Source organism: Adiantum capillus-veneris, chromosome 9 (genome assembly GCF_014529385.1).
Source record: "Adiantum capillus-veneris isolate H3 chromosome 9, ASM1452938v2, whole genome shotgun sequence".
Lineage (NCBI taxonomy): Eukaryota > Viridiplantae > Streptophyta > Polypodiopsida > Polypodiales > Pteridaceae > Adiantum > Adiantum capillus-veneris.
The window spans coordinates 111,976,465-112,048,553 of NC_140939.1; the positions used below are offsets into that span (position 1 = coordinate 111,976,465).

Here is a 72,089-nt window from a genome sequence, read left to right on the forward strand (position 1 = left end):
CCAAGCAAATAGACACCATGGTGCACAAAACCTTTCTCAGCAAACAAGCAACCCAATGAGCACAAAATATGAGAAGCTGCCAAGATAGGCTTACCAATTTTACATGCGTTTAGAGCAAAAGTGTGACGACGACACCCCAATTGCAACAATTTGTTGATCAAACCATGAGATAGATCATTGAACTTGATATCCTTGCTCTCATATATAATCTACAATCCTTATTTAGGGATGAGTATGGTAAGAAAAATATTTGCAAGAGAATGGTAGCAATAGCATATTGATGCTCTCTCTATGGTGTCGCTTATTGATAGCGAGCTTTAGGAAATGGATAGGGAGACAAGAGGGAGAGAGAGATTAGGGCTTCCCTAACCTTAGAGGAGCTTATTTGCAGCAATGGAGTAGGTGTGTGTTTTTGTGCTTGCCAAAGGGCCTTTTTATAGTTGTACAAGACCTTGGGTTAGGTTAAACTTGACTAGGGTAGGTAATTAACCATAGTTAGGTTCCTTTTTGACCAACCCTTCAATTATCCAAATAAGGGACTTATTTTTTTATTAAAAATAGCCTTTTAGGTCGTGGAGGCTCCATAAGGGTTGATAATGTATGTGGGCCCCACCATGATGTCCCTCCAGTGGCTCCTGCAGAGTGTCCCCATCCTGTTTGTTGTGTCTCTGGAAGCATCTTGAGCCGACCCCTCCACATGTAAGTGGTTTTTAATTCCCCATTGGTATTTTAGAATGTTGAAGAAGTCAAGAAAACTTTTCACCTTTGTGGTTTACCTAATTGTAACTTTGACCAGCAGTAAAAGTGTCCGCAGCACTTTGTTTTCACCATAACTTTCAGCCTGTAACTCAGAATTGGGTGCTATAAAAGGCAAAGTTGACCTTCTCAAAGTGTTTAAGCTGATTTTGGAGTGTTCCTCAAGTATACTCACGAGCTAAGGCGTTCAAGATGCATCCAAAACACCTTTTGAACCAAGTCTCCTTGTAGGGGGCCCTTTAGCATGCATCCAAGGTGTAGCATGCTTTTTCAAAAGGGAATCCACCTTAAACAAATGAGGTAGGCTCCAATAAAGTTTGATTTATTGGGGATATACATTATATTTAAGATTTGTTGACCAACACAAGTAAATGATCCAAGACTTGGGTCACATAGTGGTGGGGAAGGGAAGGCCTACAAGGTTAACCCTACCCTTGAGATAAGATGGGTAAGATAAGTGCCCATAAATTATTTATTTACAAATTATGGGATGTAGATAGCTATTTAAATTAGTAAAGGTAATTAGTTAGAAGAATATGCAGTAAAAAAACTAGGAGAGTAGAATTAAGTTTACTATTTACATTCAGCATGAAGAGAGAAATATGATGTAAATGCATAAAGATCTAATAAGGGTAAGGTGTTTGTATGGAAAAAGGATATTACGGAAAGAGAGAATGAACACTAGGTTAAAACTTTGATAAAAAAATATATGCATTTGAGTAGAAATGTAGTGCAAATGCAAGGTTACCATTTAACGCTACTCATATTAGCCCTCCCCCTTCATCTAGGATCATTCATGCTCCTAGATGAAACAAAAGAGTTTTTTCCTTTTTCTTTTCTTTCTTTTTCTTTTCTTTCTTTTTCTTTTCTTTCTTTTTTTATCTTCTTTTTTTTTCTTTTTTTCTTTTTTTCTTTTTTTTCTAAAAAATGGAGGAGTGATATACACTCTTTTACTCCATTAGACCTGCTTTTCATTACCTCAATCCCATAAATCGAAGATGGGATGGTTGCCTTGGGTATGTTGAGATTCCAAGGCTGGTTCTTCTTTGCACATCAAAGCTTTAAAAATAGGTGGAGCATTTGCCAAGCCGAAGGGAGCCATGCCAATTTGGAGCTTAGACGATGTAGGTAGATGACTTCCTATCAATGGATTGATACGTTGAAAGTAGGGCTTTAATCTCCATCCATTGACTCTGGTCTTGTGGAGTTTTCCTGATAAATCTGCTAATCTATAACTACCATTCCCAAACTTTGTTTTTATCATGAAAGGTCTCTCCCATCTTTGCAAAAACTTTTTGTCAAGTCGAGTATCAAGTCGGTTATCATAGCGAAGAACCAACATACCTTCCTTCAATCTTTTCCCCTTGAGCTTCTTGTTGATTTTGTCCCTTTGGCTTGTGGCTTGGGCAATGTAATAGTCGATGGACTCTTCTCTATCAAGCTCAAGTCGTTGAAGATCTAAAATTCTTTCCTGCAAAGCTTCTTTTGGCCTCTTTCCTCCCCGTGAGAGAATGCGTAGGCTTGCAATCTCCACCTCAATAGGAAGGAGTGCCTCCTGTCCATATACCAAATGAAAAGGAGTGAATTGAGTGGATACCTTGAAAGATGTTATGTATGCCCATAGAGCTGCGGTCAAATGGCGATCCCAGTCGTTTGGTCGATCTGCAACCTGCTTAGAAATGATCTTACATATCATTCCATTCACCTTTTCAACCAACCCATTGCACTGAGGGTAGTAAGGTGTAGAATGCAAATGTTTGACTTTTAACTTTGCCAAAAGATTATCTAGGAGCTCTGCTCTAAACCCTGGACCACGATCTGACAAAATCTCTAGTGGTGTGCCGAATCTACTGCATATGTGATCAAAGATAAATTTTGATACCTCCTCGGCTGTAATTCGTGTTGTACTTGCTGCCTCCGCCCATCGTGTCATGTAATCTACTCCCACAATGATGAAGACCTTCCCGGTAGATGTGCGAGGTAAGGGGCCTATTGCATCCACACCCCACTTCTCAAAAGGACCATACGAAATTATTGGAACTCGAGGTTCGTAAGTGAGTCGTCGATTTCCAGCAATGTGACAACCTTTGCATGACTTACACCAATGTTGGACATCACGGTGTAGACTTGGCCAAACAAACCCTGCTTGCAAAATCTTCCTGTTTGTAATATCATGAGAAAAATGACCCCCACAGACATCATCATGGCATGAAAAGAGGATTCTCTCTATTTCTTGAATAGAGGGCACCCTTCTTAGCACCAAATCTTTCCCTTTATGATACAGATCATCTCCTATGAGTTGGTAAGGAGTTGCCTTTTTTACCAACCTATGCCTTTGCACTTTATCCAAGTGTTTAGGGCACTCACCAGTTTGGAGGAAAAATATGATGTCCTTCAAATCCTCTTGGCCTTGGTACTTTGGTTCGTAGAGCTTCACACCTCCCACCATGATCTGAAGTTTCTCATTGGCGAGATAATATGCTTCCTTGTTGAGGGTTCTCACAACATGTTGTACCTGTGTAGCTTCAAAGTTCTTTATCAAAGCCTTCACCTGTCTAAGCCACTCCACTAGAGTAGGGTTCTTTCACTTCCATATCCCTTGGATTTGCCTAATAACTAGTAAGGAATCACCCCTTATTATAAGTCTTTCGATGCCAAGTTTTCTGCATTCTTCAAGCCCCAACTTTAAGGTGACATACTCAGCCTCATTATTAGAATGAACATTTTCAAAGGTGATACCTTTCTTAACAAGAACTTCCCTTTGTGGACTTAGAATAAGAACCCCCCTTGCTGCCTGATCGCGTTGTCGTCGGTAAGCTCCATCAAAGCACAAAATGTGTGCATTGTCCATCTCCTCCTCATTATTTTGTGGTGTAGCTTTGTCTCCTGCCTTTGGTGACTCTTTCCTTTCTCTCACTTTGTATGTGAGAATGTCTGCAAGACCTGCCCTTGTGCTATCTTCCACAAGAAAAGTGTATTCGAACTCTTGAAGTTCTAGAACCCATTTGGCTATCCTAGATGAGAGGCTCATGTGTTGCACAACATATGGTAAATTGTTTTCCATGGTGAGAATGACAAATGGTGCAGGTAAGAGATATGATCGGAACTTTCTTACCGCAAACATAATTGTGAATACCACCTTCTCCATATCGGTGTAGCCCTTCTCTGCAGCGGTCATGACTTTTCTTGCAAAGTATACTGGCCTCATGTAGCATGTTTTTGGGTCTTTTTGCATGAGAACTACACCGATGGCCTCCATTCCTACACTTGGCGTGATGTAATATGTATCCTTTGGATTTGGTGGCATTATTGTTGGAAGAGAGTTGAGAATACCCTTTACTTCAGTAAAGCATAATTCGTGTTCCTCTCTCCATTCAAATGTGGGTTTGTTTTCTAGCTTGTGCAAAGGTGCAATAGCTTCCGCTAGAAGGTGAATGAAACGAGACATGTACCTTACTTTGTGGTTGAAAGTCATGAGCTCCTTGGTTGTCGTTGGTGGTTGTAGTGACAAGAGAGCATTTACTTTTGATGGATCCACTTGAATTCCTTGCAAAGAAACCACATGACTTAGCAATACCACTTGTGACTCTGCAATGTGACACTTCTCAGGATTAAGCTGTCCCCCAAATTGATGAAGCCTCCTAAGCCCCTCCTCAACTTTTTGGCAATGAAGTCTTTGGCTACTATAGATACAGAAGTCATCCATAAAAACCCTAATTGAGTTTCCAAAGAAGGCTGAAAGACAAGAGTTGTAAACCTTATAAAGGTACTAGGAGCATTTGTGAGCCCAAATATTGGCATCACTCTATAGGCAAAGCAACCCCAAGGTGTGATGAAAGTGGTTTTTAACTGATCTTCTTCTGCTATTCTGATTTGAAAATACCCTGAATACCCATCACACACTGTGTAACATTCATAGCCGGCTACTTCGTTTAAGATTTCATCTTGGAAAGGAAGAGGAAAATGATCCCTCTTTGTTGTAGCGTTGAGCGGTTTGTAGTCAACACAGACCCTCCATTTTCCGCTCTTTTTAGGGGTTACTACAATTGGGGATACCCACTCAGAGTTAGACACAGGGTAAATGAAACCAGCTTTGAGGAGTCGGTTAACCTCTGTCAACAGTGCCTCTTGTTGTATTTTTCCTAGGCGCCTTAGCTTTTGAGCCACAGGTTTAGTACCTGGTTTTAATTCTATGCCATGCTCTATAACATCCACACCTCTAATTTGTGAGTAATCAGTGATAAACAAATTGGGATACCTCTTGAGCATATCGATGTAGGACCGCTTCTCCTCAGGGGTAAGATCTTTTGCAAGCATCCTCTCAAAGTCTTCAAAGTGCTTGTGGTCACCTTTGTCATCCTTTGTTTGCTCCTTTGTTGGGTCAACCTCTATTGATGGAGTTTTTGATGTGTTGAAGATGATTCCCATTACCTCCAAAGATGATTCTTCTTCGCTATTGGATGTAGTGGTTGAACTTTCCTCGTCGCTTGAGCCAAAACTCTCTTCACTTTCTTCATCAGCCGTGGTCTCATAGTTGATGTTGAGCTGCTTTCCTTCATGCCAATCGTATACTACATGTTGCCCCTTTTTGAGAATCAATTGTCCTCGTCCCCATTTTTGATCTGCATTCACAGCAATGAGCCAAGGCCTCCCTAGGATGATGGGATAGCCCTCCCCCTTGGCTGGCATAACATACATGTCCACACGTGCATCTATATTACATACAGAAACTTTTACATTCTCGATGATCCCTAGGCACTTCACACTTGCATTGTTGGCCAGCCTAGCTTGACAATTAGAGGATTTAGTGATTTGAAGCCCTAGTCTATTCATGGCTCTTTCCGTGATCACACACATTTGTGCTCCACCATCAACATACACATTGGATACCTTCCTACCCTTTACATAAGCATCTACAATAGATTCCACATCTTGTTGTGGCTTTGAAGTCAATGCCTTTACTGTCACCTTTTCTTTCTTCCTTAGGAGTCTTGTGCTTACAAGTTTGGACCAGTGCTTTCTCACCTTGGGTGATAGATGTAGGAGTTGAGGCCAAATAATATTGGGCTTTTGAGTTTGCAAATCTTCTAAGATGTTGTAGGGTTCTTCTTTCCTAATGGAAAATCGTTGATGCCGATCTCCCTTCGCCTTGACCTCTGCTTCTTGCCTCCTTCCTCCTTCTTTGACTTTTTCTTCCTCTCCTTCCTTGCAGGTTTTGACTCTTCATTCCTTGTGTCTTCATCCTTGTTGTGTGCTCTTGTGCGCTTTTCTGCTGGCATAACATCAAAATGTATAGGGCTCACCTCTATCTCCTCTTCCAGATTTATGACATTTACTCCCCTCTCTTCCTCCACTGGTGGGACAGGAGGGATGTTTGCCACTAGAGGTGATGGGTAGTCTTCAAGGAATATTTGTTTATGTTGAAGTAGACACTTCCAAAGACCCTCTGGAGTATCTCCTTGCCCAAATTTGGCAAGAAAAATTTCACGTAGCCTCTCCCAATTGGTTTTGTTTTGAGGTTGCAAGGCCTCGTACCATGCCTTAGCCTCCCCTTTGAGAACGAGTGGAAAAGCACACAGCTTTACCTCTTCTTGATCTCTCCCAGAGATGAGGTGTTCCATCTCCAAATTATCGAGAAATTCTTGTGCATCCTCACCATTTTTAGAATGAAAGGTAGGAAAAGTGCTTGAAATTTTTACAATACAAGGAGGCTTCTGTACCACAAAGTTTTGACTACGATGAGTGATCACATCAAAATGAAAATATATACATCAAGTGTTAGTTCATAATTTATCATAGGCAAAATAAAAGGGTTGATTGAGGCATTAATTTCATTAAGGCAAGTGGGTCCAAAAATTCTCCTAATGGTTGCTTGAAATCTAAATTTTGTAGCAATTATGATGTGCACAGATTGACGAGCTATGGGTGTAAAAGGAGAAGGAACTCCAGGTTGGTTCATGTGACAATGTGTTCTCCTTTTTCTTTCTCTTGAAGAAAGTTTCCTTTGAGTGGATCGCTATCTAAGCACCTCTTGTCCCTGCCTCAAAACAAAATAAAAACATGGACATCAAATGAATCATCGTACTTAATGAATGGAAGAATGATGGGATTTGGAGATACCAAGATTTCACCAAGTCTTTCTCCTCCAAACATAAAAACAATGCTTTGTTGGTCAAAAAATTTGCGATCTACACAAATGTTAATTCTGATGCGTTGTAAAAAATGAAAAGCATATGGTGCAACTCTATTGTTCATGAGGAGAATAGAAGGCAATTAGGAAAGTTCCTCAGTGGGGGCACCACTTTTATGAGAGCGGATTTTTTGAAATGGGGCTCAACTCAAGGCTCCCACCAGACAACCACTCTGTGAGACCCTACACACGCATATTTCTTAGGGGCACCACCCTCTTTTATGGAGAAAGAAGGAAACCAAAACAAACCATATACAACACACACACACACACACACACACACTCACACCTTCCTTATGTGCTTCAACACAAAATGCCCTTCAACCATTCAACACACACTCCTTAAGCAATCCCTTTGAACACTGCACAAACTCACATGCAAAGATTGACCTTCACCATTTTAGTGCTCATATACTTCTACGAAAAGCAAGCACAAAACCTCAAAACTCAAAACACCATAATGCACAAATACTTGACAACTCCTTTCCTTTCCCAAAAGAAGAGACTACTTACACACATAAGGCGGCATGCATAGAGAGCTCTTCTCCATCTATGCAGCCCCAAGACTTACTTACACACAACATAAGGAGAGAATCCAAGAAAATAGACACCATGGTGCACAAAACCTTTCTCAGCAAACAAGCAACCCAATGAGCACAAAATATGAGAAGCTGCCAAGATAGGCTTACCAATTTTACATGCGTTTAGAGCAAAAGTGTGACGACGACACCCCAATTGCAACAATTTGTTGATCAAACCATGAGATAGATCATTGAACTTGATATCCTTGCTCTCATATAGAATCTACAATCCTTATTTAGGGATGAGTATGGTAAGAGAAATATTTGCAAGAGAATGGTAGCAATAGCATATTGATGCTCTCTCTATGGTGTCGCTTATGATAGCGAGCTTAGGAAATGGATAGGGAGACAAGAGGAGAGAGACATTAGGGCTTCCCTAACCTTAGAGGAGCTTATTTGCAGCAATGGAGTAGGTGTGTGTGTTTTTGTGCTTGCCAAAGGGCCTTTTTATAGTTGTACAAGACCTTGGGTTAGGTTAAACTTGACTAGGGTAGGTAATTAACCATAGTTAGGTTCCTTTTTGACCAATCCTTCAATTATTCAAATAAGGGACTTATTTTTTCATTAAAAATAGCCTTTTAGGTCGTGGAGTCTCCATAAGGGTTGATAATGTATGTGGGCCCCACCATGATGTCCCTCCAGTGGCTCCTGCAGAGTGTCCCCATCCTGTTTGTTGTGTCTCTGGAAGCATCTTGAGCCGACCCCTCCACATGCAAGTGGTTTTTAATTCCCCATTGGTATTTTAGAATGTTGAAGAAGTCAAGAAAACTTTTCACCTTTGTGGTTTACCTGATTGTAACTTTGACCTGCAGTAACAGTGTCCGCAGCACCTTGTTTTCACCATAACTTTCAGTCTGTAACTCAGAATTGGGTGTTGTAAAAGGCAAAGTTGACCTTCTCAAAGTGTTTGAGCTGATTTTGGAGTGTTCCTCAAGTATACTCATGATCTAAGGCGTTCAAGATGCATCCAAAACACCTTTTGAACCAAGTCTCCTTGTAGGGGGCCCTTTAGCATGCATCCAAGGTGTAGCTTGCTTTTTCAAAAGGGAATCCACCTTAAACAAATGAGGTAGGCTCCAATAAAGTTTGATTTATTGGGGATATACATTATATTTAAGATTTGTTGACCAACACAAGTAAATGATCCAAGACTTGGGTCACATAGTGGTGGGGAAGGGAAGGCCTACAAGGTTAACCCTACCCTTGAGAGAAGATGGGTAAGATAAGTGCCCATAAATTATTTATTTACAAATTATGGGATGTAGATAGCTATTTAAATTAGTAAAGGTAATTAGTTAGAAGAATATGCAGTAAAAAAACTAGGAGAGTAGAATTAAGTTTACTATTTACATTCAGCATGAAGAGAGAAATATGATGTAAATGCATAAAGATCTAATAAGGGTAAGGTGTTTGTATGGAAAAAGGCTATTACGGAAAGAGAGAATGAACACTAAGTTAAAACTTTGATAAAAAATATATACATTTGAGTAGAAATGTAGTGCAAATGCAAGGTTACCATTTAACGCTACTCAACGGTCTGGGATGGAAATGAAACTTTGCATAGGTAGTGAGTAGGGTTAGTTTATCACCCCTACAAAGTTTCATGATGATCCATTACCATCTTGTCAGTGTGGCATTGCACAATGGCCCATGTTTTGTCCTTGGGCTCGAACTTCAAAAGATTGGCATTCGTGCAACCCCTGACCGTTGAGACGATTAGTGATGGCCATGAAACTTTGTAGGGGAGAGAAATAGGATTATTTTTCTACCCTTGCAAAGTTTCGTGGACGTCCATTGGCATCTCAATGATTTAGTGCTCCACAATTGCCCATTTTTTGCCATTTGGCTCATCAAGGACCCAACGATAGTAAATTGGTGTTCGAGGTGCCCCTGACCGTCAAGATGGTTTAGTGATGTCCATGAAAATTTTTAGGGTTGGGGGTAGAGTTATTTTCCTATCCTTGCAAAGTTTCATGTCCATCCGTTGTTGTCTCGATGGTCAAGTATTGTACGATTCCCAATTTTTTTCCATTGGGCTCAACAACAAAAAATTGGCGTTCGTGCCATCCCAAACCATCAAGAAAGTTAGCGATGGCCATGAAACTTTGCAAGGGTGGATGTTATGATTCTTTCCTTACCTCTATAAAGTTTCATGGCCATGCTTTACCGTCTCATTGGTGTGGCATTGTACAATCACCCATTTTTTTTCCATTGTGCTCGCTTAGGGCCCAATGACAAAAGATATGGCATTCGAGCCACCCGTGACAGTCAGAGGGTTAGTGATAGACATGAAACTTTGCAACGGTGGGGAGTAGGTTGCTTTCCTCATCCTCAAAAAGTTTCATGTCCATCCGTCACCATCTTGCAGGTGTGGCATTGCATAATCGCCCCTTCTTTCCCATTGGACTCGCGAAGGGCCCAATGACAAAAGATTGGTGTTCGTGGTGTCCTTGCCCATCTACATGGTTAGCAACGGCCATGAGACTTTTTATGGGTGCAGCATAGGGTGCTACAAAGATTGATGGCTATCTGTTACCATCTTGAGGGCGTGGAATTGCAAAATCACCCTTTTCTTTGCGTGAAGTATTCTCACACATTTCAAACAACTTTGCAAGAAGCTAGATCCCAAGTTAGACAAGTTCATCTTCATTGGTTATGGTGCAGATGGAGAGATGGGATATCGTCTCTGGCACCTGAAATCTATAAAGTTTATTCACAACTCACAAGTGATATTCAATGAGTCTAAAATGCATAGACAGCCAGTTAAAGAGGTTGAATATCAAAAAGTCAAATTTGAGGATGTAGCCTCAACAAATTTGGGAAAACCAACTCAGTCTACTAGTGATGTTCCTACCACTAGTAATGCTCCACAGAGAGCGGAATCTAGCAGTCAGGTAGCCAGGACATTTATGCGTGTATCTCGTGTCCCTAAGCGGTTTGAGCCAGGATTAGACTATGTGTTAGTCATTGACTATGATGATCCCACATGTTAAAAAGCAGCTATTCAAATGGAAGATAGCGTGAAGTGGGAGCAAGCTATGCAATTAGCGAATGAGACTTGGGAGTTGATAGAGTTACCAAAGGGTAAATAGGCAGTGACTTGCAAATGGGTGCACAAGTAAATGTACACGGCAGAAGATCCCGAGACTAAGTATAAGGCTAGATTGGTTTCTAAAGGCTTCAAGCAGAATAAAGGCATAGATTTCGACAAGATTTTTTCTCTAGTAGTCAAGATGACTACACTACATCTTGTGCTTGGTTTAATAGCCATTGAGGGTCACATGGAATTGGACCAAATGGATGTGAAGACGGTGTTTCTTCGCGGGGATCTTAAAGAAGTTGTCTACATGAAGCATCCATAAGGTTTTGAGATAAGGCCTCAGAAGCCAACAAGGGTAGACTTGGTGTGTAGAATCAAGAAAGCCTTGTATTGTCTAAAGCAAGGTTCAAGGTAATGGTACATCAAGTTTGATAAGTACATTCAATCCCAAGGTTATGTACAGAGCCAAGAGGACCATTGCTTATACACAAAGAGGTTGAATGATGGTTCCCTCATCGTTCTCATCTTGTACGTGGATGATATGCTTATAGCTGGGAAGTCCAAAGATGAGATTGAATTTCTCAAGGATGTCTTAAGCAAGCAGTTTTTCATGAAAGATTTGGGTGATGCACATCATTTTCTTGGTATGTGTATCAAGAGAGATTGCAAGCGTGGAATACTTGAACGCCACATGAAGAGTATATTCACAAGGTCTTGCAATGTTTTAACATGCAAGGGGGAAAATGATTGAGTACCCCAATGGCTGTAGATGTAAAACTTATCAAGAATGATTGTCCCAAATCCGATGCTGAAAAGGAAGAGATGGTAAAGGTGCCATATTCTTTGGCAGTTGGCAATCTCATGCTCACCATGGCTAGCACCTATCCGGATATTGCATTTATAGTGGGAGTGGTTTGCAGATATATGGAAAATCTGGGCAGAAAGCATCAGGAAGCAGTGAAGATATCTTGAGATACATCAAGGGTTTAGTCATCTAGTTCTTACGCTTTGGGAACAATGATGCATCCATAGTTGAATACCCTGATTCCGATTATGCGGGTTGTGTGGACACTAGGAGATTTACATCTAGCTATGTGTTCTTGTTTGTTAACACGGCAGTCTCTTGGAGATCATGTCTCCTAAATTGCACTTCGTCTTCCACCACTGAGGCTGAGTATGTTGCAATTTCTAGTGCTAGCAAGGAAGTTGTATTGTTATCTCATCTAGTGGGAGACCTTGGTATGCACGAGACTCCAGTGTCACATTGCGACAACCAGAGTGCAATTGCATTAACAAAGAACCCTGTGATTCAAAGCCAAAACACATGGAGGTCATGTATCATGTGATACGGGATATTTTGGCTAGTAAACGCATTGAGCTAGCCAAAGTTCACGCGGATGACAACCACCAGATGCTCTTATGAAGAGCTTAGAGATAGAGCGGTTTGCACATTCCATTGAGATGATGGACGTAGGGTGAAGCCTCATGATGCTTCACATTTGTATAGGTTTGTACTAACATAGGCCACATGGGCCACTATGGCCTTCAAGTGGGAGATTGTAAGGGTGCAAGCCATACTAGCCGAGCGCTAAGCACCACCCATCTTTTTATCTAACCTTATTCTTTAATTCATAAAGCAAATGGGTGTACAAGTAAATGTACACGGCAGAAGATCCCGAGACTAAGTATAAGGCTAGATTGGTTTCTAAAGGCTTCAAGCAGAATAAAGGCATAGATTTCGACAAGATTTTTTCTCTAGTAGTCAAGCTGACTACACTACATCTTGTGCTTGGTTTAATAGCCATTGAGGGTCACATGGAATTGGACCAAATGGATGTGAAGACGGTGTTTCTTCGCGGGGATCTTAAAGAAGTTGTCTACATGAAGCATCCATAAGGTTTTGAGATAAGGCCTCAGAAGCCAACAAGGGTAGACTTGGTGTGTAGAATCAAGAAAGCCTTGTATTGTTTAAAGCAAGGTTCAAGGTAATGGTACATCAAGTTTGATAAGTACATTCAATCCCAAGGTTATGTACAGAGCCAAGAGGACCATTGCTTATACACAAAGAGGTTGAATGATGGTTCCCTCATCGTTCTCATCTTGTACGTGGATGATATGCTTATAGCTGGGAAGTCCAAAGATGAGATTGAATTTCTCAAGGATGTCTTAAGCAAGCAGTTTTTTAATGAAAGATTTGGGTGATGCACATCATTTTCTTGGTATGTGTATCAAGAGAGATTGCAAGCGTGGAATACTTGAACGCCACATGAAGAGTATATTCACAAGGTCTTGCAATGTTTTAACATGCAAGGGGGAAAATGATTGAGTACCCCAATGGCTGTAGATGTAAAACTTATCAAGAATGATTGTCCCAAATCTGATGCTGAAAAGGAAGAGATGGTAAAGGTGCCATATTCTTTGGCAGTTGGCAATCTCATGCTCACCATGGCTAGCACCTGTCCGGATATTTCATTTATAGTGGGAGTGGTCTGCAGATATATGGAAAATCTGGGCAGAAAGCATCAGGAAGCAGTGAAGATATCTTGAGATACATCAAGGGTTTAGTCATCTAGTTCTTACGCTTTGGGAACAATGATGCATCCATAGTTGAATACCCTGATTCCGATTATGCGGGTTGTGTGGACACTAGGAGATTTACATCTAGCTTTGTGTTCTTGTTTGTTAACACGGCAGTCTCTTGGAGATCATGTCTCCTAAATTGCACTTCGTCTTCCACCACTGAGGCTGAGTATGTTGCAATTTCTAGTGCTAGCAAGGAAGTTGTATTGTTCTCTCATCTAGTGGGAGACCTTGGTATGCACGAGACTCCAATGTCACATTGCGACAACCAAAGTGCAATTGCATTAACAAAGAACCCTGTGATTCAAAGCCAAAACACATGGAGGTCATGTATCATGTGATACGGGATATTTTGGCTAGTAAACGCATTGAGCTAGCCAAAGTTCACGCGGATGACAACCACCAGATGCTCTTATGAAGAGCTTAGAGATAGAGCGGTTTGCACATTCCATTGAGATGATGGACGTAGGGTGAAGCCTCATGATGCTTCACATTTGTATAGGTTTGTACTAACATAGGCCACATGGGCCACTATGGCCTTCAAGTGGGAGATTGTAAGGGTGCAAGCCATACTAGCCGAGCGCTAAGCACCACCCATCTTTTTATCTAACCTTATTCTTTAATTCATAAAGAAAATGGGTGTACAAGTAAATGTACACGGTAGAAGATCCCGAGACTAAGTATAAGGCTAGATTGGTTTCTAAAGGCTTTAAGCAGAATAAAGGCATAGATTTCGACAAGATTTTTTCTCTAGTAGTCAAGCTGACTACACTACATCTTGTGCTTGGTTTAATAGCCATTGAGGGTCACATGGAATTGGACCAAATGGATGTGAAGACGGTGTTTCTTCGCGGGGATCTTAAAGAAGTTGTCTACATGAAGCATCCAAAAGGTTTTGAGATAAGGCCTCAGAAGCCAACAAGGGTAGACTTGGTGTGTAGAATCAAGAAAGCCTTGTATTGTCTAAAGCAAGGTTCAAGGTAATGGTACATCAAGTTTGATAAGTACATTCAATCCCAAGGTTATGTACAGAGCCAAGAGGACCATTGCTTATACACAAAGAGGTTGAATGATGGTTCCCTCATCGTTCTCATCTTGTACGTGGATGATATGCTTATAGCTGGGAGGTCCAAAGATGAGATTGAATTTCTCAAGGATGTCTTAAGCAAGCAGTTTTTTAATGAAAGATTTGGGTGATGCACATCATTTTCTTGGTATGTGTATCAAGAGAGATTGCAAGCGTGGAATACTTGAACGCCACATGAAGAGTATATTCACAAGGTCTTGCAATGTTTTAACATGCAAGGGGGAAAATGATTGAGTACCCCAATGGCTGTAGATGTAAAACTTATCAAGAATGATTGTCCCAAATCCGATGCTGGAAAGGAAGAGATGGTAAAGGTGCCATATTCTTTGGCAGTTGGCAATCTCATGCTCACCATGGCTAGCACCTGTCCGGATATTGCATTTATAGTGGGAGTGGTCTGCAGATATATGGAAAATCTGGGCAGAAAGCATCGGGAAGCAATGAAGATATCTTGAGATACATCAAGGGTTTAGTCATCTAGTTCTTACGCTTTGGGAACAATGATGCATCCATAGTTGAATACCCTGATTCCGATTATGCGGGTTGTGTGGACACTAGGAGATTTACATCTAGCTTTGTGTTCTTGTTTGTTAACACGGCAGTCTCTTGGAGATCATGTCTCCTAAATTGCACTTCGTCTTCCACCACTGAGGCTGAGTATGTTGCAATTTCTAGTGCTAGCAAGGAAGTTGTATTGTTATCTCATCTAGTGGGAGACCTTGGTATGCACGAGACTCCAGTGTCACATTGCGACAACCAGAGTGCAATTGCATTAACAAAGAACCCTGTGATTCAAAGCCAAAACACATGGAGGTCATGTATCATGTGATACGGGATATTTTGGCTAGTAAACGCATTGAGCTAGCCAAAGTTCACGCGGATGACAACCACCAGATGCTCTTATGAAGAGCTTAGAGATAGAGAGGTTTTCACATTCCATTGAGATGATGGACGTAGGGTGAAGCCTCATGATGCTTCACATTTGTATAGGTTTGTACTAACATAGGCCACATGGGCCACTATGGCCTTCAAGTGGGAGATTGTAAGGGTGCAATCCATACTAGCCGAGCGCCAAGCACCACCCATCTTTTTATCTAACCTTATTCTTTAATTTATAAAGCAATAAAGAGTAGTGGTGTATTATCCACTATAGCTCCACCCACACTGAGCGTACACTCTCTAGGACAACGCACTCCTACACTCACACTCGCACACATGCGCTCTGCCTCACAAAAGATAAGACACTTTGGTGCCAATGTCGTTTGCTTACTAGTGAAGTCGTTGACTGCAAAGTGTAAGCTATGTGTAGCAGGTAGCCGAGAGCATGTGGACTCAAATGAGCTCCAAATGGGGCATGGTTGGGCTCATTTGAAAGCTATGACAAAGGACTATTAGAGGCAAACAAAAATTGCAATAGATTGAGGTTATGATGGGCTTAAAATTGAAGTGCAGAACAAGGTTTATAGCTCACCCACACAATAATCAATCCAAATTTATTATGCAAAAGAACCTAAAATGCAATGCAAGAGTTATGAGTGGCTCCCAATTCAAGAAAAGAGAGGATTTGAATGGACGAGCTCAGGGGTGAATGATGCATCTACACAAGCCTACATGATCCACACCTAGACTAATGGAGATAGTCTAGTTTTAAGCTTTGATACCACATCTAAAGTAGAGGGATTATGGGGGTAGATTAGGGTTGCATTCATGATAATAAGGAGAATCATGTGTATCCAAGCTAAGCACAATTAGAAGACTCAATACACAAATACAATGCGTACAGAATGGACTAATTATTTAACTAGCAAAGAAAGTACATAGTGAGCCATTATATAGGCATTTAGAGAGAGCTTTGGATGGCATGAAGGATGATAGAATGAGTAGGGATCAGCCCAAATGGCCTCTATGTCATGCATGCTCCTCTATGTGTGTGTGTGCGTGTGTGCATCGTGGAACGTCAATGAAAGCATCAATTAAAATTGGTAGGCCACCTCCACACAGTAACTACTGAGGCCCCAAAGGTGGGCAAGTGTTGCTTTTAGTGGATCCAAGTTGTGAGCATCAATGGGAGGACCTATGTGATAGGAAAGACCCGTCAGCTCTTGAGGCAGGACATTGGTGGTTATGGGCTTGGGAGAGCCACCCCCTGGTGCGATTGCAATGGGACTCGAGGAGTGGTTTTGGTGAGATACTTTTACTCCATCCGATCACGTGAGGACTCCATTTTTTTAGTACATAGCATGGCTGAGACGTCACATACTAGAAGCACAGAGAGATGCAGCAAACCATTGGTAGGAGGAGAATCTGAAGTGAGTTCTTGGAAGATTTCTGGGGACTCCTGTGGGACAATAGACAGCTAGGGGAGTCATGATGTTCTAGTGGCCGATTGCCCAATAAGCTAGTCTAAGTGGGAGGCGAGTGGGAGTTGGTTGATTCGCAATGGTCACTCAATGGTATGTACCACATGTGGCCATACAATTGAGGCACAACACCGCTATCAGTGGGACTAGCCCATGACACAATAAGTTTGGCCTCAAATTCTTTGACCAATGCCCCCACATTTGCCAGTACACTTGGGGTGCTACAACATGGTCCACCCTCATGTGCCCGATACTTCATTTTGAGATTATTACAATGTAATGGGTCCTATTTATAGCTCCCAGGAGTTACTGCAGTAACTGCCTATGGTAATTACTACTGGTGGGACTGATCCGATGTTCGGCCTTCTAAGGGACAGTTCCCACCTGCAGGATAGTCCTCGCCTTTAGTTCCCGCCTGCAGGATAGTCCTTGCCTTCTACATCCTTTCCTCCTTTCTTGAATTTTGGTATAACTCCAAAATTTTAGAAAAAACTCCACCGCCTGAGTCTGATTTGGTGTTGAGGAAACCATCTGGTGTTCAGGTTGATCCAAACCCTAAACCCTAAACCCTTCTGGTTGCTGATTTGGCCGATGTTCCTCATGGTTTGGCCGATGTTCCTCGTGGTAATACTCTTTTGGTATTGCTAGATTTATACCATACTTCATGCTTGGCGAGTGCTTGACACCCCTATAGTTGTAATTCCAAGGGTGCCCAGCCAAAGAAATGCCAGTGCCTTACTGGGAAAATCCACCGCCTAATTCTGAGATGGAACTACCCAGTATCCTTCCACTATACCCGCTTCCTCTTGCCCTTCTTCTGTGTTGGTGCCTCAGAAGTCCCAGTGCCAGCATTGTCCTTCTGGATAAGTCTGTAAATGGCCTCGTGCTCAAGTTGATCCAAACTTTCAATGGACATCTCAAATTCATAAGGTGTGAGAGGATTGTAGGTTTTGATCTCGGGATCATACAGAGTGGGTTCTGGCCAATTTATGACAATGCGAGGCTGTGTGGATCCATCCCTACGGAAGACGCTGATTTGTTTTAATTCTTGCTTCAAAGAGAATCTCAGCCATCTCTTTGTACTGTGGTCCCAATCCTGGTTTAGTAGTGATATCCTTTTCAGGGATCTTGGAAGACTCCACAGTCAGTTGAAGCAACTGATTTGTGATCTTCGTTAAGCCACAAAGTTGGATCTTCCACTGTCCCATACACCCTCTGCATTCTCCTTGTAGTTCCATGACATCATTCACTTTGAGAGGTCATTGATCAATGATTGCCACGTTTTCCATTCCACAGTGGCTCGCTCATACCAGCCCTGAAGTTCATCACTGATACTGAAGTAGGTGAGCCGATCCATTGGTTCTGAATGCTGAGGATGCAAAGATCGGAAAAATTTGGGTAGTTTAGATTCTTTAGTAGGCAATGCATACAGGAGAACTAGTGAATCGGACACAAATTCCGGAAAATTGAGAACGGCTTGGTTCTCTTGCTGCATCATCTTCCTAGTAACTCGCAATAGTTGAAAGAGTCTTCGGAGAGCAGTTGCCTGTTCTACTAATTTCATGTGATTCCGAGGTCCTTTACTGCTGGAAGTATGATCTTCAATGATAGCCTGCACCCTCTGGTCCAAAACTCCTCAAGCAATTTGCATCTGAAGTAAAATTTCTTTCATTTGATTTCTAACTTCCTTCATGCACTTGTAGGTAGATCGGCCACTCTTCTTCTCTGCCTAAAGTTCCCCAAATGCCCTCCCAAACTGCTTTGACTCTTTTCTCCCATTATCCAGAATGTCTACTCAAGTGAAAGTGGAACTTTCATTACTATTTAAGAGAATGTTCTTCAAGACAATTCTTTGCATTTCCTCATATGCTTAGAACATTGCAAAAGTTAGTGTTGTGGAGAATCACTATAGACATCTCAAGTCATGGCAAGGAAATTTGTACCCAAAAGGATGTTGACAGTCTTTACATGGTTGATGTGACATTAGAAATTGTCCCAAATTGTTTCATTTTTCCCATTTTTCCTAAATTCTACTTCTCTGACATAGTATCTACATAAGATACCTCTTCAAATATTTCTAAAATCACATCATCTGATTCAAGCACATCACATCCCTGCAATTCACTTTGAATACCTGAAACATAATGTTTTTCCCACTTTGGAAAATCATTAAATTTTCTGAAAGATACTAAACCTTCAGATGTCAACCCCAAAAACCCTGAAGAGAAAGCTTCTCTTTGCAAGAACTTCTCCTCACTTGTACCACCATAGTCCCGCTTTATAATGGCACTTTGAGAAAATCCTGTGCAAACCTGTGTTCTCTAAACTCCTTGCGTATCTTTGGAATTGGATGATCAGGTAGACTATCCTTGTTCCTGGCATGGTCAACACATACAGTCAAGAATTGTATTGCTTTCTTAGCATATTGGCTTCAAACCCTGGCATAGGCCAATCCATCATCCATCACCTTGGTTTCCATTCGCACAGCCGTAATGTAGGGTTGCCCCAAAATTAATGGATAAGAGGAATGCTCCTATATAGAGAAATTTTGCTCATCACAGACATCCCCTACAGTTACCTTAACATTGGCACAAGCACCATAGAGGTCGCTTGGAAGCATATTGGCAACTCAAATCCGCCAACCATGGTCCACATCAATAGGCCAATTCCCATTTTTGTGCAATATTTTAGCCATCAAATTGATCTCCGATCCATGGTCTATGAGTGCTAAGACCGGTTCTTCAATGTCGCCAAGCTTCACAACAGTTTTGGTTGTTGCTCTTGCCCAATGAGTCCTTGAAAAGTGACTCCTTGGTATGCTTTCACTATATTCATCTTCATTGAAATGAACATGCCTTACCTTTGGTATGGTTGGATTTGACACCACCACAGACCTAGACTCTTCTTCTTCTTCAAGATCTGCCAAATACTCTTCATAGTCATCCAAAATTGCTTCAATGTGGCGTATCGCCTGGCTCTTAACTGACACCGGCTCCTGTTCACTTGGTATCTTCGTCTTTCTTTTGATAATATCAATAATATCCTTGTGAAACTGATCACGTTTGGCAATGCCCAAAATATCACCCAATGTGAGCTCCACTTTGCTATTCAGAATGCGCTCTTCAAAAACTTTCTTTAAATATGTAGCTAATTCACTGTCATATTTAAGCTTATATGAGGGTCCCTTGGGTTTACCTTGCTTTTTGTCCTTGGGTGCCTCCTCCATCACCACTTCAGGAGCGGGCTTAGGAGTAGGTCCTTCTTCTTTTTTTTCTGTTAAATATCGTTGTCCTTTTTGATGTCCCAGGAGCTTCTTCATCTCTTTTCCGCTTTTCCTCCACCATAGCCTCATTATCTTGAGACTTCACAATGAATGCATACACTGAGAGGGAATCCATTGGATCAATCCACCCTGTGGTTTCTCGAACTACTTGTCACAGCTTCCCATAAGTTACCTTCCCTGTTTTTGTTGTCTTCAAAGCATAAGGCCACAATTGACCCTTGGAACCTGCACCATCATCATCACCCTTTCCGCAGACTTGCAGCCCATATGTAGATGCTTCCACAAGAGCAACATTATACTGAATCTCTTCAACTATCTTTTTCATGCCGCCCCTACCGAAGTTCAGGAGAAGCATCTCACCTATTGCCCTAAGGTGAATCTTCTTGTCCTTCCAGAAAACCACGTTCCTTTTGTAAGCTTCACCAAATTGATCACATTATTTAACGTACTTGTGGTCTTCACTATCACACCACATGCATCGGTCCTAGCCTTTGCGTGGAGGCTGCTGTCTACGCTCAGAAGTAGACCCCTTTGCACCTAGCCCTTCAAATTTTACAGCTTTAAAATTCAAATTTAATTCTTGAATACCTTTCACCAATTCATCAAGAACTGGCTCCTCCACTCTGGGTATTGCCGAGGTTGTTTCTCTTTAGGTTCCTCTTCCGCAACATCCATGATGTCAGCCATGATCAGCTTATCGACTCTCATCTGTCGTTTCACGATCTTACTGCTTCAGTGACTACCTTCCAGTCGAATGTTAAGACCAATTCTCCTGTTGAATCCTCCAGCAACTGCACTAGACTCTTCTAAAGTCGTGGATCAACAGCCTAAATAAACAGTTCAACCTTCTGATCCTTCATTGAACGTTGTTCTGTCGAGGACAGTTTCTCGAATTTCTTCTCAAATTCTCATAATAATTCTCATGCAGATATATTTTTCTTCTTCTTTTGCATCCACTTCATAAAGCTTTGTCTGGTTACTCTTTGCGAATCGTCAAGGAAGCATTCCTCCTGAAGCGCCTTCTTGAAATCCTGCCAATTCGGGCCTTGAACCGCTTGAATTTCTTTTATTCGGCTCCTAAGTTCAGGCTCCGCAATTAAATGGAATCCTTCCACTGCATTCTGATCATCAATTCCATTATCTTCTATTGCCTGCTCGTAGATATTGCAAAACTTGCTAACGTCCCAGCCTTCAACTCGTTGTAATTTCTCGGTAACTGTGTGCCTAGCTTTACCGATCCTCTCTTGTAGATTATATTGTTGTTGAGAAGCCTATTGTTGTTGAATGTAAGCAGCAAACTACTGCATCATTTGCTGCATGGCTCCCTCTTGCAGTGTCGACATCTTTCTCCACAACACTGCTCACCCCGGCTCGTTTCACGTCGGGTTCACCAAGAATGTTGGGGGATTTGTATTCGAAAGGTGAGCCGGGAAGGCACTGGGCCCTTGGCTGTGAGAGATGCGGGGAAAAGAGTTGCAACAGACACCATTAACAGAAACAGAGCTCAAAACAGATAGTTTAACTTATACCAAATAAAAAAGAGTATCCATGATTAATCAATCGTTAAAGGAGGCGTTTATTCTCCCTAGAAAGTTGAGACTGTCTTAATCCAAGTGCTAATCGAGACAATCATTACTGATCTGATTCGTTCCCTCCTGATGCTTCAAGATTGAAAGAGAATCGATTTACCTTCCGCTATGGCTATGGGGGACTTTGGTTTCAAACGGCCTTAGGAATTTCGATTTGGCTTACGATTGTGGCTCAGGTGTACGGCATAAGAAGTTCGGTTTAGAATTGCGGCTTGGATTTTATGGCTTAAGATTATGGCTTAAATGAACAAGAAGAAGATATAATTCGAATGAATATGGGGTTTTGGATTCAGATGCTAGCTTAGCAGTAGGATTCGGTAGATTATAATGGGCTTAGTCTAGAGCTTAGGATTATGGTGGCTCAGTTTAGAGCTTAAGGTTATGGTGGCTAATGATTAATTAGAGAAGTTTAGTTTGAGAGCTTAAGCTATGGCTTAAGAGATTACAGATTAGGCTGAACTCATGTGTGTTAAGGATTATGGCTTCTTAGCTTCCTTCCCGGGAGAGAAGGTTCAATGAGAAGAGGAGATGGATTCCAAACAAAAATGAGACAAAACCCCGAATACCCGTCCCTTTTTCCTTTATAGTTTGCATGGGCCTCCCTCTTGCTAAAAAAAGCGCCTACCCATTAGCGATGTCGCTAATGGGTACCCTTTCTATGACGTTGCAGGCGGTTTTTGGACCCGCACGAAATGTGCCGCGAGTGGCTCAGAGCAGCATCGCCCCTGCTAGCTCAGGATTTTACGTTTCTTCGCCGGTGTCATCTGATGACCTCCCCGGCCTGCGCGAACGGTTTTCCTGATGTAGAGCTGCAGCCCGCAGCCCTCACCATCACCTCCTTGGTTTTTCCTTTGCTTACAAACCACTTAAGCCTTCATTTTACCCCATTGGGCGGGCTATGCTTTGGCGGCCTGCATTTTTTAAAGCTCTTGAGCGGCCGGGTGGTTATGGCTTTAGGCGGTCGGGTGGTATGCCTTTGGGCAGCTAGGTGGTATGCCTTTGGGCACCATTGTTTAAAGCTCTTGGGCGGCATTGAAGGGCATCACATTTGGCATGCATAGCAGCCAATCAATTTGGGCAGCCATTAATTTGAACTTGAGTGGGCGGCCATGCCCCTTTGAGGTCGGCCATAGCTTATGTAAGGGCACCACCTTTGGCATACATGCTACCCAAGCAATACCAGGCACTTAACACCCTTTGTACCCCCCCATTTGGCATACATACCAGCTAAAGCATCCCCAAGCACAACATCTTTCTTCAGTAGCCCCGATCGAGCAACCTCATCATGAAATCTCCTGCCCATATCATGTAAGCTTCAAACAAACTTGATGTGCATTTTTCTGGCATCTTTCTTAGCATGGGAGCAGAGCTGCACGACATCATCTTCACAAACATGATCCTAAGCATGCATACTTATTGAAATTTGTGGACAATAAAGAAAAAGAGAGTCTTATAAGAAAAAAACTTTGTTTATTTAAACATATTTACACTTGCTTACTCTAGGGAATCATTGTAAGCATTGACAAGGTTAAGGTTATCCTTTAATTGTATGACTTGCATCCATCTAGCATCTTCAAAAAGATAATTGTTAAACTTGATAAGATATCATCGGATAGTCTTACCGCCTCTCAATACCTTGTCTTCATGTCGGAGAACGGACTCGGGCTGCAACACCTCTTCTTGGTCCTTGAACTCCCGTGGGTCTTCAATGGTTGCTTCTTGAGGTGGCTCCTTTGTAAGGCTTTAGTAGGCTCCCGTGGAAAGCATTGTGTATGAGCCAGTGGTTGGGAAACTTGAGTTGATAGGTCATCACATTGATTGGCCTAAGAATCTCCAAGGGGCCATAATACATTTTTGCTAATGTAGCATAGTACTTTTGGTGTCCCGTAGGATTCTTGCCCATCGTGTGCCTTAATCGAGCCTTAGGAAACTTAAGCAAGACCCAATCATTTTTTTTAAAGGCTAGAGCTCTTCTGTGCTTATCAGCAGCAGCCTTTTGCCTTTATTGAGAGATGGAAATAGTATCCTTAATCTTTTGGAAAGATTCTTGCAGGTCTCGGGTATATTCATATGCAGAGCGAAGATCTTCCCATGTACCTTGAGTAGCAGGGGACTTTTTTATCTTCCCTCTATTACCTCAACAGGTTCTTTTTCCATGGGAGTATGTGCAATGTTATTGCAAGCATACTCCACTAAAGGTAAGTACTTCTCCCATTGGGACTTTTGATCTACTTCTGTGACATAAGCTTTCAGTAGATCGAGAATTTTTAGGTTAGTATTTCACTTTGGCCATCCGTTTGGGGTTGATAGGCCAAAGAGAAGTTTAGCCTTGTACCTAAATTCTCAAAGAGACCCTTCCAGAAATTACTGATGATTCTAAGATCTATATCCGACACGGTAGACATTGGCAAGCATGGTACTTGAAGATTTGTGATATAAAGAGGGTTGCCATTTGATGGGCCTTAATAGTCTTTTTGACAGGTATGAAATGTGCTTGTTTGCTAAACCTATCTACTATTGTCCATATTCCTCTATTCCCATGGATAGAATTGGGCAATCCAAAGATAAAATCCATGGATATTCTCTCCCATGGTGAATTAGGAATTGGCAAAGGTTGAATCAATCCAAGTTGCTTCCCTCTATCAAACTTCGTCTTTCGGCATACCACACATTTTGAAACATACTCTTGTATGTTTGCTTTCAAGGCAGGCCAATAGAAGTATGTTTCTATCCCTTTTAGGGTAGACTAAATCCCTCTATTCCCCGCATAAGGAGGAGCATGAGATTCATACATTACTTTTTGATGTAGTGATTTAGTAGTACATAGTCTATTGCCATAGAGAAGATAACCATCTTTTAGGGTAAATGGTTATTCTTTCTTCCCTAGTGCAAGGGCTGAAATCACATCTCTAAAATCGGGATCGATAGCATACTCATCTATCATAGAAAATAGATCATTGTGAGTTGCTATGGATATCGCATTCACTCTCGGTCATCTTGAGAGTGCATCGGCCACTTGATTATGCTTGCCAGCAATGTGAGCAATATGAAAATGAAATTGCGAAAGAAAAAGTTTTCCACCTCATTTGTCATAATAACTAATATCTAATTCTCATAAATGATTTTCTCATGTTAAACTGATCATTTAATATGGGGAAATACCAGGGGAGAAAAAGCTAGAATATTGGTTAAGCTGGAAGACCGGCCACGGTAGGGATCCAAAGGAGGGAAAATAGGGATCCAAAGGAGGGGCCATCTGCAAAAGAGCAATGTGCAACAATGGGCTTCAAAGACCCTAGGGTTCAGCCCATTAAGACTTCCAAAATGCTAAGGTTCCAAAATTGAAAGGTTGTGTCCTATGGTCATTCCTTAGGAAAATTGGATGCTTTGTAGTGTGCAAAAAATCTTCAAAGACTTCTAAAGAGGAGGGGGCGAGCCCTGTAAAGTAGGGGATGAGAGAGAAACACACACACACACACACACACACACACTCACAGGATCCCTTTACACAAAGGGAATAGGGGACACATGTCAACTCCCTAGGCCAGTTGCCCCCAAGGTGCACTCAAATCCTATTGGATGGCCATAGAGGTGGACCAATGAGAATTAGGCTAGAATACATTTAGTTTAATTCATTTTAAAACACTGGATAAAAGAACCAATAAGAATTAACCTCTCTAGAAGACTATTGGACAGTCTCCCAAGGGGTCCAATAAGCATTCAACAGCCCAATGGCTTGCCTGATTCCTATTGGCCAGACGACTAAGGGGTCCAATGAGAGATTAATTGATTTATTTAATTACCTAAAGCTCTCACAAAAGGGAAAAGGGGGACACATGTCACAAGGCTCTTCATTTGACCACTTAAACCTTATTGGCTAACCTTGGAGAGGTCCAATGGGAAGCCAGTGCGCTCAAGAGGAATTAGCAAGAGGGGCCGACCAAGATGAGAGAGGGGGCTGATTTGTGAAGGCATTATCACACTCACACTCACACAATCTCATGTGTGAAGTAAGAAGACTCTCTCTCTCCTTCTCAAGCTTTAATGGAAAGCTCATCATCTACTCCAAGATTGTGAGAAGGGAGGCCTACATCACCAACTCTTGGCTTTGTGATGCAAATCCAACCAAGAGCCAAGATTCAATGCATGCTCATCTCCTCTACCATGTTAATTACTAAGCTATGCTAAGATTTTATGAGTGATTATGTGAGGAGATATACTTCTTTCTCGTAAGACTACTCTCACACTCACACAATCTCATGTGTGAAGTAAGAAGACTCTCTCTCTCCTTCTCAAGATTTAATGGAAAGCTCATCATCTACTCCAAGATTGTGAGAAGGGAGGCCTACATCACCAACTCTTGGCTTTGTGATGCAAATCCAACCAAGAGCCAAGATTCAATGCATGCTCATCTCCCTACCATGTTAATTACTAAGCTATGCTAAGATTTTATGAGTGATTATGTGAGGAGATATACTTCTTTCTCGTAAGACTAATCCTTCTTCCTCTCAATCTACTCTCATATCCCGCTAGCTCTCACCATCTTTGAAGGTGTGTGAGGTCTTGGGTCTGAGACCATAAGAGAATTGATGTTGTGTTTTATAAGTGTGTGCATGGTGCTTGAAGCATCCATCTTCATTGCACCATCAAGTTATTGAAGAAACACAAAGTATTGTATCGTAAAATGTCTCCCTTGATGGGGGAAACCTATAATACAAATCCTTTTCCGGTCCTCAATTGTTGTCAATAACTTAATTTCTCTCTCTTTTGAAGTATTGTCCATGCCTATCTAACTAGGTTTTATGATTTTTGTTGCTCTCTCCATCCAAGCACTCTTGCTATGCTCATTAGGAATCTATTCTAATGAAATGCTCACTATGTTTATGCTATTTTCTACTACACACAAGTTACTAGGCCATTGGTATGAGAGCACAAGGTTTATCTTTTCTTGATCAAGAAGGGAGGTCCTCAAGATAGCTATAAATGGTTGGTATTATTAATTGCAATTGAGTAAGTAGAATAGGGATTTTTTAGCCTTGCAGTGCGCCTGCTTCATGCAAATAACTTTGAGCTATGGTTTTGATAGTGGAGGCTTACGGGGCTTGCCTACGGCTTAACCACTATTGAGCTATTAGAAGCTTGAAAGGAGCCGGTATTGTTTTGGTGTTGAAAGACCCTCTCTTCTAATCCTTGCAATTAATGATATTCGAGCCACGGGTACAGGAGCTTGGTTGCTTTTCTAAAGGGGTAAAGAGGAGTAGCAATTAGAGCTTGAAGTGCCAAAGTACACCTAAATGTTGTTATAATGGCTGACAATAGTAAAGAGAGTGAAATTAATGTTGATAGCTTTGATTTTGCTAATGAGCACGCTACTAATGATGCCCCTATGCTTGTTAACTACCTTGTTTCTAGGATTCAACAAGCCATGGGAAATCCATCCCTTATGCCGACTTTCGTAGGCTATGGCGTGCCCTTCTTGTAGAAAACAGCCCCAAGGCAATCACCAAACTTGAAATATTACCTGGAGGTGTTTCTTGTGTTCGTGTGATGAATAAGATTAGATGATTATATCATCAAAGAACACTCTAGTAAAGGTTCGGTGAGGCTTGAATAGCTTCTTCATCAGGCGGTTAAATGTGGTTGGTGCATTGGTCAAGCCAAAAGGGATGACAATGTACTCATAAAGACCAAACGTAGTGCGAAATGCGGTCTTTACAATATCTCGATGAACTATCCTTAACTCCCTTCTCCTTGGCTTTGTTGTTGTTGGCGTTGCCTTTGGGAGACTTTTGCACATTGTCCTTCCCCTTAGGCTCATTACAGTCCTTGTTTTCCATGGGCTTAAGATTTCTCTTAGCCCCTTGTTGGAAGTTGATTCTTGAAGCCACCATAGTATGGTGTATGACCGCAGATATGGTGCATGGCCTTTGGGAGTTAACATACTCGGCCATATCCTCAAATAAACCCACACAAGATTGTTGTTTTTGCTCTCGAGAATCCATCATTTTGTAGACAATGGCTTTGAGATTTAAATCCCAAAACTTATCTACATATTTGTGGATAGATTCGTAGAGGGAGAGAGTTTCAAGATTCGCCATTCGGTGAGTACTTTGTCTTTGGCATCGGTAGCCAAAAAATTCTTCATGATGGAAGCTCTTAAAGCTTTCCATGTTCCTGGAGCTTCACCGTTTTCTCATAGGCTAGACCACCATTGACTGGCAGACTTTTGAAAATGCATAGCTACATGACATAGCTTAGAGGACTCCGTGGAGCTCTCATCTCCAAACGACACATCAAATTGTTGGATAAAGGCCAAGACTTTGTCCATAGCACCAAAGGTGCCATCGTAGGTAAGGAAGGAGATATTCTTTTCTCCCTCTTTGAACTTTTTGAGCTTGGACAACCTCTTCCAGGTAGCATAGGATTTCCTATGGCCTCTTCTTTTAGGTGGTTTGAGAGCTGCACCATCACTATCTTTAGAAGAGGAAGAGTATGAGGAGGATAGAGAAGAGGGTGACCTCTTTCTCGCCTTTTTCTTCCCTTATTCCTCCTTTTCTGCACCATCACTTTCTTAAGAAGAGGAAGAGGATGAAGAAGATGGAGAAGAGGGTGACCTCTCTCTCGCCTTTTTCTTCTCTTGTATCTTCTCTTACTTCTTTGAATTATGGTGAAGAGGAGTATGTGATGGTCTTCTCCATTTATGGAGTGTTGGAGAGCGTTTTGCCCCCGTCGTCTTTGTGGAGCCATCTCCATCGAGGCGGCAAGAGACTCACTTCTTATTGATTCTTTCGGTGGGGACTCTACCGTTGAATCTTAGGTTCTCCTTTGGGAGAGATATGCCTCATCAAGTAGCAAGTTTTTGAGCCCTTCGTACGGATCCTCCTCTTCTTCCCTTATCGGAGAGAGTCCTCTTTGGAAAATCTCACCAGGAGATTTCCTAGGTACTCTCTCTTCTTGGTGGGGAGTTTGGAGAATACCATGGGTGTGCAATTGCTGTAGCACTTCATCTTGGAGGGATGGATTGCCCAGGGATTGTTGAAGCCTAGAAACAAGATAGTTTACAAGCATAGGGCATCATTAGTTGCTCTTTCATTAGAAAACTCAAAGCTATCAACATTCATTTCAATGTCTTTTCCCTTGTTAGCCATACTAGCAAATTTTAGGTGTAAATTTTTACTTGTACTTTGGCACTTCAAGCCCTTGTTGCTACTCCTCTTTACCTTCAAAGATAAGCACTCAAGCGTCTATACCCGTTGCCCGAATATTATTGATTGCAAGGAATAGAAGAGAGGGTTTAACAGAGACAAGACATCACTGGTTCTTGTCAAGCTTCCAATAGCTCAATAATGGTTTAATCCATAGGAAAGCCTAGTAGGACTCCATTATTAAGACCATAGCTCTCGGCGGTATCCCCATTAACTGCATAAAGCAGGCGTGCTTCAAGGATAAAAAATTCCCTATTCTACTTACTCTTTTGCAATTAATAACACCAACCATTTGTAGAAAGCTTGAGGACCTCTCTTCTTAAGCAAGAAAAGAGAAACCAATAGCTCTGATACCAATGTAACATTTAATGCACTAGTAACTTGTGTGTAGCGGAAATTGATAACATAGTGAGCATTTCATTGAGAACAAGTTCCTAAAGAGTATAGAGAGAGTACTTAATTTGAGAAAGCAACATAGCAATTTACACCTAGAGAATTTGGCATAGACAATACTTGAAAAGAGAGAGAAATAGAACAATTGACAACAATTGAGGACCAGATTTACATGGAGCCGGTCCCCCCTCCATAAAGGCTTTATATTATAGCTTCTCCCATCAAAGGAGACTTTTGTACAATACAATTCTTGTGTTCCTTGACAGAACTCGGTGGTGGAATGAAGATGGAAGCTTCATGCACCAAAATATACGTGTAAAACACACCTAGTGTCCCTAGCCTCAGTCCCAAGACCTTACACACCTTCAAAAATGGTGAGAGCTAGCAGGGAATGAGGATGATTGAGAGGAAGAAGATGTGTCTTATGAGAAAGAAGTAATCTCCTCACATAATCACTCTAATAGCATAGCTTAGCTTAGTAATTAGCATGTTAGAGGAGATGAGCATGGCATTGAAGCTTGGCTCTTGGTTGGATTTGCATTCCATAGCCAAGAGTTGTTGGTGTAGGCCTCTACTTCTCAATGCTTGGAGAAGGAGATGGAGTGATTCTTGCACACATGATTTGTGTGTGTGTGTGTGTGTGTGTGTGTGTGTGTGTGTGTGTGTGTGTAGCAATGTGTTGGTAAAAAATGCATCCCTCTCTCTCTTCTTGGTCGACCCCTCTTGCCAATTACTCTTGTTGGCCTCTCATTGGCTCCTGCAAGCCTAGCCAATCACAAATTAGAAGCATAATTGATAGCCTTGTGACATGTGTCCCCCTTTCCTCTTTTGTGAGAGATTGAGGTAATTAAAATACTTTATTAAACTCTCATTGGACCTTTTAGTCTTCTGGCCAATAGGAATCAGGCAATCCATTGGGTTGCTTGATACTCATTGGACCCCTTGGTAAATTGTCCAATAGTCTTCTGGGGAACTTAATTTCTATTGGTTCTATCAAGCATTTTAAAATTAATTATACTAATTTTACGCTAGCCTAATTCTCATTGGTCCACCTCTATGGCCATCCAATAGGATTTGAGGGAAGATTGGGGGTAAGTGGCCTAGGAGTCTACCATGTGTCCAGTATTCCTTTTGAGGGAAGCTTTGGAGTGTGTGTGTGTGTGTGTGTGTTTCTCTCTCCCCCCCTATTCTTAGGGCTCGCCCCCCCCTTGATAGGGATGTAAGAAGACTTTTGAGTCTTTCCACCACCATCCAATTTTCCTACCTTTGACTGTTTGGACTTTTTAATTAAAATTTTGGAACCTTAGCCTATGGAAGTCTTAATGAAGCTAGACCTTAGGTCTTTTAAGCTCCATTGATGCACATTGCTCTTTTGCAGACTGTCCCCCTTTGGATCCCTATTTTTCCTCCTTTGGATCCCTACTCAGACCGGTTTGGCAATCTTACCAACATTCTAGCTTTTACTCCCCTGGTACCTCCCCATATTAAATGATCAATTTAACATGAGAAAATCATTTTGAAGAATTAGATATTAGTTTTTATGACAAATTTTCACTTGCAATCAAGCTACAAATCATTGTGATAGCATAAATTGAGTTAATTTATAGTTTTTATGTATTGTGTTGTCCTCATCGTGAAGATCAAGAGCTGTAGCTGAACATGCCTTGTGTAATCGGTTTCTACCTACCTTGTCACCCATTTAGTTCAAGTCGCGTATTGATGCACCCATGAGAAATTGTACAAATTAAGGTGTAAGTGACCCAAATGAGGTGATATTTACTAAAAGAACAATGTCTTTTATTTTCTTGAGTCAATGGATTAAGTAAGCTCTTTGCCAAAAAGCAAAGAATCAAAAAGTAGCACTTGATTGATGTACGAATATTAGAACTATGAATGTTAAAAAAGTGCGGCCCACAATTACACAAGGACATTAAATCTTTATCCAAATAAAGGCTACAATCTATTAAAAAAATTAACCAAGCCTTGCCATGGTAGCCACTCCCTTCTCCCTTTGGTCTCAGTGCCTAGCAAGGAGTGATGTTTTTGTGTTTTCATCAAGCATGCTAAACTTTGCCATCATGACTCGAGGAAGTAGAGGAGTCACATTAGGAAAAGATTTGGACTCTCACAGGGGCCCTATAAGGAGGTTCGAGTTTGTCTCTCTTGTCCAAAGTGGGCAATCCGGTGAAATACATAAACGCTTTGCCAAAACCCTATTAACCAACATATTATTGGGAAGATCTTAGAAAGTAGGTTCTAAATCCCCAAACTCTGAAAACTTTGGAGTTGATTTGTAGAAGTTATGGCCTCCCCACTGAAGCTGAAATGTGGGAAGAGATTCCATTTATAAGACGGAGTTGTTACATCAAAAAATGGAATCTTCTAGAATATAGGAATCTGATCGTATGCTATATATCAATGGACAGATCTCGATGAGTACATTCTAAATCCAAAAGGTCCGACAAATTTTGATTTCATTTGTAAAAAACTTTACCGTGTGCCCATTTTGGACAAGAGGGAGCAAGTCAAAGTCCTTATAGGGCCCCTTTGAGAGTCCAAATTTTCCCTAATGTGACCAATAGTTTAGAGAATGTGTTCCTCTCAACTTCGCCCAAGGTTCGCTTTGTTTAGTTTTGTGAATGTGTTCCTCTACGCTTGCTCCATTTTTCCATGGTCAATTTTTAGAGTCATTAATCTAATTGTCACCAAGCTATAGAAGCTCTAGGTGAAATAAGGCCTCTATCACACAAATGGATGTGTGTGAGAATAAGGGCATGGCAACAGGTGATTTGTAGAAGACGTTGTTAGAAACTCCTCAAAATCACCCAGAGCACACCCCTTGCCCATCACTACTCCATGGCAGACATTCGCAAAAACTGTGGCACGAGTGCAGGTGACATGGTTTGAGCCTTCAACATCGTCCGTCTCAGGTGTATGCCCGTTCACAACGTTTGAGCGAAAAGTTTAAAAAACAAACCTTGTCTGGTCTTTGTGACAGCCAAGCTGCCCAAAGTCATTTGTGTTGAGCCCCATCTGCCGTGTGCGTCTAAATGGGGCTTAGCTCCAAGAAGGATGACACTTTCAGTAAGAGAAAATCCGCATTAATGTTGCCCCCCTTGCTCAACTCTGTCGTTTTCGGTAGAGTTGGATATTACCCCCGTCTGGAGAGAAAGAAGATGCGAGTGCCCAAGCCAACGAGAAACAGATTTGCTGATGTGCGCTCCACCCCTACCACTCTTGCGTGCGAATCTGCTCTAAATGTAGCTCCAGGATAAAACTATGGGCGGGAACTATTTGCATGTGCGAGAGTCGATGTCTTATTTTGTGACCTTAAGGTGGGCGATTGAGACGCAATGAATGGATCTTTTCGAGACTGTGAAAGGTGGGGACATAATTGGCAAGGGGACCTTACTCCAGGATCTTGTGACCTTACCGTGTATCTTTTCAAATAAAAATAATAAAGTGTGGAGTTTTTATGCTATTATGTTTTTGTATCCGGCACATACAGACTGTCCAGCAAGAGGTCGCATTAGAAGGGCCAACAAGCCTTTCCGGAAACGGTCGTCGGTCATTCAGATGCCAGGTGGTTGGATGACTGACAAATGGCAAGGCGTGAGCCAACCGGGAATCAGTGTCGGGGCCAACTAGAGGCTGGAGAGTGCTCAGTGGGCAATGGACACCACTCCCACTTGGGCGCAAAAAAAAAACAAATTTCTATTATTATATTATTTGCTTTATGCTTTCCTTGGTTTGTCCCGTGGCCGTACCCCCGGTCTCCTTCCTCCACCAACGAGCCTCTCAGGTTTGCTGCACACAGAGGCAGTCTTTTAGGGGCAGCACCTGCGAGTTGCAACTTGCCCTTCTAAGAACCGTCCCCCAGGGCCCCCACAAAAAGCACGTCCAAACATAAACTAGCTCCTCCTCGATCCCCTTTCACACGTATTTCTGGCTCTGCGGCTCGTCCCAAACAGGTAACTGCCTCAAAATTTTGGAGTGGTGGACAGGCAAGCTTCCCAGCCCCCCACTCTCTCATACACCTTTTGGCCGCTCAAATCGTCCGGACGCTTTGCACGATCTGCTCTACTTGCTCTTTCTTCCCATGTATACGCAGCGGGCGCACCAGCAGCTTTGTACATGGCGGGTTCCGGTGTCCAAGACGTCCTGGAAGCAGAGTACGCGCAGTGGCTGGAGGGGCAGGAGAGGATAATAGTTGAGCTTGGGCGGGCTCTGCGTGCAGAGGGCCAGGGGTCATCACAGGATGATGAGACACTCGCGCAGGCAGTGCACAGGGCTGTGCAGCGCTATCATGACTTTACAGGAACAGCAGCTGTGGCACAGCGGCAGCGTAATTTGGTGGCCTGGCCGGCAGTATCTGCAGTGGAGAGGGTGTTCATGTGGATGGGGAGCTTGCAGCGCCCTTCGACGGCGTTTCAGCTGCTATACGCGTTGATGGGCCACCAGATTCAGACAGAGCTAGAGCAGCTTTTAGAACTGGAAAACGCAGACGATGGGCGGCCAGCGTCGCTCGCCTCACTGTCCGCTTTGCAGCTGAGCCAGCTGAACAAGCTGCAGACTAGCACGGTAGAAGAGGAGGATCGCATCGAGCGGGAGACAGCCAAATGGCAACAGAGTCTGGCCGATCAGCCTTTCAAATTCAGCGGCGAGTTCACGCGGGCCCCAACCTTGCCAAGTTGGGATGAGGGTAGCAGCACGACGCAGGACAACTCTGTCCTCGGACAGAAAGTGGCAGCCCTGCAGGAGCTGCGCGTGCAGGCGGACGCACTTCGCCAGTCCACTTTCGACAAGGTGCTAGAGCTGCTTCACACGGCGTACCAGAAGGCGCAGTTCTTGTTGGCATTCGCCAAGCTGCAGGTCGCTCTTCGGAGATTGGGCCGCAATAACGTACCGCCATTGTCAAGGTTAGCCGCTGTTTTATCATTTTCTACCTTCGAATGTGCATATCTGGTGTGATCATAACCTAATGCACCTTGCTACTGATCCTTGCTGCATTATCTGAACTATGATTTAACCTAATCTACATTATCTGGTGTGAGAGTATGGGGGTACCCTACCAACCTTCCCTTGTGACGGTGTGGCAGGGGTGTGTAGTCGGAGTACTGGACCCGTCCGGACAGCATTCTTTTGGTTGTGCACGGTCAGCAGAAATTGACAGTATAAATTCATGGCGCTATATATTTAAACTCGCCACAAGCTAAGTGCTTTCATCCTTCTCCAGGCAGCTAGATATTTGCAGTTATGATAATTTTTACTGCTACATATGTTCGATTTTCCACCCCATTTTCACCAATTTACATCATGGTAGAATGATTTTCTGTTAAAGTTTATGATGCAATATCTTGATTCGTTGTTGAGTGCAAGGGTTTTTTTTTATAGTTTTGGATTTTAACCTTCAGGTCGCAGATTGCGACACGTGTAAAGTTCTGCCCCCTCTGCCATATTATGCTAGTAGATATAGTGCTTGGGTAGAGTGCCTTACAATTCCTGGGTCAACATTCCAAAACAAGCCAATAGCCTAGCAACCCATCCACCTTCTGATGTATAATCTAGTTCTTGGGAACTTGTGCAGACTTTTTACATCAATAGGATGCCTGAAGTATCATCCTTTTCTACAATAGAGCTTTAAGGTCTCTTGGGCTACTTTTACAACTCTACAAAATGTCTTTTTGTAGGTATGATGCAGTCTAGTATTAGGATAGTATAGAAAATGTCCCATGTGTTGAAGTCCGTGGGACACATCATGTCCTCTCTCATCAGTGTCTTGGAGTAGCATAATCACACTAGACTTGGGATAGTATAGAAACTCTCCCATGTGTTGAAGTCCGCAGGAGACATGCATGTCCTCTCTCATTGGTGTCTCGGAGTAGCATAATCAAAGAAGCACTCACCCTTAGGAGGCAAGAAACATGACTACAGGGTTACTCTTATTAATCTTGAGTTACATTATTTATAGGCATCCTTGTAGACATCACTTGAATGCTTCCACATGCGGACTTTTGGGTATTGCACCCAACACGGTATTTTAAAGAAAAAAGTTGAATTTAGCTCATAGTAGCTATTGCATTTTGTCACCTCTAGTTGTGATTGGGTTAAGTAGTTAGAAAAGTAGTGCAATCTCTTGAAACTTGAAGAGATTAAACTTAACGAGCACTAGGTTTCTCCTAAAGAGGCTTTAGCCATTACTATCCCATTCGAATATATTCGATAGTTGGGAAACGACAAGAGTAATACCATATAGGAGTCCGCTTTTATGGTGCATACAAAAAATTGTGTACACTATTAGAGCCTTGTATTCAGATTTTCTTAATCATCAGCATGACAATAGTCATTACCCATCATGAGCATTTTACAGTGCATAGAACCCATTTTTCCTATTTATCCATTTTTCGCTTATTATTAATAAGTGACTTTGTTGGAAAACTGGGTAGGGAAAATTTACTAAGTTGGTATGAATAAAACTTAGCGCTAGCACTTTCTGACAGAAGAGACAGCAGAAGTTCCAGCAACTTGCAGTGCACCTTCTCAGGAAGACCGGCGGGAGGCCTAGCGTTTTCCAGCCAACAAGAAGTAGACAGAGTTTCGGTTGCAGATCATGCTAGCGCTTTCAGCTGATATTAGATTAGCCTTAACATTTTTGCTACACAGTCAGTGTCGTTTTCAGTTGCAACACTTGACCTAGCGTTTTGCAAATTTCCGGCGTCAGATCAGCCCCTAGCATCAGCATTTTTAGTTTTCAGCACTTAGACACCGCAAGATCAGCCCCTAGCCTTGTAGATGTCACCTACCTGCAACAGATCCTCGCCGCACCGTCAGATCAGGCAGCCTTTTCAAATTCAGCTTGCTGTGCGCAGATTTCAACATTTGCATTTTCAGCGCATCGTCGTCGCGTCGTCGCCATCGCCGTCCTTGGCGACACAGTGTCAAAATTTAGCAGTTAGCAGATGGACAAATTTCAGCCCTAGCGTTTTCAGATTTCAACCCGTTCTCGTCGTCGTCATCATTGTCGTCGATGTCGTCGGCAAGTCCATTGCATCTAGACCATTGTACTAGATTTGTGCAATCAATAGCATAGACCTCTCGCCATAGAGAGAGTCTCGTTGGAGGAGGGTTTGATAACGGTCTGGTGTCGCATTCTTCTCTCTCTCTCTCAGTCTCAACACCTTCATTCACAGTGTCATTCACTTTGTTTGTGATTATTGCACTCTCTCATTAAAGGAACGGAAGGCTCTCCCTTCCGTAAGTAAAAGCAACCCTTGAGCACAGTTTGGAGCACTCATCTTAAGCAAAGTTCAATATTCACTTCCGTTGCACCTTACATTGGTATCAAAGCTTTGGTAGTGTTCTGTATCACTCAAGGAAAGAACCACAAGAATTTTTTCCTTGTTGCGATCGCACGTAACCCAAGTCCACTTGGGGGTGTCAATTCCTTATTGTGTTTTTGAAAAGTGACAGGTAACCCAAGAAAGAAGGGTTTGTTTGGTCTCCCCTTGTTCCTCTTTTCACTCATTGAGAGCGGACCGTGTGCTTAGCGGCCGGCCAATAGACGTGAGGTGGAAAAAAGCAACCTTGGTGTGAGCGTAAGGCCGTCAAATGATTGTGCCCGCAGGAAAGCCTTCGCTAACACAGATTGCAAGCTAAAGAACTCAAGAACCTCAAGAACTCACGAACCTCAAGAATATCAAGAACTCAAGAACCCCAAGAACCCAAGCACCTCAAAAATCCAATTAGTTCCTCGTGAACTTAAGTACCCTAGATCTTAGTGTATAGTCATCACCCGAAGCGGAATGGATACTTTGTGTGAAGGTGATGAGCATGGAGGTGGTGAAGAATATTTTTTCGCACCAGGAGGTTTTTCCAACTCTTCCCCTTTCTCTTTCCCATCTATGCCACGGTTTGCACCAAATCCTATGGAGGCTTTGGTCAAGTTGATGATGGACATGATGCTACAACAAGAGACGTGCTTTGGATCGTGAACGCCAAGAAAGAAAGGTAGCTTTGGATCGCGAATGCGAAGAAAGAAAGGCAGACTTGGATTGCAAGCGCGAAGAAGAAGGGTAGCCTTGGAGCGTGAGCGTGAGCAAGTGAGCAAGCAAGCTTGGCGAGCAAAGAAAGAAAGGCAGCTATTGAGCCAGAGCGTGAGTAGGCACGCGAAGCCCATCGAATAGCGACCGAACACAGACGAACGGCCTTGGAGTTGGAGCGTGAGACATAGAGAGACCAATGCATGCAAGAGTTGGTCCTACAGGTACTTACCTCGAACCCCGAGCCAGTCATAGATGTTGGCAGTTCATCAGGTAGCACAAGCAGAGATTCGGACTCCAAGAACCCCATCACTGAGAAGTTGACGTTTAGTAAGTATGACGGTAAGATGGATGCTAGTGTTATTCATTCTTGGTTGTATCAATTTAATGCTTATTTTGCGACAACTAAGAAAACAGAGAATAGCAAGGTTTTGACGGCTACCATATATCTTGCCGGTGATGCCATTAATTGGTATCACGCATGGCAAGAGGCACAGTTGACCGCGCTCCTAGAGGAAGCTGAAGAAGGCGTGCCCCTTTTCTTCAATTGGGTCGACTTCCAAGGAAACCTCAAGGCGCAATTTATGCCACCTCAATACTTAGCGCGCATGAAAGAATATTGCCGCAATCTCAAGCAAAATGGTATGCCAGTCATGTCTTTTTCTAACCGTGTTTTGTAGCTCGACACCCAATTACGCAAATCGGATGATGAGCGCAAAGAGACATTCCTTTTCGGGTTTGACAATTATATCAAGTTTGATGTAAAAGTCTTCAACCTCGTAGATCTTAACAAGGCAGTAGCAATTGCTCTCTCCCAAGAGATGAAGCACAACAAAGGAAAGCCTAAGGAGAACAAGTCTTCTCATAGTACCTCTTAGATTCCTCATAACCCACAGAACGATAAGAATGGTAAGAACGATAACTCTTCTAGCCAATCTTCCTCTAATCCTTCAGAAAAGAACTTTCAAAACGAATCTAAGGGTAAAGCTAACACACTTGCTAAACCTAAGCTCACCTCAGATGAAAAAATTGCACAAGGAATCATATGAGGATACATAACAGCATAAGAATAAGTCATTTATTCTAAGAAAGATCGTTGTTATAATGTTACGTCAAGGGTCATATAAAGAGCACATGTCCTAAGAACCCATCCAACGAACCTAAAGAACCCACATAACCCACCTCCTCTGTTAATGCCATAAATGAGAACATTGTCCCAAGTTTCTCCTGATCATCTAGTTGATGAGTCTCTCATGAAGTGTTATGGTCATGTGAATAGTCAACACATGGTGGTCTTCTTTGATTCTAGGAGTATGCTTGACGTAGTTGATGACTCTTGTCGAAAGAGCCCGCTTGGAGGTTAACAAGACAACTCCTTTCGAGGTATCGGGCTTCGCTCCAAGTATGGACTCTCTCATTACACAAGAGTGCTTTGATGTGTTATTCGTTGTTTAACAAGCTTTCTTCCGCTGAGAATTTGTAGTTTCTCCTCTCTCAGGATACGATATGATTTTGGGCATTAGATGGTTTCATGAGCATAACCCTCTCATTGATTGGGTAGACAATACTCTCACTCTAAATCAGTGTAACAGGGAACATGCGGAACATAGCCCAAACATTCCGTAACGACGTTTCGGACGAGTCTCGTTCTCGAAACGGAGTCCGGAATAGAACGTCGTTCCAGAACCGGAACGGTGTTCCGGAACAACAGAACACGGGGCGGAACGGGCAAAAGTAGGCATTTGGGGACAAAAAAGTAGGCTTTTGGGGTTGTTTGGGGAACATATATTTGGCGCATTTATATGACAGATTTGGGAGCAGTTTTTGGGTTGTTTCAGAGTTTATTTGGGACTAAGCTGAATGAAGGTAATTCAAGCCTTGCTTTAGTCGACCGTTCCAGCCCCATTCTCGTTTCGGTCCCCCTCCTCCCCGTTCCAGACCCTCCCGTTCCCATTCCCTATTCCCGTTTCGGGTAACTATGCTCTAAATGCCAAAAGTGAGTCTCCCGTCATCATTCGTGGTGAGGAGGTTGTTCATTCTTTACCTTTCATTTCTAATGTGCAGACCAAGCTTGAAAAGAAGGAGGAGACTCTCTCAGTCGTTTCTTCTCCAAAGCACGACACACATGTTTTGCATGATAGAGATGTGATTGTTCACAAGGATGATGGTTTAGATGATGATTTTTTTATTGAAGCTAACCTCGTTGCAAATTCGATCAATCACACAGAACCTACCTTGGCTCTCGAGTTGAGGTCCAAAGAACCCACTCAGGATGTATTGTGTGTTCGCATGATTAGTGAGTCAAGTGTTTCATTTGTGACGATTTATTGTATTTTCATCACCGTCGTTATGTGTTCCGTCGCATTACATGATGCACTTGACTCACTCACGGATGAGCACAGATGTATGCGGAATTCTCTCAAAAAGAAGAAATGATTTCCTTCAAGGAATTCACATTGTTTCCTGATTGTCCATTTTGTCAATCACTTTTCAATGTCTCTTTCTTGGCATGACACAGTCTCAGAAAGTGCACAACAAAGATTGTCCACCAAGCATCGTCATTTCTGTTGTGATTTGCCACAATTGATAGGTTTAGGTCGACAAGTCAAGTTTCGATCCCACTTTTTTGCATGTGTTCAGTGAACGGTTTGGCATTCCGTTACTTTGTTCAGCTGCATTGCATGCACAGTCTTTTAGGAAGACTAGTATTTTCCCAGTCACTCTACATGGAATGGGTATGATTATTCTCTGATGTTGGAAGTGGTTTCAGGAATTTTCCTCCTCGGAGATTCTTGAAGAAGGTGGACCTACGTCCATAGACACAATTGGAGCATTGCAACAGCCACATATCACTTTGAGTCACTTTCGGCGCATAGAAGCAAGCTTTGAAGACCGTCATGAAGTTCAAGTATCGCACGGCCCACGCATCAGAGTGGGCCGGCGAAGAGTTCTTTGCAGGATTCCAAGGGTTCTGCGCCGTGCATGTCCAGCCACTTAGAGTAGTTGCATATACTTTGGTTGCACACAACATGATTATCAACATGACAATCAGTACCCATCATGAGCATTTTACAGTGCACAGAATCCATTTTCCTTATGTATCCATTTTTTATTTATTACTAATAAGTGACTGTTGAAAAACTGCGTAGGGAAAATTTGCTAAGTTGGTATAAATAAAACCTAGTGGTAGCACTTTCTGGAAGAAGAGGCAGCAAAAGTTCCAGAAACTTGCAGTGCACCTTCTCAGCAAGACCGGCAGGAGGCCTAGCGTTTTCCAGCCAACAAGTAGATAGCATCTCGGTTCCAAATCAGCCTAGCTTTTCTAGAGCAGAATCAGCCCATCGTTTTCAGAAGATACCAGATCAGCCTTGGCGTTATTGATGCACAGTCACTGGCGTTTTCAGTTTCAGCACTTGACCTAGTGTTTTGCAGATTTCCGGCGTCAGATCAGCCTCTAGCATTAGCGTGTTTCAGTTTTCAGCACTTAGACACCGTAAGATCAGCCCCTAGCCTCGCAGATCTCACCTATCTGCAGCAGATCCTCGCCACATCGTTAGATCAGCCAGTGTTTTCAGATTTAGCCCGTTGTCCCCAGATTTTAGCATTCGTGTTTTCAACGCATCGTTGTCACATCGTCGCGGTCGCTGTCCTCGCCGACACAGTGTCCGAATTTAGCAGTTAGCAGATTGACAGATTTCAGCCCTAGCAATTTCAAATTTCAGCTCGTCCTTGTCTTCGTCATCATTGTGATCGACATCGTCGGCAAGTCCATTGCATCTATACCATTGTATCAGATTTGTGCAATCAATAGCATAAACCCCTCTCGCCATAGAGAGGGGGTCCCTTGGAGGAGGGTTTGATAACCATCTAGTGTCGTATTCATCTCTCTCTCTCTCTCTCATCACCTTCATTCACAGTGTCATTCACTTTTTTTGTGATCATTGCACTCTCACTAAAGGAACGGAAGGCTCTCCCTTCTGTAAGTAAAAGGAACCCTTGAGCACAGTTTGGAGCACTCATCTTGAGCAAAGTTCAACTCTCACTTCCGCTGCTCCTTACAATACCAATGTCCTGAAAGAGTTTTATTTACAACAGGTTTACGTTGAAGTAGAAGGGCTACAACGAGCTATGATCTAATATTACAATATCACAATAGAGGAGACAGGTGGAAAAGCTATATTTGTGTTAAAATTAGACGAATGTCAGGTTGTGAAAGGCTAGAGGATGGAGCGCACAAGCCTTACACTCATGAGTAGGGCCCTGGTGGGAAAGGGTTAGAATGTGAAGAGGAGGTCGAGTCGCTTGGTAGGAAGCAACAAAGATGGGGTGCAATCAGAGAAGAACATATAGTGGCAAGCGGCATGGACACTCCTACACAAGGACTATGAAAATTTGAGGTGATATTTCAACCGTGCAAGTATTGAAGAGGTAATAAATTCACAATGCAATGAGCAACTCCTCAAAGTCCCTGACATTGGCGATTTTAAAATAGAGTGGCACATTGGTGACTTGAAGACCCTAAAATGCATGTTGGGCACTAAGGACGATGCAAATACTTTATTTTCATACATTTTTGGTTGCCATGCAAAGATGCCTAGGGATGCATTGGGGAAGGGTACATGTGTCAGAAGAGAAAAATTTCGTAAGGAAGCAAGTGCCATGAGCCTGAACGAGAATCAAAAGGCAAGTGGGGGGCACATGTGGTTCAGTAGCATAATCACTTGCGACCAACGAAAGCCACCATCTTGTGCAGAGGAGGATCCAAATTGGCATTCCATTCTTTCAATTTCCCTTAATCGAGTACACGTGTGTTCCTTGTGTTTGAGACTTAGAATTTTAGAAAAGTTGCTAATGCTCCACATAAATTATGCAGGGAACATGGAGCTAGAGTCACAGCGAGAGGAGTGCATTCGAATGCTTGAAACAACCTTGTCATAGGTGGGGCTTTACTTCGGTGCAGTAACCCTCTGTAAGAACCCAGCAACCATGCAAGATAACCCTACTAATATATGTATGGATAGTGCAAAGGCAAGAAACTTGCTTTCAAATCATGGTGAGGTTCAAATCCATACTCTTTTTATGATATGGAAGCAGGTGTGTGACTTAATAACCTACTTTGGAAAAGCGACAGCATTAGGGCCCAAGATAGCACATGTATGGGAAGTGTGCGATGAGATGATGAAGCTTCTTAAGCGACACACCTTAGTGAAGATGAGATACAATCATTCAAGGTGTCTATTAATAAATTCACAAAGCTAATGGCAGATGCATGAGGCAAAACCCATATCACGCATTACATGCATATCTTGTTCACCCACGGTCCATACTTTCTTGATGAGTATGGATTTCTTGCACTGTGGATCAATGGATGGAAAGATCACACTATCAAACAAAGGTTGCCTATTTTAAGATCACTCAACATGGTGGTGACAAGATCCGCAAGAGCACGTTTCACGAGATGTTCAATCGGTTCTATTGTGCACTAATCGTAGGAATAAGCAAAGGGAAATGGGCAACTTGTCTCTTAGGTGCCATATTATGAAAGTGGTAGAGTGTCCGAAGAATGCAAGGATACCATGGGTCAAATGCACCCAAAAGAGGCTCATTGTGGCGGAGAAATCGACGGAGAGTTCGGTGCGCATGGCTTCTTAGGGATTAAAGTTTGTAATTCACTTTTTGGAGATATTAATGAGAAATTATGACTTTTTTAAAAGTTGGGTCCTATAAATATCAAAGTGAGTTTTTAAAGGTCTTTTATAAGCTTGTGAGTTCTCTCTCTCTCTCTCTCTCTCTCTCTCTCTCTCTCTCTCTCTCTCTCTCTCTCTCTTATGTCTCCTCTTCCCTACTCTCCACCTCAAGCCATGGAACCCAACAACCAAGAAACCAATAACGTAATGCCCCTTGGGCTTGCACTGCCAAGCCTCCATCATCTCTCAAGAAGCGTTGCTGTTGGCACATGTGCATTGTGTGAAATCCGCAAGTATCAAAAGAGTAGGAAGCTTATAATCCCTAAGGTCCCATTTTCACGGGTCATGAAAGAGATTATGGATGAGTACTCAGATAGTGTGACTAGGGTGCAAGCAACAACACTAGGTGCGTTGCAGCAAGGAGCAGAGGATATCATTCTATCCCTCTTTCAAGACACCGTTTTGGGAATGGCCCATGCCAAATGTGTACTATGAATCCCATAGATATGTCCTTAGTACTTCACCTTCGTGGTGATGATTGCTTTCAAAAAACCTAGATAGGAAATCCGTTGTAACTTCTCAAGCGACATCTTTGTCAGATTTATCATGTAATAGTATTGACAATGAAATTATTATATCTATGTTTGGCAATTGCAATGTAGCTTGAGTTGGTTTTGCATTTGAATGTGATTACTTGGGTCAATTTCTCCAATCAATCCGATAAATTAAATCCATATAGATATCCACAAGGTGCTCACAACATGTGTTTCTTTGCTCACGAGGTGAGCGTTAGCTGGCAAGTAGCAATAAGAGGTCATGTGGTGGCCCATTCCAATTCCCACGGTGCTTTTGTGCCCGGTCGTCGTGAACATGCCCGCTGAAGGAGCTGTTTCGTGGCCCCGTGCACCACAGAGTGACTTTTGACCGTTTGTTGCCGTGAACATACCCGTCGAAGGAGCCGTTTCATGGCCCCGTGATCGACGGAGCGACTTTTGACCGTTTGACCTGGCGTGGAGCACGGGGCCACGGAACGGCTCCTTCGTCAAGCATGTTCACGACAGCGGGGCGGGACAGGATCGCGAGGCTCACCTACGAGACGAAGACATCATGTTGGTGCGCAAATGGTTCATGACACACATAGATCAAGACAAAACTTTACTCAAGCTGATAACTTTATTAATTTTAAAGATACATTGAGATGTATAATACTTGTTGTGGATGACCCATACCATCTCTTCATTAAAGCTCGGGAGATAATGCAATAGGGAGACGTCCTTTGACTCGCCCTGTGTGCGAGATCCACCATTCCGTTGGGCAAACCAATCGATCTACAAGGCGGGCTGTAAGGAAACAACATCGAATTATGATTTTAAGAAGTAACAATGAGAATTGAGAGAAATGAAGTACTTACTAGTGTTGCATCATCTTGCTCCCAAAGGTTCTTGTTGGTTATGTCGGTTGTGCCAAGATCAATGCGCTCCAAGAAGATGAGATGGTTGTGGAGAGCGATGCTACTCTCAGACACAATGGTAGAAATCTCTCCTTATCAATGGTTTTTAGAGCTGTCGCCACAAGGCAATCGATGGAGTTATGTCCCTTTGTTGGCAAGGCAAGTGTGTTGATTAGGAGAGCAGAGGAATAGTCCACTTGGAAGTCGGTCCTCTGAATAGGGTTGTATGTATCACGAACCCCAACATATATTGCAAGGATAGAGAGAGATTTGTCGTGATGCATCTCAAGGTAGTGGGTAATGTCATCGAGGCAGAGAGAAATTCTTGACCGTTCACTATAATTGGATGCGGGGTGTGCAAGATCGTATTTGGATCTCATCTTCGACATCCTCCCCTTCTAGATCTTGGTCAACATCTTCCTAAGGAGTCTTGCCTTGAGACATAGGAGGGCCTACGAAGCCTCTTCCTAGTTAGACGTCTTCTCCTCTTTGGGCACCGCCTCCTTTACAAGAGTCCTAGGAGACGGCCTCTTTTGGTCGCTTGCTTTATCTTTCCCCTTGCTTTTATCAATTTCCTCTATCACCATCACAACAAGAGCCATGTTCCACCTCAAAAATCTTGTGCGGGTGTTTCCCATGCCCAAGTCTATGAGGTTGTCCTCTTTTCTCTTTGTAGTGTTCCTTGGTAAGTCCTTTGATAACCCTACACAATCTGAAGCGAAAACTACTTTCTTCTCTAAAGGTGTGCTTGAGGAGATCAATCGGCACCCACAAACCTTATTCATCTTCAAAATTGATGGAGTACTATGCTATGTGTGCTTCCATGTAGGCGTAAGCGCTTCAAATGCATCAACATGCAGTTTGATGGTAGTTTCCATGTCAGTGGATACCTGGAACACGGCCCTAAGCTTCTCCATCATCTGTCCTAGGTCATGCGTAAGGAGTTGATCGACGAGTGCTTGATTTGCAGCAGCCATGCTTATTGCCAGAGTGCAAGGGACAATTGCACGTGCTTGGGGATAGATAAACCAAGTTAGTGAATGAGAGAAGCTCAAAAACAAGAAAGTGACTTTAAAATGGGCCTTGCAAGTCACTTATAAAGGAGACAATTAAAAAAAGGACACTTTTAAAAACTTAAAATTTCAAAGTAATTAGAATTTAAATGTTCTCTTTGGTAGATAACTCGGGGCTATGTTGCATAGTATTGCATTCCAAACACCACAGTTTTAAACACCATAACTCCATCACCCACCACAACTCTAAAGTCTCTTTAACTCCTCTTAAATTGAAACTAGACATTCCTGGATCACAAAATTAAAACAAAAATGTATCGTATTAATACGAGAGTATTACATTGCAATGGAAATTTTTTGCTTGATATGGATAGATCTAGGGAAGGGGATACTCTTACAAAGAAAGGCCCTCTCCTTTCTCTTACGCAGAGGGTTGCCACCGATTACAAACGAGTAGTCTATCTTGTGTTCAAACCTATGCGCCAAGTACTCCCTTAGATTTTCTGTATTCCGATAAGCATTGATGGCCATGTCCCACACTTCCTCCTGCTTGCACACATGCACTTCAACTTTCTCCATATTGGTGATGTTCGAATCGAGTGGTTCCTATTCACCTCGCGTCAGCCTTCACCGCCAATAATGGAATATAATGGAGATTTGCTTCTTCGCAATAATGTGGTATCGGACTATAATTTTCTCTGCCACAACCATGAACTTTATGGTATCCCCATTGTGCAGAAACAATAGAGGTACTATTAGGCGTTGGCCAATCAACGTTCATCAGAGTTGTTGGACTAAGTGTTTTCAAGGTCCCGTAGCCATTCCTCTCGTTGGGACTACATACTATGCATCAAAGAAGAAGATGGACCGTTCTGCAAGCTCCGACACAATGCATTCGGAATATAGCAATGAGCCGAACTCAAAGTGGTGAGCCTCAAAAATTCTAGAGAGCATCTCTAGAGGCTCGCAATCCATAGATGTTGACATAAAAATATTTGCACAATCCAAATACCATGTCCATATAGATTCATCATTGGAGAATTCATGTGAAATTATAGAGTTTGTTACAAACAACACTAGAAATACTTACAATTAGCAGTACATCGCTTGCGATCCGAGTCATTGATTCGTAGTTGAGAAGCTTTGTAGATGTGATGTATCTTCACTTGCTTTCTTCTATTTGCCGCCTGCTTCATTTTCAATATGCGACCCTTTCAATGATGGGAGTTGAGTTCGATAAATCGAAAAGAGACTTTGTAGGCTCCCTTTGTGCTTGGCCGCATTGTCACCCACATGCATGTCACAAATCTTGTGGTTACCTAATGTCCTTTGTCATCTTTCTTGTTAATGTAGCAAAATGAGTCTACCCTTGAACAAGGTATACGATTCATGGTATCCAAGCTTGTTGCATTGTGCAAGCTGAATCTCCCTTAGACCTAAAGATTTGTAAGTTGAAGGTTCCTAAACCCTAAATCTTTTTAAGCAGAAGCTCTCTAACCCTAGATCTTTGCAAAATGAAGGTCCCTAAACCCTAAGCTTGGGTAGCTAAAGCTACTAAGCTCTACAAGATGTATTTGAGCCCCCAACATGAGATTGGAGAATGGGTGCAAACATGAGAGGAAGGCCTCCATGAAGCGGAAAATGGATTTTTTTACAAGCTCTCCATAGCGAAAAAGGAGTCAAAACCCCATAACTAGGCTTGGGAGGGAAGGGGAAGGTAGATTGGAGAGAGAGGAGGCCAGCAGGGTACTCTTCTGATAGAAGAGAGTGAAAATCGAGATTTTTGGTTCTAGAGAGAGGAGTGGTCAGATCTGGTATGTAGAGAGAGAAGAAGTGAGTGGAGGGAGGGAAAAGTAGACTTGAATTCCAAATTAATGATCGGGGGCGTTTTTGGGCCTAGCCCTCTTTGTGAGGGCCAGCCAGCACAATTTAGAATAAAAATTAAGCCCAAATCTTTTATTTAAGATTTTTCAATTTTCATGTCCATTTACAAAAAAGAAAATCCTAGGCTCCAAGTTTGATCCCTAGAGGTGGCTCGTGCAAAAAAATGTAGTCCATGATTCGCGAGAGTTACTAAGGGTATCTGATATACCGCACGTTCTCAGTTTTCTCCTATTGACATATATTCATTCACCAATTTGCATTGATCAGTTCTCCTTTCCATGACTTGACAAAGAAGAAAGTTACCTGCAAATGGATAGATTATGAGAAACATGATTTTGATGCATTGAAAGTGCAATCACAAAGGATTTGGAACCTGCTATTGCATTGATGCAGATTTCTCTCTCTTAATATGTATGAAAAGGAAGTACTGGCTATAATTCATGCACTGAGGATTTAGAAACATTGTCAACTTCTGGATGGTTTTACAATAAAGATCGATGTCACGAAGTACGTAGTGCGGCTAGGAAAGCATCGGGCCTTGGACTATGAGGGCTCGAAGCAAGATCAAGTGATGTAGAAACTTTGAAGCCAAAGACACTTGAAAAGAACCAAAATTTGGCCATGAAATACTCACTCTAAAAACCAACCAAGATCAACTTAAAAGTTGGGGATGGTTTTACAATAAAGACCGATGTCAAGAAGTATGGTGTGGCTAGGGAAGCGCCGGGCCTCGGACTATGAGGACGTAGTTGGGGATGATTTTACATTAAAGACCGATGTCAAGAAGTATGCAGTGCGGATAGGAAAGCGTCAAGATCAGAATGTGAGGGTTAGGAGACAAATCAAGTGGACCAACCTTCCGTTGTGACGGTGTCGTAGGGGTGTGTAGTCAGAGTACTGGACCCGTTCGGACACAACTTTTGGTTGTGCAAGGTCAGCAGAAATTGACAGTATAAATTCATGGTGCTATATATTTAAACTCGCCACAAGCTAAGTGCTTTCATCCTTCCTCAGGCAGCTAGATATTTAAACTCGCCACAAGCTAAGTGCTTTCATCCTTTTCTACAATAGAGCTTTAAGGTCTCTTGGGCTACTTTTACAACTCTACAAAATGTCTTTTTGTAGGTATGATGCAGTCTAGTATTAGGATAGTATAGAAAATGTCCCATGTGTTGAAGTCCGTGGGACACATCATGTCCTCTCTTATCAGTGTCTTGGAGTAGCATAATCACACTAGACGTGGGATAGTATAGAAACTCTCCCATGTGTTGAAGTCCGCAGGAGACATGCATGTCCTCTCTCATTGGTGTCTCGGAGTAGCATAATCAAAGAAGCACTCACCCTTAGGAGGCAAGAAACATGACTACAGGGTTACTCTTATTAATGTTGAGTTACATTATTTATAGGCATCCTTGTAGACATCACTTGAATGCTTCCACATGCGGACTTTTGGGTATTGCACCCAACACGGTATTTTAAAGAAAAAAGGTGAATTTAGCTCATAGTAGCTATTGCATTTTGTCACCTCTAGTTGTGATTGGGTTAAGTAGTTAGAAAAGTAGTGCAATCTCTTGAAACTTGAAGAGATTAAACTTAACGAGCACTAGGTTTCTCCTAAAGAGGCTTTAGCCATTACTATCCCATTCGAATATATTCGATAGTTGGGAAACGACAAGAGTAATACCATATAGGAGTCCGCTTTTATGGTACATACAAAAAATTGTGTACACTATCAGAGCCCTGTATTAAGATTTCTTAATCATCAGCATGACAATAGTCATTACCCATCATGAGCATTTTACAGTGCACAGAACCCATTTTTCCTATTTATCCATTTTTCGCTTATTATTAATAAGTGACTTTGTTGGAAAACTGGGTAGGGAAAATTTACTAAGTTGGTATGAATAAAACTTATGGCTAGCACTTTCTGACAGAAGAGACAGCAGAAGTTCCAGCAACTTGCAGTGCACCTTCTCAAGAAGACCGGCGGGAGGCCTAGCGTTTTCCAGCCAACAAGAAGTAGACAGAGTTTCGGTTGCAGATCAGGCTAGCGTTTTCAGCTGATATTAGATTAGCCTTGAAATTTTTGCTACACAGTCAGTGGCATTTTCAGTTGCAACACTTGACCTAGCGTTTTGCAAATTTCCGGCGTCAGATCAGCCCCTAGCATCAGCATTTTCAGTTTTCAGCACTGAGACACCGCAAGATCAGCCCCTAGCCTTGTAGATCTCACCTACCCGCAGCAGATCCTCGCCACACCTTCAGATCACGCAGCCTTTTCAGATTCAGCTTGCTGTGCGCAGATTTCAACATTTGCATTTTCAGCGCATCGTCGTCGCGTCGTCGCCATCGCCGTCCTTGGCGACACAGTGTCAAAATTTAGCAGTTAGCAGATGGACAAATTTCAGCCCTAGCGTTTTGAGATTTCAACCCGTTCTCTTCGTCGTCATCATTGTCGTCGATGTCGTCGGCAAGTCCATTGCATCTAGACCATTGTACTAGATTTGTGCAATCAATAGCATAGACCTCTCGCCATAGAGAGAGTCTCGTTGGAGGAGGGTTTGATAACGGTCTGGTGTCGTATTCTTCTCTCTCTCTCTCAGTCTCAACACCTTCATTCACAGTGTCATTCACTTTGTTTGTGATTATTGCACTCTCTCATTAAAGGAACGGAAGGCTCTCCCTTCCGTAAGTAAAAGAAACCCTTGAGCACAGTTCGAAGCACTCATCTTAAGCAAAGTTCAACATTCACTTCCGTTGCACCTTACATTGGTATCAAAGCTTTGGCAGTGTTCTGTATCACTCAAGGAAAGAACCACAAGAACCACCTTACATCATTTTTCCTTGTTGGGATCGCACGTAACCCAAGTCCACTTGGGGGTGTCAATTCCTTATCATGTTTTTGAAAAGTGATAGGTAACCCAAGAAAGAAGGGTTTGTTTGGTCTCCCTTTGTTCCTCTTTTCACTCATTGAGAGCGGACCGTGTGCTTAGCGGCCGGCCAATAGACGTGAGATGGAAAAAAGCAACCTTGGTGTGAGCGTAAGGCCGTCAAAGGGGTGTGCCCACAGGAATGCCTTCGCTAACAAAGATTGCAAGCTAAAGAACTCAAGAACCTCAAGAACTCACAAACCTCAAGAATATCAAGAACTCAAGAACCCCAAGAACCCAAGCACCTCAAAAATCCAAGTTCCTCGGGAACTTAAGTACCCTAGATCTCAGTGTATAGTCATCACCCGAAGCGGAATGGATACTTTGTGTGAAGGTGATGAGCATGGAGGTGGTGAAGAATATTTTTCGCACCAGGAGGTTTTTCGGACCCTTCCCCTTCCTCTTTCCCATCTATGCCACGGTTTGCACCAAATCCTATGGAGGCTTTGGTCAAGTTGATGATGGACATGATGCTACAACAAGAGACGTGCTTTGGATCGTGAACACCAAGAAAGAAAGGTAGCTTTGGATCGCGAACGCGAAGAAAGAAAGGCAGACTTGGATTGCAAGCGCTAAGAAGAAGGGTAGCCTTGGAGCGTGAGCTTGAGCGTGAGCAAGTGAGCAAGCAAGCTTGGCGGGCAAAGAAAGAAAGGCAGCTATTGAGCTAGAGCGTGAGTAGGCACGCGAAGCCCATCGAATAGCGGCCGAAGACAGACGAACGGCCTTGGAGTTAGAGCGTGAGACATAGAGAGACCAATGCATGCAAGAGTTGGTCCTACAGGTACTTACCTCGAAGCCCGAGCCAATCATAGATGTTGGCAGTTCATCAGGTAGCACAAGTAGAGATTCGGACTCCAACAACCCCATCACTGAGAAGTTGACGTTTAGTAAGTATGACGGTAAGATGGATGCTAGTGTTATTCATTCTTGGTTGCATCAATTTAATGCTTATTTTGCGACAACTAAGAAAACAGAGAATAGCAAGGTTTTGACGGCTACCATATATCTTGCCGGTGATGCCATTAATTGGTATCACGCATGGCAAGAGGCACAGTTGACCGCGCTCCTAGAGGAAGCTGAAGAAGGCGTGCCCCTTTTCTTCAATTGGGTCAACTTCCAAGAAAACCTCAAGACGCAATTTATGCCACCTCAGTACTTAGCGCGCATGAAAGAAGATTGGTGTAATCTCAAGAAAAATGGTAGGCCAGTCATTTCTTTTTCTAACCGTGTTTTGTAGCTCGGTACCCAATTACGCAATCGATGGTGAGCGCAAAGAGACATTTCTTTTCGGGGTGGACAATTATATCAAGTTTGATGTAAAAGTCTTCAACCTCGTAGATCTTAACAAGGCGGTAGCGATTGCTCTCTCCCAAGAGATGAAGCACAACAAAGGAAAGCCTAAGGAGAACAAGTCTTCTCATAGTACCTCTTAGATTCCTCATAACCCACAGAACGGTAAGAATGGTAAGAAGGATAACTCCTCTAGCCAATCTTCCTCTAATCCTTCAGAAAAGAACTTTCAAAACGAATCTAAGGGTAAAACTAACACACTTGCTAAACCTAAGCTCACCCAGATGAAAAAGTTGCACAAGGAATCATATGAGCATACATAACAGCATAAGAATAAGTCATTTATTCTAAGAAAGATCGTTGTTATCAATGTTACGTCAAGGGTCATATAAAGAGCACATGTCCTAAGAACCCATCCAACGAACCTAAAGAACCCACATAACCTACCTCCTCTGTTAATGCCATAAATGAGAACACTGTCCCAAGTTTCTCCTGATCATCTAGTTGATGAGTCTCTCATGAAGTGTTATGGTCATGTGAATAGTCAACACATGGTGGTCTTCTTTTATTCTAGTAGTATGCATGACGTAGTTGATGACTCTTGTCGAAAGAGCCCGCTTGGAGGTTAACAAGACAACTCCTTTCGAGGTATCGGGCTTCGCTCCAAGTATGGACTCTCTCATTACACAAGAGTGCTTTGATGTGTTATTCGTTGTTTAACAAGCTTTCTTCCGCTGAGAATTTGTAGTTTCTCCTCTCTCAGGATTCGATATGATTTTGGGCATTAGATGGTTTCGTGAGCATAACCCTCTCATTGATTGGGTAGACAATACTCTCACTCTAAATCAGTGTAACAGGGAACATGCGGAACATAGCCCAAACATTCCGTAACGACATTTCGGACGAGTCTCGTTCTCGAAACGGAGTCCGGAATAGAACGTCGTTCCGTAACCGAAACGGTGTTCCGGAACAGCAGAACACGGGGCGGAACGGGCAAAAGTAGGCATTTGGGGACAAAAAAGTAGGCTTTTGAGGTTGTTTGGGGAACATATATTTGGCGCATTTTTAGGACAGATTTGGGAGCAGTTTTTGGGTTGTTTCAGAGTTTATTTGGGACTAAGCTGAATGAAGGTAATTCAAGCCTTACTTTAGTCGATCGTTCTAGCCCCGTTCTCGTTTCGGTCCCCCTCCTCCCCATTCTCGTCCCATTCCGGACCCTCCCGTTCCCGTTCCCTGTTCCCATTTCGGGTAACTATGCTCTAAATGCCAAAAGTGACTCTCCCGTCATCATTCGTGGTGAGGAGGTTGTTCATTCTTTACCTTTCATTTCTAATGTGCAGACCAAGCTTGAAAAGAAGGAGGAGACTCTCTCAGCCGTTTCTTCTCCAAAGCACGACACACATGTTTTGCATGATAGAGATGTGATTGTTCACAAGGATGATGGTTTAGATGATGATTTTTTTATTGAAGCTAACCTCATTGCAAATTCGATCAATCACACAAAACCGACCTTGGCTCTCGAGTTGAGGTCCAAAGAACCCACTCAGGATGTATTGTGTGTTCGCATGATTAGTGAGTCGAGTGTTTCATTTGTGACAATTTATTGTATTTTCATCACCGTCTTTATGTGTTCCGTCGCATTATACGATGCACATGACTCACTCACGGATGAGCACAGATGTATGCGTAATTCTCTCAAAAAGAAGAAATGATTGCCTTCAAGGAATTCACACTGTTTCCTGATTGTGCATTTTGTCAATCGATTTTCAATGTCTCTTCCTTGGCATGACACAGTCTCAGAAAGTGCACAACAATGTTGTCCATCAAGCATCGGCATTCCTGTTGTGATTTGCCACAATTGATAGGTTTAGGTCGACAAGTCAAGTTTCGATCCCACTTTTTGCATGTGTTCGGTGAACGGTTTGGCATTCCGTTACTTTGTTCAGCTGCATTGCATGCACAGTCTTTTAGGAAGACTAGTATTTTCCCAGTCACTCTACATGGAATGGGTATGATTATTCTCTGATGTTGGAAGTGGTTTCAGGAATTTTCCTCCTCCGAGATTCTTGAAGAAGGTGGACCTACGTCCATAGACACAATTGGAGCATTGCAACAGCCACATGTCACTTTCGGCGCATAGAAGCAAGCTTTGAAGACCTTCATGAAGTTAAAGTATCGCACGGCCCACGCATCAGAGTGGGCCGGCGAAGAGTTCTTTGCAGGATTCCAAGGGTTCTTCGCCGTGCATGTCCAGCCACTTAGAGTAGTTGCATATACTTTGGTTGCACACAACATGATTTTCAACATGACAATCAGTACCCATCATGAGCATTTTACAGTGCACAGAACCCATTTTCCTAATTTATCCATTTTTTATTTATTACTAATAATTGACTGTTGAAAAACTGGGTAGGGAAAATTTGCTAAGTTGGTATAAATAAAACCTAGTGGTAGCACTTTCTGGAAGAAGAGGCAGCAAAAGTTCCAGAAACTTGCAGTGCACCTTCTCAGCAAGACCGGCAGGAGGTTTAGCGTTTTCCAACCAACAAGTAGATAGCATTTCGGTTGCAAATCAGCCTAGCTTTTCTACAACAGAATTAGCCTAGCGTTTTCAAAAGATACCAGATCAGCCTTGGCGTTATTGATGCACAGTCACTGGCGTTTTCAGTTGCAGCACTTGACCTAGTGTTTTGCAGATTTCCGTCGTCAGATCAGCCTCTAGCATTAGCGTTTTCAGTTTTCAGCACTTAGACACCGTAAGATCAGCCCCTAGCCTCGCAGATCTCACCTACCCGCAGCAGATCCTCGCAACATCGTTAGATCAGCCAGTGTTTTCAGATTTAGCCTGTTGGCCCCAGATTTTAGTATTTGTGTTTTCAACGCATCGTTGTCACATCGTCGCGGTCGCTGTCCTCGCCGACACAGTGTCCGAATTTAGCAGTTAGCAGATTGACAGATTTCAGCCCTAGCATTTTCAAATTTCAGCTCGTCCTTGTCTTCGTCATCATTGTGGTCGACATCGTCGGCAAGTCCATTGCATCTATACCATTGTACCAGATTTGTGCAATCAATATCATAAACCCCTCTCGCCATAGAGAGGGGGTCCCTTGGAGGAGGGTTTGATAACCATCTAGTGTCCTATTCTTCTCTCTCTCTCTCTCTCTCTCTCTCTCTCATCACCTTCATTCACAGTGTCATTCACTTTTTTTGTGATCATTGCACTCTCACTAAAGGAACTGAAGGGTCTCCCTTCTGTAAGTAAAAGGAACCCTTGAGCACAGTTTGGAGCACTCATCTTGAGCAAAGTTCAACTCTCACTTCCGCTGCTCCTTACAATACCAATGTCTTGAAAGAGTTTTATTTACAACAGGTTCAACAATGTTTACGTTGAAGTAGAAGGGCTACAACGAGCTATGATCTAATATTACGATATCACAATAGAGGAGACAGGTGGAAAAGCTATATTTGTGTTAAAATTAGACGAATGTCAGGTTGTGAAAGGCTAGAGGATGGAGCGCACAAGCCTTACACTCATGAGTAGGGCACTGGTGGGAAAGGGGTTAGAATGTGAAGAGGAGGTCGAGTCGCTTGGTAGGAAGCAACAAAGATGGGGTGCAATCAGAGAAGAACATATAGTGGCAAGCGGCATGGACACTCCTACACAAGGACTATGACAATTTGAGGTGGTATTTCAACTGTGCAAGTATTGAAGAGGTAATAAATTCACAATGCAATGGGGAACTCCTCAATGTCCCTGACATTGGCGATTTTAAAATAGAGTGGCACATTGTTGGTGACTTGAAGACCCTAAAATGCATGTTGGACAGTAAGGACGGTGCAAATACTTTATTTTCATACATTTTTGGTTGCCATGCAAAGATGCCTAGGGATGCATTGGGGAAGGGTACATGTGTCAGAAGAGAAAAAGTTCATAAGGAAGCAGGTTCCAGGAGCCTGAACGAGAATCAAAAGGCAAGCAGTGGGGGGCACGTGTGGTTCAGTAGCATAATCACTTGCGACCAACGAAAGCCACCATCTTGTGCAGAGGAGGATCCAAATTGGCATTCCATTCTTTCAATTTCCCTTAATCGAGTACACGTGTGTTCCTTGTGTTTGAGACTTAGAATTTTAGAAAAGTTGCTAATGCTCCACATAACTTATGCAGGGAACATGGAGCTAGAGTCACATCGAGAGGAGTGCATTCGAATGCTTGAAACAACCTTGTCATAGGTGGGGCTTTACTTCGGTGCAGTAACCCTCTGTAAGAACCCAGCAACCATGCAAGATAACCCTAATAAGATATGTATGGATAGTGCAAAGGCAAGACACTTGCTTTCAAATCATGGTGAGGTTCAAATCCATACTCTTTTTATGATATGGAAGCAGGTGTGTGACTTAATAACCTAGTTTGAAAAAGCGACAGCATTAGGGCCCAAGATAGCACATGTATGCGGGATGTATGCGATGAGATGATGAAGCTTCTTAAGCGTCACAACCTTAGTGAAGATGAGATACAATCATTCAAGGTGTCTATTAAGAAATTCACAAAGCTAATGGCAGATGTATGAGGCAAAACCCATATCACGCATTACATGCATATCTTGTTCACCCACGGTCCATACTTTCTTGATGAGTATGGATTTCTTGCACTGTGGATCAATGGATGGAAAGATCACACTATCAAACAAAGGTTGCCTATTTTAAGATCACTCAACGTGGTGGTGACAAGATCCGCAGGAGCCCGTTTCACGAGATGTTCAATCGGTTCTACTGTGCACTAATCGTAGGAATAAGCAAAGGGCAATGGGCAACTTGTCTCTTAGGTGCCATATTATGAAATTGGTGAGTGTCTGAAGCATGCAAGGATACCATGGGTCAAATGCACCCAAAAGAGTCTCATTGTGGCGGAGAAATCGACGGAGAGTAGGGTGCGCATGGCTTCTTATGGATTAAAGTTTGTAATTCACTTTTTGGAGATATTAATGAGAAATTATGACTTTTTTAAAAGTTGGGTCCTATAAATATCAAAGTGAGTTTTTAAAGGTCTTTTGTAAGCTTGTGAGTTCTCTCTCTCTCTCTCTCTCTCTCTCTCTCTCTCATGTGTCCTCTTCCTTACTCTCCACCTCAAGCCATGGAACCCAACAACCAAGAAACTAATAACGTAATGCCCCTTGGGTTTGCACTGCCAAGCCTCCATCATCTCTCAAGAAGCATTGCTATTGGCACATGTGCATTGTGTGAAATCCGCAAGTATCAAAACAGTACGAAGCTTATAATCCCTAAGGTCCCATTTTCACGGGTCATGAAAGAGATTATGGATGAGTACTCAGATACTGTGACTAGGGTGCAAGCAACAGCACTAGGTGCGTTGCAGCAAGGAGCAGAGGATATCATTCTATCCCTCTTTCAAGACACCGTTTTGGGAATGGCCCATGCCAAATGTGTGACTATGAATCCCATAGATATGTCCTTAGTACTTCGCCTTCGTGGTGATGATTGCTTTCAAAAAACCTATATAGGAAATCCGTTGTAACTTCTCAAGCGACATCTTTGTCAGATTTATCATGTAATAGTATTGACAATGAAATTATTATATCTATGTTTGGCAATTGCAATGTAGCTTGAGTTGGTTTTGCATTTGAATGTGATCACTTGGGTCAATTTCTCCAATCAATCCGATAAATTAAATCCATATAGATATCCACAAGGTGCTCACAACATGTGTTTCTACGCTCACGAGGTGAGCGTTAGCTGGCAAGTAGCAATAAGAGGTCATGTGGTGGCCCATTCCAATGCCCAATGTTCTTTTGTGCCCGGTCGTCGTGAACATGCCCGCTGAAGGAGCTGTTTCGTGGCCCCGTGCACCACAGAGTGACTTTTGACCGTTTGCTGCCGTGAACATACCCGTCGAAGGAGCCGTTTCATGGCCCCGTCATTGTCGGAGCGACTTTTGACCGTTTGACCTGGCGTGGAGCACGGGCCACGGAACGGCTCCTTCGTCAGGCATGTTCACGACAGCGGGGCGGGACAGGATCGCGAGGCTCACCTACGAGACGAAGACATCATGTTGGTGCGCAAATGGTTCATGACACACATAGATCAAGACAAAACTTTACTCAAGCTGATAACTTTATTAATTTTAAAGATACATTGAGATGTATAATACTTGTTGTGGATGACCCATACCATCTCTTCATTGACGCTCGGGAGATAATGCAATAGGGAGACGTCCTTTGAGTCGCCCTGTGTGCGAGATCCACCATTCCGTTGGGCAAACCAATCGATCTACAAGGCGGGCTGTAAGGAAACAACATCGGATTATGATTTTAAGAAGTAACAATGAGAATTGAGAGAAATGAAGTACTTACTAGTGTTGCATCATCTTGCTCCCAAAGGTTCTTGTTGGTTATGTCGGTTGTGCCAAGATCAATGCGCTCCAAGAAGATGAGATGGTTGTGGAGAGCGATGCTACTCTCAGACACACTGGTAGAAATCTCTCCTTATCAATGGTTTTTAGAGCTGTCGCCACAAGGCAATCGCTGGAGTTATGTCCCTTTGTTGGCAAGGCAAGTGTGTTGATTAGGAGAGCAGAGGAATAGTCCACTTGGAAGTCGGTCCTCTGAATAGGGTTGTATGTATCACGAACCCCAACATATATTGCAAGGATAGAGAGAGATTTGTTGTGATGCATCTCAAGGTAGTGGGTAATGTCATCGAGGCAGAGAGAAATTCTTGACCGTTCACTATAATTGGATGCGGGGTGTGCAAGATCGTATTTGGATCTCATCTTCGACATCCTCCCTTCCAGATCTTGGTCAACATCTTCCTAAGGAGTCTTTCCTTGAGACATAGGAGGGCCTACGAAGCCTCTTCCTAGTTAGACGTCTTCTCCTCTTTGGGCACCACCTCCTTTACAGGAGTCCTAGGAGACGGCCTCTTTTGGTCGCTTGCTTTATCTTTACCCTTGCTTTTATCAATTTCCTCTATCAACATCACAACAAGAGCCATGTTCCACCTCAAAAATCTTGTGCAGGTGTTTCCCATGCCCAAGTCTATGAGGTTGTCCTCTTTTCTCTTTGTAGTGTTCCTTGGTAAGTCCTTTGATCACCCTACACAATTTGAAGCGAAAACTACTTTCTTCTCTAAAGGTGTGCTTGAGAAGATCAAACGGCACCCACAAACCTTCTTCATCTTCAAAATTGATGGAGTACTATGCTATGTGTGCTTCCATGTAGGCGTAAGCGCTTCAAATGCATCAACATGCAGTTTGATGGTAGTTTCCATGTCAGCGGAGTCCTGGAACACGGCCCTAAGCTTCTCCATCATCTGTCCTAGGTCATGCGTAAGGAGTTGATCGACGAGTGATTGATTTGCAGCAGCCATGATTGCCAGGGCAATTGCACGTGCTTGGGGATAGATAAAGCAAGTTAGTGAATGAGAGAAGCTCAAAAACAAGAAAGTGACTTTAAAATGGGCCTTGCAAGTCACTTATAAAGGAGACAATTAAAAAAAGGACACTTTTAAAAACTTAAAATTTCAAAGTAATTAGAATTTAAATGTTCTCTTTCGTAGATAACTCGGGGCTATGTTGCATAGTATTGCATTCCAAACACCACAGTTTTAAACACCATAACTCCATCACCCACCACAACTCTAAAGTCACTTAACTCCTCTTAAATTGAAACTAGACATTCCTGGATCACAAAATTAAAACAAAAATGTATCGTATTAATACGAGAGTATTACATTGCAATGGAAATTGTTTGCTTGATATGGATAGATCTAGGGAAGGGGTTACTCTTACAAAGAAAGGCCCTCTCCTTTCTCTTACGCAGAGGGTTGCCACCGATTACAAACGAGTAGTCTATGTTGTGTTCAAACCTAAGCGCCAAGTACTCCCTTAGATTTGCTGTATTCCGATTAGCATTGACGGCCATGTCCCACACTTCCTCCTGCTTGCACACATGCACTTCAACTTTCTCCATATCGGTGATGTTCGAATCGAGTGCTTCCTATTCACCTCACGTCAGCTTCCACCGCCAGTAATGGAATATAATGGAGATTTGCTTCTTCGCAATAATGTGGTATCGGACTATAATTTTCTCTGCCACAACCATGAACTTTATGGTATCCCCATTGTGCAGAAACAATAGAGGTACTATTAGGCGTTGGCCAATCAACGTTCATCAGAGTTGTTGGACTAAGTGTTTTCAAGGTCCCGTAGCCGTTCCTCTCGTTGGGACTACATACTATGCATCAAAGAAGAAGATGGACCGTTCTGCAAGCTCCGATGCAATGCATCCGGAATATAGCAATGAGCCGAACTCAAAGTGGTGAGCCTCAAAAGTTATAGAGAGCATCTCTAGAGGCTCGCAATCCATAGATGTTGACATAAAAATAGTTGCACAATCCAAACACCATGTCCATAGAGTTTCATCATTGGAGAATTCATGTGAAATTATAGAGTTTGTTACAAACAACACTAGAAATACTTACAATTAGCAGTACATCGCTTGCGATCCGAGTCATTGATTTGTAGTTGAGAAGCTTTGTAGATGTGATGTATCTTCACTTGCTTTCTTCTATTTGCCGCCTGCTTCATTTTCAATATGCGACCCTTTCAATGATGGGAGTTGAGTCCGATAAATCGAAAAGAGACTTTGTAGGCTCCCTTTGTGCTTGGCCGCATTGTCACCCACATGCATGTCACAAATCTTGTGGTTACCTAATGTCCTTTGTCATCTTTCTTGTTAATGCAGCAAAATGAGTCTACCCTTGAACAAGGTATACGATTCATGGTATCCAAGCTTGTTGCATTGTGCAAGCTGAAGCTCCCTTAGACCTAAAGATTTGTAAGTTGAAGGATCCTAAACCCTAAATCCTTTTAAGAAGAATCTCTCTAACCCTAGAGCTTTGCAAAATGAAGGTCCCTAAACCCTAAGCTTGGGTAGCTAAAGCTACTAAGCTCTACAAGATGTATATTTAGCCCCCAACATGAGATTGGAGAATGGGTGCAAACATGAGAGGAAGGCCTCCATGAAGTGGAAAATGGATTGTTTTACAAGCTCTCCATAGCCAAAAAGGAGTCAAAACCCCAGAACTAGGCTTGGGACGGAAGGGGAAGGTAGATTGGAGAGAGAGGAGGCCAGCAGGATACTCTTCCAATAGAAGAGAGTGAAAATCGAGATTTTTGGTTCTAGAGAGAGGAGTGGTCAGATCTGGTATGTAGAGAGAGAAGAAGTGAGTGGAGGGAGGGAAAAGTAGACTTGAATTCCAAATTAATGATCGGGGGGCGTTTTGGGCCTAGCCCTCTTTGTGAGGGCCAGCCAGCACAATTTAGAATAAAAATTAAGCCCAAATCTTTTATTTAAGAATTTTCAATTTTCATGTCCATTTACAAAAAAGAAAATCCTAGGCTCCAAGTTTGATCCCTAGAGGTGGCTCGTGCAAAAAAATGATATAGTCCATGATTCGCGAGACTTACTAAGGGTATCTGATATACCGCACGTTCTCAGTTTTCTCTTATTGACATATATTCATTCACCAATTTGCATAGATCACTTCTCCTTTCCATGACTTGACAAAGAAGAAAATTACGTGCAAATGGATAGATTATGAGAAACATGATTTTGATGCATTGAAAGTTGCAATCACAAAGGATTTGGAACCTGCTGTTGCATTGATGCAGAGTTCTCTCTCTTAATATGTATGAAAAGGAAGTACTGGCTATAATTCATGCACTGAGGATTTAGAAACATTGTCAACTTCTGGATGGTTTTACAATAAAGATCGATGTCACGAAGTACGTAGTGCGGCTAGGAAAGCATCGGGCCTTGGATTATGAGGGCTCGAAGCAAGATCAAGTGATGTAGAAACTTTGAAGCCAAAGACACTTGAAAAGAACCAAAATTTGGCCATGAAATCTCACTCTAAAAACCAACCAAGATCAACTTAAAAGTTGGGGATGGTTTTACAATAAAGACCGATGTCAAGAAGTATGGTGTGGCTAGGGAAGCACCGGGCCTCGGACTATGAGGACGTAGTTGGGGATGATTTTACATTAAAGACCGATGTCAAGAAGTATGCAGTGCAGCTAGGAAAGCGTCAAGCTTCAGAATGTGAGGGCTAGGAGACAAATCAAGTGGATTGTAGAAACTTTGAAGCAAAAGACACTTGAAAAAAACAAAAATCTGACCATGAAAGACTCACTTTACAAAACAACCAAGATCAACTCAAAACTATTATGTGTGTGATGATTTGATGTAGGCCCGCTCTTGATTGCACAAGTATAGTGCTCTCATGAAACCTTTTGATAAGATCCTTTTGAGTTTTCCTATCATTCACAACTCTCAACTGTATCCTATTTCTTTGTTCTGGATGCTTCCACAAGTATCCATCTTTTCAAAAGTATCCATAGGCTTTTGTGCGTATCTTTTGAACTCTGGATTAGACTCCCCTTCTTGCCTTATCAAAGTTCTCAGATAGCTTTCATTGAGAAACCATTCACCTTGATATATGTCGTCTATAAATTACTCAAGTGCATTTCAGGCAAACATGATCACCCTTTACATGCAAGCTACTGCAATACCTCATGCCTACATCATCACCGCTTGACAATCATTTCTACTTCACTTTCATACCTTGCTCTAGAAAGCATACTGATTGCCTTTATATACAATATGCTTAAATTATGGACTTTATGTACGTTATCCATATCAACATAGCAATGTAGGGAGTTAAACAACTCGCGATCATTCCAAGAAGGGGTAGATAATTAGTCTCCACTATTACATTTACTCCTATCAAATACTCTTTATCACACTTCAGTGTTGTGACTGGTCCTCATAAATCTCTTTTTACTTGTGAATAACTGCACTAATGAGCACTTAGCACCTTTGCTCAAAATCTCACCACATATCGCTTGCCATGTTCATCATCTTGCCCAATAGCCCATCCAATTCTTGTGGGGTTAGTATCCAATATCATAATAACATGCCTTCCACATTCATAGTTTACTTTTCTTAAATTTGGAGACATAAGCAACAACTTCTTTAGTTTTCTAGATAAAGCATAAAGAACCATTTTTCTTTGGAACTTTTAACCACCTATTTGAATATGGAGCACTTGAAGGCTCCAAAATACCCATCTTGATCTTTTCTTTAAACAACACAATGAGTTTTGGAAAATGAGCCTTTGGAACTGGAATAGGGCACAAGTTCCAACATACACGAGGGATAGTGAATATTGCCATAGCAACAAAAATGGAAGGATCAACAAACCCTATCTCCTGCAGCTCAAATTCAAAAGCCTTTCTGTATTTGGTAAGCATCTCTTCAAAGAATTATCTTTTCACCCTTATCAAATTTTCCTTGTAACCTACCGTTAGCTCCTTCAAAGAATCATGCGTTAACTTATGCCCAATCTTCCTTGGGTGAAAAGACTAGATTGCAAAGTAGCTTGCTTCATGATCCATTTTATCCTTGAAATATTTTGGTAGAGATTGTCATTGGTTTCACTTTCTTTTGCCACAAACTTATACTTGGTCTCCACTCGTAGATCAACACCTTGAGCATTTTTGAAATCCTCAATGACTTTCTACATTTCTATGGAGCATACTGTCTTCACGTCCCCTGTAGTCACCCTTACATTTGGACAAGCTCCTTGATGAGTTATTTGTTGCACGAATCACACATCCATGATATACATCTATTGGCCATTGTCGTTTTTGATATAGACTCTTGTGACATGAGGTTAATCTCTGACCCATGATCTATTAGTGCAATGTATGGCTCTTCGATGAGGGTCTTAGTAGTTTCTCTTGCCCAATGACAGAGTAATAACTCTTGTGAGAGGTCTCAAATTCATCTTTATCATCGAAGAAGCGAACATGTTTTACTTTTTACAAGACTTATAACATCTAATAATGGTTTCATCACCTTGCTTACCATAAACCTTTACTCCTTGGTTTGAGATTTGGCAATGTATGCATACATTAACTAAGAGTTTATGGGATTATCCCACCACCCTATTACTAGCCAAATGAAATCTTCACCTTCATGCTCAACCTCTTTAGTCATTTTATCCTTCATAGCAAATGAGAGGGAAGGGTGTTATAGTGGAAACGTTAATCAGGCATTAGTATGCTAATTATATAAGAGAGATCGGAGAGAGAGATTAATACTAACGGAAGTGGGATGCAAAGTAGATATGAGAGTGGATACAAAGTGTGTAGCATAGGCTTCTTTTATAGAGTTGGGAGAGAGTATTCGATGGCATAAGCTGTGATGTTAAATGTGTAGGCTTCCAAAGTAGAGGTAGTGGATGTGTCACACACCCCGACAAGCCTCCCCGTGTGTATCATAGTAGCACCCAAAAGTACAAAGGTATCCTCCCCTAGAGAATCTAACAACAGGGTGTAAGACCAAAGCAAAACATCCTGCCGAGAGAATTGTCGATTACGTGTAGGATCAAAGATACCTGTGTTAGGCCTAGGATAAGATTGGCGTTGGGGATATGGGTTCGTGAGGTAAACCGGGTCAGCACGGGGCTGCTCACTATGGGAAACAAGAGAGACAAGATGCACGACACCAAGAAAATGGCTGAAAATGACTCCTGAATTACTTAAAATGGACACCCATAATGCCTTAAATTGATATTGGTTAACCAAAGTGGGATTCAATTACAAATGATGGTTGTTAATGACACTGCTATGCAATCCTGAGCCTGTAAGAGCTTAATCCTCTCAAGATCCGCCAAGACGGTAAAATTCCACCTTGGTTACACCTTGAAAGCTTAACTGCTTAGAACTTTTGTTATAAGCACTTAGAAACTGGTGCAAAGAATCCGAGACTTCCATTGTCCATAGCCTACTTGGTAGAGAGTAAGAGCAATCTACCAATCCCCTTCTTCCCTTTCCTGTTCTTTACCTGCTTCCTGCTCCCTTGCTTGCTTCCAAATTACAATTCCTATCGTTAACAGCACTACCAGAATGAAACTCAAGCTTATGGAGCTTAATCCTCACAAATTTGACCAAGAGTACTGATTTCTTGCTTATGCCTGCCATTAGATCTTAAAACTGGCTATAAGGATGCGTGTTGCCCTTGAATCTCCTTAATCCTTCTCCTTCTCTTGCCAACCTTCTTCCTCGCCTTCAATCTCCTCCTCCAATTACCCTCCACCTTTACTTGTTATGCTCTTGGTTTCTCGTAGTTCATGAGCTAGGGAGCTGGAGAGGAAGAGCCCCTTGCTTTGCTTGATGGTCCCTTTGATGCTTCCATTAGTGCAAAGATAGATCTTTTCTTCATTGAAGGTTAGGGAGCCCTCTTACTGGTGGGAACGGGAGCACGAGCAATTTCTTGCCTTGCTTAGTCCAAAGAGGGAGAGAGCGAACTCGAAGCAAGTTGAGTGAGAGAGAGAGAATTCTCTTAAGAAATTGCCCCTGCTCCTCTTTGCCTTTTTCTTCGCTTCCCTTCCCGTCCTCCCTTTTTCTTCACACCCTAAGCCCCCCCTTCTCTTCTCCTTTTATTTTTCTTGCTCATGCTCATCAGCCACGGTGTTGTGACTGATGTGGCATACAAACCAATGTGATGATGTGGCAGTCGGCGGATGGAGGTGCACGGAATGCGGCAGGAGTTGCGCCAAATCTGGTCCCCCCCCCCCTTTTTCGACATTTTCTCCTTCATGATTGTTGTTGCCCATGCACCATAGGGTCCGCTGGGAGTGCATCTCCCTCCTGCTTGCACTGTCCTCGCTGCCTCACACCATTCTCCTTTTCAGTTTCCCTTATTTTTTTCCCCTTCACACACATTAATGTTTTAGGGCCCCCCTTGGGCGGACATTGGCCTTGAGGTCTTGGGTGGCCCATTGCACTTGGTGGTGGGCGGCTTCCCTACAATACTACATTTGGTTTATACATCCACCAAGGCATTTCATCCTTTCCTGTACGACATCCTTTCACCGCACGACTGACAATATCATTGTAAGCTTTATTGGCCATGTCAACGTTTTGGATACCGCCACAAGCTGACAAGATGCGAGTATAGGTTAGTGCATCTGAAGGGAGGCATCCCTTCCTATTCGATCAAAATTATTCACAAAAACCTTGCCTTAGCCTTAATGGGCATATCCTGTTACCATTGTGCTCCAAGAGGCAACCTTTTTGAACTGAAAGCTCATCAAAAGCTTGATGTGCTTTTGTACATGCATTTCATTTGACATACATAAATTCCAAAGCTTACGTCTCCATTAACCGACTGGCATGCAACTCAACTCAAGCATTGCCAAGGGTGGCATCTTTTCTCAAAATTCCCTGGTTGAAGCCCAAAAACTCCCAGGTCGCACACTGACGGAGGCGACCAAACCGATACGGAACCGGCCCCCAGTGAAACTCAAATCGCCAATATGTTGGCAACCAGAGCTCCAATTGCGTTCTTGAATTGACCGACGTGCTCCACAAGTCGAGCACTTGAAGCACATGCATTCACTTCCTTTAGTTGCCCAATCCGGTACAGATCTGCAATCGACTCAAACTTCAAACTGACATAACTTCTTGACCGTAGCTTCGATTGAGGAGCCATAAAGACAGGCCTATAGAGCACCTTGAGCACTACAGTTCTAGCCCATAAACTTCCATTTTTAATCACCTCATAAATACCCACTTTAAGCATTAAAAACATAGGTTTTGGCCCTTTAAAGCCGCATCTGGCATACATTTAGCATCAAACCTTGCTTGTTATCAAGCCCTGGTCACTGCCAATAAACATATAGGCTTCAAAGAAGCTTAACTTGTATTCCTCTTTTTTTTTTCTCATCATGGAAGCGGAGCGGCACAACATCCACCCCCTCTGAACCTGCACATCCCCTGGCATGTGCCAACCATCTTTCTCTTTAATTTGCATCATCAAAAGCTTCATCAGACACATCGTCGATGCATACATATCAGCATCATCCCTTGGCTGCCGATCTAAGATTTGATCCTCAAAATTAAACTCACGTTCCCGTTTCTTGAACAGTTTCATCCTTTTCCCTACAATAGGCACTCTAAGCTCAGTGCCATCGAGCTCACATAATCTATATGTTGCATTTTCATAAACATGAAGTACAACATGTGGTCCAAACCACCGCTTGACCATATTTCTCATAGCAAAGTATTGATACTCCAAGCTACTAAACGAGTACCCAATCTCCATCTTTGATAGCATATGGACATAGTCTATGCTTCTCATCAAATGTTTCTTTATTCTTCAACCTTTCCTAAGCTTGTCTTTGGCCTTCTCAATATCTTCTTGATGCCTCTCAAGTTGGAGAATATGTAAAGCAAGAAAATATTCTGTATCCATTTCTACTTCCCACGGCATTATAGTCCAAGACATAACTGCCTCCTTGTAGGCATAATGGGTTTCTGCCCATACATCAATTCAAATGGCACATAACCTGTAACTGACCTTCTCAATATCTTCTTGACGCCTCTCAAGTTGGCGAATACGTAAAGCAAGAAAATATTATGTAGCCATTTCTACTTCCCACGGCATTATAGTCCAAGACATAACTGCCTCCTCTGTAGGCATAATGGGTTTCTGCCCATCCATCAATTCAAATGGCACATAACCTGTAACTGAACTATGCGTAGTGCGATTAGCCCATATAGCAAAAGTTAGCAGCTTAGGCCAATCACCAATACGTCCTCGGCATGCCTTTGTTAAAGCCTTAACAACAGACGGATGCCCCCTTTCACTTTTCCCATTACCTTCTGGATTGTATGTCGTAGTAAGAGCCAATTTGATGCCCAAGCAAGCAAAGAACTCACGAGCTTAATCTGCATCCACCTCTCCTCTATCAGCACAGTGATACATACTTGAAAATTACATCTTCAAGAAAAAATTTTCATACAGCACTTGTAGCCTTTGTACGCAAAGCTCTCCCTAGTTCAACCTGGTTTGTGAGGTCTTCTCCAGCAAGAACAATATACCTCATCTGCCAGACCCCCATTGGCATTGTAATCAAATCTACTACCCACTTGTAATGCACAACTAGTGGGTAAGTATGTAATCCATCTCGATGCCGTACAATAGAATATTGCTGGCATACTAAGAAAGTCTCCACAAATTCAACAACATCTTTGTACATTCCTTCCTCCTGTAACGATCCTTGATTTTGGCAAAAGTTGCCCATTCCCCTCTGTGTCCAGCCCATAAGCTTTCATGAAACTCTTTCATCACCTACCGTTGAGTTGCTTTATCTCACAAAAAACCCTTTGTGGTACCCCTCTTGAACACTTTGGTTGCTTTCACAAATGATCATCCTTTAAAAAGTAGTTATAATCCTTTTTCTTGATCCTCTTGTACTCTTGATCACTCCATCCCTCATGCCTGGTAAGAGTGCTGAGGTAACGACCTATCAAAAGCCATTCTCCATCAAACATCTCTTCAAAAAAGACTTCAAAAACATGAGCATGAGTACCACATCTTGCATGTAATGAGAAGAGGTATAGAACTTTAAGCCCACATCATCATTAGTGGTAAGCATCTCCTCTTCATCTTTATATCTGGCCCTTGAAAACATATCTGCTACAGGATTATCTATGCTTGCAATGTGGCAAAACTTTGGGTTAAGAGACTTAATAAAGGCTATCCATTGCAACACTGCAATGTTTGGAGTAGTACAGTTTGCAATCATCCCTATCAATGGTAAACAATTTGTCTCTACCACAACTGAAGCACCAATGAAATATTCTTTGTCAGACCTCAGGGCAGTAGCAACACTCAAAAGTTCTCTCTTAACCTGTGGGTTACCTCTTTGACGAGCATTAAGCACTTTTGCTCCAAATCGGACTCCATACTTGTGACCATCTTCATCATCTTGACGTATAGCCCACCCGATACCTGTTGGACTAGTGTCAATGGTTAAGATCACTGGCCTTTCGCACTTATAGTCAACCTCTCTCAAGGTAGGAGCCTCGAGAAGCATTGTTTTCAATTTTCAGATGGCCATTGCAACATGAGCAAAGTGTGGCAACTAAATACGATAAAATACACATGCACCCAAAAACCTCTGAATCTCAGTAACAGTTGTGCTTGTTTCTTTCATCTTTTGTATAGCTCAAACTTTAGCCGGACTCAATTGTCTTCCATTCGCGTCACACATATGCCCCACAATTAAAACCTCTTTAGCACCAAAAATTGATTTTGGCCCTGAAAGTGTCAAGTTAACTTCTTCAAGCCTAGATAAAATGGCTCATAGTCAGCAATATGCTTGGAAACAAACTTTCGGCACTCCCTCTGGTCTTTTACCTCATCTTTGAACCCTTCTTCACATCCCTTGATCGGCAAATCATCGATGAAAAGCCTAGTAACTTGAGGAATAAAATCTCTCAGCACCTTATTCATATCATTAAGCTACAGAGTTAGTAGCACACTATGGTAGAGTGCACATTTTCACCAAACCAAGAGGTGTATACATTGTAGTAAGATCCCTGCTCTCCAAAGCAAGCTGAAATTGATCATATCCTGAGTAAAGATCATCCATAGAGTAGATAGATCTTCCTGCGAAGGCTTCAACAAACTCGTCTACAATTGGACTTGTATCCACATTACGGATTGTTACCTTATTGACTGGTTGCATATGCTGAATGAACCTTAAGGTACCATTCTTCTTTGGAACAGTAAATCACCGATTAGAGTATGGTGCGCATGATGGTTCCAAAGTGCCCATCCTTATCTTCTCATTTAGAAAATCAATGAGCTTTGGGTACTGGAATAGGGCGTGAACTCCATGGCATATGAGGAACAATAATTATAACCATAGGAGAAACAACGTTTGGATCTGCACATCCAATCTCACTTGGGTCAAAACCAAAGGCTTTACCATGTTTTCCAAGCATCTCTTGAAAGCATTTGATCTCCTCTTTAGTAAGGAAATAATCCCTCCCAATCTTCAGTTGCTTCAACCTTCAATAAACTTATGCCAATATTCTTTGGATCTCTTAGTATAGGCTGGTGAGAAGCTTTCTCCATTACTCCATCACTTCTTTCTGGCAAAGGTGTAGCCACCAGCCTCACCTTGTTTGCAACAGATTTATTTTGTGTCTCTATCTAGACTTAATTGGTTCACCCAAATCCTCCTTTATATGTGTAAGTGCTTCATATAAATCGAGTTCTTCATACATGTCCATTGAATGCACTTTAACAATGTCAATTCCACTTTGTAACTTGTATTGCATGATCTTCTGACATAGTATCCACATAAGAGACCTCTTCAAAGATTTCTAAATCACATCATCCGGTTCAAGCACATCATATCCCTGCAATTTACTTTGAATACTTGACACATATTGCTTTTCCCGTTCAGGTAGCTCATTAAACTTCATGTATGACACCGAACCCTCGGATGTTAATCCCAAAAATCACGAAGAGAATGTCTCTCTTTGCGAGAGCTTTCCCACCTCCATACCATCATAGTCCCGTTTTATAGTGGCACCCCAAGAAAATCCTGTGAAAACTTGTGTTCTTTGAACTCTCTACGTATCTTCAGTAATGGATGATCACGTAGGCTATCCTTGTTTCTGGCATGATCTACATACACAGTCAAAAACTGAACTGCCCTTTTACTATCCCTGCTCTAGATCCTTGCATAGACCGAGCCATCATCTAACACCTTTATTTCCATGCGCACAACTGTAATGTAAGGTTGGCCCACTATGAGTGGATAGGATGAGTGCTCTTGTATATAAAAAAATTGTGCATCACAAACATCCCCATAGTTATCTTAACATTTGCACATGCACCACAAAGATCCCCTGGAAGCATATTGGCTGCTCGAATCCGCCAACCTTGATCAACATCAATAGGCCATTTTCCTTTCTTGTGCAATCTCTTTGCCATAAGATTGATTTTTGACCCATGGTCCACAAGTGCTGAAACTGGCTCTTCGCTGTCCCCAACCTTCATAATGGTTTATGTCATTGCTCTGGCCCAATGAGTCCTAGAAAAGTAACCTGGGCACAATTTCCTCATCTCCATTTTCATTAAAATGAACATGCCTTACCTCAGATATAATTGGATTTGAAAACACCACATGCTTTGACTTTTCATTTTCAAATGCCTCTTCATAAGAAGAATCCTAGATTGACCTCAATATGATGGATCATTTCGCTTTTAATCACATCAAGTTTCTTCTCACTTATTATCTGTCATTTTTGTTTAATGATGTCAATTATCTCCTCATGAAAATCACGCTTGGAAATTTCCAGATATCACCCAATGTGAGCTCTACCTTGTTATTGAGAATGCGCTCTTCAAAAACCTTCTTTAGATCTATAGCCAACTCAATGTCAGATTTCAACTGATAAGAAGGTCCCTTGGGCTTACCTTGCTTCTTATCTTTCAATGCCTCTTCCATAACCACTTCAGGAGTAGGTTTGGGAGCATGCCCCTCATCTTGCCTACTGCTAGATCTGGTTGCTCTTTTTGATGTTCCTGCAGTGTCGTGATCTCTTTTTTGCTTCTCTTCTCCTATGGCTTCATTAGCTTGAGACTTGGGAATAAATCCATATATGGAAAGTGAATCTACCGAATCTGCCCATCCTGTAGTTTCCTTAATGCAATTCGCAACTTGACATAATTTTCCATGAGTCACCTTGCCTGCCTCTGCAATCTTCAAAGCATAAAGTTACAAATCACCTTTAGACGTTCATCATCTGCATTATTGTATACTTGCACCCCATATGTAGCTGCTTCTACCATAGCAACATTATGTTGTATTTCTTCCGCTAACTTCTTCATACCACCCCTTCTAAGATTCAAGAGGAGTGGCTCACCTTTTGCTTTGAGATGAATGTTCTTGTCTTTCCAAAAAACCGCATTTTTCTTGTAAGCTTCATCAAAATCTTCACATTCTTTGCGCTCATGGTTTTTACTATCACACCACATGCACTGGTTATCCCAAATCTTTGCATGGAGGTCATTGCTTGGGCTCTGAAGTGGAACCCTTGGTTCCTACCCCTTCAAGCTTAATTGCTTTCAAGTTTAGATTTAATTCTTGTATACCTTTGATCAGCTCATGAAGAACAGGCTCATCTAATTTTTGTTTCCCAGAGGCTGACTTTTCCTTAATATCCTCATCTGTTGTCTCCATGGGATCGACCACAATCAGCTTATCCACCCTCATTTTCCGCTTTACAATCATGTTGGCTGCTTGAGAAACCAGCTTCCAATCAGATGTTAAGCCTAACTCACCTGTTGAATCCCAAGTAGTTGCACCAAGCTCTTTTGAAGACGTGGGCCAACATCTTGGAGAATAACTCTACCCGTTCTAGTTTCAATGACCGTTGCTCTCCTATAGATAGCTGCACAAATTTCTTTTCAAATTCTCGTAGCAGTTCTCGTGTAGATAAGTCCTTTTTTTTCTGCTAGATCCACTTCATAAAACTTTGCTTAGTTACCTTTTGAGAATCTTCAAGGAAAAAAATTTCTGCCAGTTTGGTCCTTGTGCAACCGATATCTCCCCAATTTGAGTCCTAAGCTCTGGCACGACAATCAAGTGAAAACCTTCAACTGTTTCATGATCATCAATCCTATTATCCTCCATGGATTTCTCATAAACTTGGCAAAATTTTGAAACATCTTGACCTTCAACCGCTGCAATTTTTGTGTTACTGCTTGTCGAGATTTCCGTATCCGCTCATGCAAATTAAATTCCTGTTGTACAGTTTGCTGCTGCATGTAGGCAACAAATTG

The 72,089-nt window shown here is 42.3% G+C and overlaps 2 protein-coding genes across 2 annotated transcripts; one reads left to right on the forward strand and one right to left on the reverse strand.

Moving 5' to 3' along the window:
• The first annotated feature begins 32,865 nt into the window (after window positions 1-32,865).
• LOC147450994 (protein DOG1-like 3) lies at window positions 32,866-34,363 on the forward strand. Its single transcript, XM_086520847.1, has 2 exons — window positions 32,866-33,983; window positions 34,164-34,363. The coding sequence occupies exons 1-2, from the start codon at window positions 33,199-33,201 to the stop codon at window positions 34,171-34,173; spliced, it is 795 nt and encodes a 264-aa protein (XP_086376973.1). The 5' UTR covers window positions 32,866-33,198; the 3' UTR covers window positions 34,174-34,363.
• Window positions 34,364-67,752: 33,389 nt separating this feature from the next.
• Window positions 67,753-68,322, reverse strand: LOC147450995 (uncharacterized). Its single transcript, XM_086520557.1, has one exon. The coding sequence runs from the start codon at window positions 68,320-68,322 to the stop codon at window positions 67,753-67,755; it is 570 nt and encodes a 189-aa protein (XP_086376683.1).
• Between the last annotated feature and the right edge of the window lie 3,767 nt (window positions 68,323-72,089).

Excerpts from the sequence above, each read along its gene's own strand:
- LOC147450995 (XM_086520557.1), bottom strand. The coding sequence starts at position 68,322 with ATGCTTCTCGAGGCTCCTACCTTGAGAGAGGTTGACTATAAGTGCGAA.
- LOC147450994 (XM_086520847.1), top strand. The coding sequence starts at position 33,199 with ATGGCGGGTTCCGGTGTCCAAGACGTCCTGGAAGCAGAGTACGCGCAG.